Source organism: Doryrhamphus excisus, chromosome 4, assembly GCF_030265055.1.
Source record: "Doryrhamphus excisus isolate RoL2022-K1 chromosome 4, RoL_Dexc_1.0, whole genome shotgun sequence".
In the NCBI taxonomy this organism is placed as follows: Eukaryota; Metazoa; Chordata; class Actinopteri; order Syngnathiformes; family Syngnathidae; genus Doryrhamphus; species Doryrhamphus excisus.
In genome coordinates, this window is record NC_080469.1 from 18,648,110 (window position 1) to 18,717,610 (window position 69,501).

The following is a 69,501-nucleotide window of genomic DNA, read 5'->3' on the forward strand; positions in this document are numbered from 1 at the left end:
CGGGACAAAGCATCAGGCTTGGTGTTCTTGGAACCAGGACGGTAAGACAAGGTAAAATTGAAACGGCTAAAGAACAATGACCACCTAGCCTGTCGAGAATTTAATCTCTTAGCGGATTTGAGATACTCCAGATTCTTGTGGTCCGTCCATACCTGGAATGGCAGCGTAGACCCCTCCAGCCAGTGTCTCCATTCTTCGAGAGCCGTCTTGACTGCCAATAATTCACGATCCCCAATGTCGTAATTGCACTCTGCTGAAGACAATTTTTTTGACAGAAAGGCACATGGATGCAGTTTACCGTCCTTAGCACCGATCTGGGACAGGACGGCTCCGACTCCAATATCTGATGCATCCACTTCGACCACGAACTGCAGATGGGGATCAGGGATGGCAAGCACCGGGGCTGTGGTGAACCTATCCTTAAGCTTCACAAAAGCTTCCTCACACTCAGAAGTCCAGTGGAATGGTTTGTAAGGAGACGTGAGAGCATGGAGAGGAGAGGCTACCGAGCTAAAGTTTCTGATATATTTACGATAAAAATTTGCAAATCCCAGAAATCTTTGAACATCCTTACGAGACGAAGGAGTGGGCCACTCTGCAACAGCAGAGACTTTTCCTGGATCCATCCTCACCTTCCCCTCGGACAGAATAAACCCTAAAAATGATACGGAAGACTGGTGAAAGTCACATTTTTCAGCCTTAACAAATAGGTGGTTGTCCAGGAGTCTTTGCAGCACCTTCCTGACATGCTGCACATGAGTAGATTCATCGCGAGAAAAAATCAGAATGTCATCGAGATAAACAAACACAAAAATATTTAACATGTCCCTCAAAACGTCGTTGACAAGGCCCTGAAACACTGCTGGGGCATTGGTCAGTCCAAAGGGCATCACCAAGTACTCATAATGTCCGGTTGGGGTGTTGAAGGCCGTTTTCCACTCGTCACCCTCTCGTATCCTGACAAGATGATAAGCATTACGCAAATCCAGCTTGGTAAAAATCTTAGCTCCTTCCAGGAGCTCAGTGGCGGTGGCAATGAGGGGCAGGGGATACCGGTTCTTGATGGAGATGTCGTTAAGTCCTCTGTAGTCTATGCATGGCCGAAGGGTTTTGTCTTTTTTCTCTACGAAGAAGAAACCAGCCCCCGCAGGAGATGAGGAAGGCCTGATAATCCCTGCTGCAAGTGACTCCTGAATGTATTCCTCCATAGCATGACGTTCAGGAGGGGACAAGGAAAAGAGTCTTCCCCGTGGGGGTGTGGTTCCTGGTAACAGGTCAATAGCACAGTCGTGGACCCGGTGGGGGGGCAGTGACTTGGCCTTGACTTTACTGAAGACAGCTGCTAAATCATGGTAACACTCTGGAACAGTGGCTAGATTGACCTCCCCTTGTTGTTCCATCACTGTTTTGGCACTCACCAAACAGTTGTCCTGACAGCCAGACCCCCAAGAGACGATCTGGCCAGAAGCCCAATCGAAGTGGGGGTTATGCTGCTTTAACCAAGGATGCCCTAAGATAACTTCATGATCAGAGCTAGAGAATACATGGAGACTTAGTTTTTCTGTATGACTGTCTGGAAATGAAATCTTGACCGGATGAGTTCTGTGACTAATTTTGCCCAGAGAACTTCCGTCCACCGCCTTCACCGTTAGGGGGTGTCGTAGAGGGCACAGGCGAAGCTTTAGTTTCCTGGCGAGAGAAGTACTAATGAGATTGGCATCTGACCCAGAGTCTACAAATACTGGCACCATGATGGATGTATGCTGAGAGCAAAATTGTACCAAAGGTTTGTAGGGAGCAGGATTGCTGATAATGACATTAAGACTCACCGAGCCGTGTCCCAGGTTGCTTGTTTTGCCCATTTTGACCCCACAATTAGCCACTAGATGTCCCCCTTGACCACAATAAAAGCACCTGCCCTCACTTCGGCGGCGGGTCCTTTCTTCAGGAGACAGGCGGGTTAGTCCCAGTTGCATGGGTTCGTCAGCAGAGGGCGCAGCAAGTGGCACGGCGACAGGGGTGGGCCGGACGTTGTTGACGTGCCCTAGGTTGCCACCCCAGTGTGTGGTGGAATCTCGCCCGCGCGACCTGCTCTCCTCCTCATGATCATGAAGGCGCTTCTCAATCATGACAGCCAAGGCGATGAGTTCATCTATCGTTCCTGGCAGTTTCAAAGGGATCATTTGTCTACGGATGTGGGGGGACAGTCCAAGAAAAAATGCGTCTAACAACGCGGGGGCGTTCCAGTCGCTGTTTGCCGCGAGAGCGTGAAATCCGACAGCGTAATCGGTGACACGCTGACGCCCCTGACGTAGCTGGAGCAGGGAGCGAGCTGCTTCTCTGCCGGACGGCTGGCGTTGGAACACTTGCTCCAGTGCCTTGGAGAATGCTGCGTAGGACTCGCACACCGCGGACCGACGGCTCCATTCCGTGGTGGCCCACGCTCCTGCCCTGCCCGTGAGGTGGGAGATCACAAAAGCCACCCGGGCACGTTCCGACGTGAATGCGGGGGCTTGAAGTTCGAAATGGAGTTCACACTTGGTCAAAAAGGGGCGTACGTCGCCCGACTCGCCAGAGAACCACTCCGGCCGTGACAACTGTGGACACGTGGCGGCCGGCAAGGCGGAAGTCAGGACCGGTGGAGGGAGCGAAGCCGCTGCTGGATCCACTGGAGCCGCGGGTTGAGCAGCAGGCTGAAGAGCCAATAGCAGGGAGTTAAGCTGGGAGCCTAGATTCCCAGCCATGGCGTCCTGTCGCTCCGACAGAGATTGCAACGCCGTGCCTAGAGCGGCAAGCTGTTCCTCTTGCTGGCTCTGGCGCTGTCCTTGCGTCCGGAGTGCCTGTCGAACAGACTCCAACTCCGCTGGGTCCATGATGGCAAGTTCGTTCCGTCAAGGCAGGACGTGGGAAGGAGGACCCAAAGGCAGAATTGGCAGGCACGACACGAGGTAAGGTTCTACACGAGGGTGAGGGTCGGTACACAGGAAGTCAGTCCAATAAGGCAAAGGTATCCGAGAGCGGCAGGCAGAAGGAGAGGTCGAAAGGCAGGCAGGGGTCGAAAACCAGGCGAGGAGATCACAAGGAATGCTAGGACGAGACATGAGAGTACAACGAACTTGCACCAGACAGGAGGCATCAGAGGCAATATATAGCCAGCAGGAAATTAGGTGATGAGTGACACCTGAGCCCAATCAGGCAAGAGGCGGGGTCTCCAAGGAGAAGGCGGGGTAGGCGGTGGCAGGCATGACACAAAGTTCGAGTGAGCGCTTTTTTAAACAGATATAACTCAAAGTTTACAAAAGGGGGTGAGAATACGATGAAATATTGGTTAAATTATGGGTGAATAAAGGTTATCGAAACACAAAATTACCTGAAGACTTCTGTTGCACCATGATGAATTAAATAGAGGTCAGAAAGAAGAGTCCCCTCCTCTCGGTGAAGTTCCTGAAGACGATAGTAGACGATGTAGCGAGTACAGCCGAGGTGGTTTCGAGTATTGGCGAAAGATGGTGGGGGCTTCAACAGGCGTAGGGTGCAGACAAGTCAGGACATGTTTTTTTTTTTTTAGCAAAATGGTCTCCTTTTCCTTTGCCTCCGCCGCAAACCTCAATCCGGACTGTCTCTTTCAAGAGGGGTCCAAAAATGGGTTAAGTGAGTGAATCAGTGCACTGTTTTTTGTTTTTTTTTTCACGTGTAAGGGTAACAAAAAAATGAACAAAAATGGCAATCAATGCTGTAAACTCTGTTGATCAGATCACTCCTTTGTCTAAGGACTTGAACAAAGTGAAGAATGATGGAAAGAAAACATTTTTCTATTCATGCTGATGGCACTTTTTTCGGATGAGATAATTGAAGAATTTGTCTTTTGAATGAAAAAGAAGCATTTTGAAGTCGCGGACTATGTTGAATGACTGCTTCGGGCCCAACTGGTCATCGGACCCCAGGGATGTTCATCTAAGTTTGTCTCAAAAGTCATATATGCTGATAACAGTTTGACCTTGGAACTGATTATTCATGTATAATCGGTCAAAAATACATGTTTTTTATGGGTCCCATTTTTTACTGAAATTCCTGTAAGTGATGCCGCACACTACGGTAAGTGCACCGTAGTACACCGTAGGAATGACACCAGTAACAATGTACAAGGATGAGGGAATTCAAGAAACAATACAAGCAGTTGCGAAATACAAGGATGAAGATTCTTGAACCAGTCATGTTATGTGCATTTGTTATTAAATATCACTAGTTGGTTATTATGGTTACCATTATGTCATTATACGGTTACATCAACTTATACTTCTGTATGTGTAAAAAAAAATTATACCAAGAAGGCATGAAGTGACCAAAAGTAACAGTTACGAACTGTAAAAGTAGTAGAGCTTTGCTTTTTCCAACTGCTTTTGGACGTGTGGAACTGTGAACTGATTATGTGATGTATTCCATTGTATGTTAAACGCATGTTGAAATAAAAATAACCATTACCATTACATCGGGCCAGTCTCTCCAGATAACACATGATGGTAACGGGACTACTGAGAAAAAATAACATTCAGACATTAAACCTTTTCCACCAACTGCCTGTCATCAGTGTAACCCAACAGCCGAAGAAACAGTTGACCAATGTTAAAATGATGCTGGGTCATTCGTGGGAAGCAAATAGTGTTCACACCTGAGGAAACAGTTGACCATCGTTAAAATGTTGTCGGTCGTTCATAGGAAACAAATAGTGTTCATGCCTGAAGAAACAGTTGACCATTGTTAAAATGCTGTGACTAGGGGATGTGTGATGACAAGTGGGGGGCGTGGATCTGAGGTTAGACTCTAAGGATTTCCAAAAGCTATTCTATCAGAGTTTATACCCACACGCTGGATGGAAAGACGGAGAGGCCAGATCTACAAGGTAAGGCGCAAATTATTGAATTCATTAATGTGTTTTTTTTTTATTTTAAATTGATTCGTTTAATTTAAACACATAGAGAAAACCGACCTGATGGGTCGACAAAGAAGGGTGGGTGAGGGCAGAGGGGAGGCGCTAGGGCGGACGAGGAGCCTCATATTATTTAATGTGTGTGCGCATTGGTTATGTTGTCATATCCGGCGCATGTTGATGTCGTCATATCCGGCGCATGATGGTGACATCACGCCAGTGACAAGTGGGGGGGTCATCATGTCACGTGGAGGTCATAAATCATGTCACGTGAGGGTCATAAACCACTTTTTGACTAGAAGGTAATCATTATCTCTCTCACATCCACATTGGCTGCATGTGTGGACAACCCCCCCCCACCATAGATGCAACACCTGCACCATACAAAACCTGTACATATCATCATATTTCTACATAAACTATAACAGTAGTGATTTGGTGAAATGAGCAGTATTTTTAAACTTGTTACATAGCAGACATAAATGTTACTTGTGAGTACTCAGCCCTTTCATTTTCTTATGTATTACAGTGTTTGCTGTCTTATACTATAGTATTAGTTAGGTCCTTTATATTACAATATTTGCTGGGGGAATAAACTCTTTGAGGCATCAATCAACTACATTCATCTAGTGGTCACAACAAGATAGTGTATTTTTTAATTTTTCATAAAAATATAATATGAAAAAAGAAAGTTGTTGTTGGATAAATATGGTGGCAGCACCGTGGAGGAGTGATTAGCATGTTAGCCTGGGTTCGATTGTCTGTGTGGAGTTTGCATGGTCTCCCCGTGCACTCTGCTTCCCCCCCATTGCAAAAACATGTTAGCTTCAATCAAATTGTCCATAGGTATGAATGTGGGTGGGAATGGGTGTTTGTTTATATGTGCCCTGTGATTGGCTGGCCACCAGTCCAGGGTGGACCCCACCTCTCGCCCAAGACAGCTGGGATAGGCTCCAGCATGCACCCAGCCACGTGACGTGGCACTGCTGCCATTTGGCAGCGATATTTACGGTAAGGTGAATCCGATGAGAGCCGAGAAGGAGAAGAAAGAAGAACATCAAAGAGGTCACAATAGAAGCGGTCTTTATAACAAAGGCTGGCGGCACATGTGGAATTGTCTCCATGATCTGTTGTTAGCTTGCCCTGTCTGCATGAACCACAGGGACATGTTGATGAAGCTGGAAATTACAGTCTGAGCACGTGTATGTGTAGTCCAACACAAGGGAGGTGAGGAACAGTCCACAATCCATGTTGCTTAATGGCGCAGCAAGTGAATCATCACTTTCTCCATAACATCACACTTCAGCATTGAACAGAAATACTTTATTGCCCTTGGTGTGTCTGCATGTGTGCTGTCAAAGTGGTCTTACAAGAATAACTTTGACTGCAGACTGAGCATCTAAAAGGTTTTTCTCCTGTGTGTGTTCTCATGTGTGACAGCATGTGAGACTTTTCAGAGAATCTTTTACTACAAACCGAGCAACTAAAAGGTTTTTCTCCCGTGTGTGTCCTGGTGTGTCGAATCAAATCACTCTTCTGTGAAAACATTTTACCACACACTGAGCATCTAAAAGGTTTTTCTCCTGTGTGTCTTCTTACGTGACGAATCAAATCACTCTTATGCGAAAACCTTTTAGAACAAAGTGAGCACTCAAAGGCTTTCTCTCCCGTATGTGTTGTCATGTGTGATACCATAGTTGACTTATGAGAGAATCTTCTACCACAAACTGGACAACTGAAAGGTTTTTCTCCTGTGTGTGTTTTCATGTGTGATAGTCTGTGTGACTTTTCAGAGAAGCATTTACCACAAGCTGAACAACTAAACGGTTTCTCTCCTGTGTGTGTTCTTGTGTGTCTTGTCAACGTGTACTTCTGAGCAAACTTATCACCACAAACTAAACAACTGTAAGGTTTCTCTCCTGTGTGTGTTCGCATGTGTTGAGTCAGCTCACTCTTATAAGAACAGCTTACATCACAAACCGAGCATCGAAAGGGTTTTTCTCCTGTGTGCGCCCACATGTGTCGAGTCAAGTCACTCTTAAAATGAAAGCCTTTGGCACAAAACAAGCAAGTAAAACGCTTTTCACCCGTCTTCTTTTTTGAGTGTTTGTCGTCAGTGGCAGTCCTCAAATCACCTTCACAGTCCGCATCGCTGCTCAGAGCTTCTTGGGTGTCCCTGTTGGTGTACTCGCTATCTGATAGCGGAGCTAAGAGCTTGTCTGCTGGGGATCCTCCACAGTGGTCTCCATCAGCTTCTGTGATCATGTACTGTGGTGAGCCGCTGCTGCTTGGAGGCTCCACCCCTCCGTTCTCCTCACTCGGACTGTGATGAAGCTGTGAGGACTCAGGTGGTTTGTCTTCATGGGATTCGGTCTTCACAGAGACACCGGTCAGTGGTACCCTGGTGAGATCAGCTTCCTGCTGCCCTGGAAGACGCTCTCCCTCCTGAACGCTCCAGTGTTCGTTTTCTTCCTCTTTAACGTGGGGGGGGCGGGAATCCTCGTGCTTCCAAGCGGAGCTCCCCCCCTGCGGCTGAGGGGCAGGCTCCTCTTGACCACCACTCAACTGCTGGAAGTCTGCAGGACACAAAGACACCTTAGCGTTTTCTTCTTTTCAGTGATCAAACGTTGTTCTTATGTTGAAGAAAACAAGGGTTGGGTGATATTTGTGATAAAGGTACAGCGCTATAGATTCTTCCAATGAAAGAAAAAGACGTATACTGTTATAAACGATAACGGGAACAAGCTGACTTGGTGACTGTGAATGATATACAAGATGAATGAAATGCTGTCATGGTGACGAGAAGGAACGTTGGTGTGGGGAAGTATTTACTCGGCGGACCGCTCAATCATTCTAAACACCGAACAACCCCCGCCCTCTCCAAACGGTGAAATGCTGATAAACGCCGGCGAAATTGGCTGAATCTCCTCTTCCAGAGCGTGAATGGAAGCTAGCAGGGTTAGCTGGTGTGGTTGTGTGTGTGACTCGGGCTGGATGAGTATATTTCCACAGTGGCCATCCTTCACAATTCGTTTGTCTGTGTCAAGAAAACAAGAGTGTGATAACAATATCTTCCATATGCAGGTGGAATGGCGTGGGTGACTATATCTTCCTTCATGACAAGCACGGGCATTACAGGTACATGTAGTAGCAATGTGTGCAATGACATCCATTAGTTAGCCAGATTGTTACCAATAAATACATGTGTTTTATTTGACACAAGTCTATTTCATCATATGGCTTAACCTACCTCTTGTGTTAGCTTTCTAGTATCATCTCTTATGTTAACGGGTCGGTTTTGACCCGGGCATTAAATCAGCTATAAAATACACTAAAAACAATAAGTTACCATCAAATTTGCCTCTCATGTCTTGGTTACCTTCTGAGGCTCCTCATCCATGAAAATGTTGGTTTTAATACTTTTGTTGTGGGCATGTAGGCCTTTTTTGTCACTATACCCCTCGATTTCAATTTCCAAAAATTGTAAAATGAAACTCAAAAGAATCATATTAATAAATTGAAGGCTCTTTTGTTACCTGGCTATTACTGAGGGCTATAGAAAATATCTCTTAAATCATTCATTTTAGTGTTAATCACTAAAGAAACATCTATGGTGTTCGGGTCAATTTTGACCTATATATATTTATGTCAAGAAAAGGTAGAAAAAGTTATTGTTTTCAGCAACAGAACTTTAGTATAAACTGAAATCAAAAAGCAGAACAGGTCCAGATCTTGGTTCACTGTACTTCTTGCCATTCTTTCCATGATCCAAATTGTCAATGTCAAATCAGCCAGTCAAATGAGTGAATTCACCTCACATGTCTGGACCTTGTTTTTCTGCTGGTATACTGGAAAACCGGTCAAAATGAGAATCCCCTGAAGCTTACATGATGAGAAGAGGAGCCGGTTGTCATTGTGTTGGCTAATTGTACACTTATGATTTCAGTTGTGGCTCAAAATATTGCTTTATAGTCATATTATTATAACCGGGTCAAAACCAACCCTAACAATACAATGGTCATAATTTCAACCAGACCATTTTAAAATGTAGTAAAAATATTTTTTGTTTTTATTTTGTTGAAATAGAGTTTCCTGACAAAGTCAAAAAGCCTTGATGCAATAAACAAATGTTATGTGATTCTTTTTATGCATTAAAATGTAAAACGGGTCAGTGCCGACCCTAACACAAGAGGAGGGTTAAGCTTTGTAGCTTTTTATACAAGACTCTGCTGAATTGACATTTGATATCCTTTGATATCAGCATATCCTGGCACTTCCCATAAGTATCCTGATATATGCTAAGGTCCCTGAACCCTAATGAAAAAGCCTCTTCTGTCAGTCGACCATCATGACAACACGGCCGACCGCTCACCCTGGAGGTGAAGATGGCAGAGTGGGACTTTCAGATGGAAACAGTCAGCGAAACAATGAGCCAAAGGTGGCGTCCATGGAAAGCAACCTGGTGGCGGTGGGAACAAAGAAAGCAGCACCATGTTGTGGTTGAACCATACATGAGTCACACAACCACAGGCTTTCCCTGGAGTTCTTCAGCTGTGGTGGTGGGCTGCGTGGGGGGCATATTTATTATTTTATTATATTATGACTTATTTACTCATTTGACTTCTTCCAACAAGCAGCAGAACAGAGGGCAGGAGGGAATTATTCCTCATTCTGCTTGGCTGCTGGAACCTGATGGACCAGCTGGACTACATCCAGGACTGGATATGCCCCATCCTTGTAAAGCTGCCGGAGGACCAGGACCAGAGCCCCGCAGGGGTCGGGTCTATGACTACAGAGAGGCACAGGACCAGACTCAGGACCATGCTAGCATTCACTGAGTCATGCCAAGGTGGTATTGGACCCACTCTGATGTGGCTTAGAGTATTACTGTCGACCCTAAATTTGCATGATGGCCATGATGGGGCCGCCAAGGATGGAGGCATCAGAGCAACAGAGTAGACTACACATCAGTCGTGTTCTTTGGCCGCCATCTTGGATCGTCCTGTCGGAATTCCAACACTTAATGCTCCGTATATTAGCCACATAAAGTGAATGATGAAGTAGAAGGTAGTAAACACGCAAACATACCTTCGACGTGGTGCATAATGCAAGTCTTGCTAACAGCTTCCAGACGTTGTCGATGTTGCTCGTTCTCCTCTCTTAATCGAGAAAGTTCCTCCTCGTACGTCGCCATTGTTCTTTCAAACAGCGCCAATATTTCATCAGCCGCCGCCATTAGTCGCTCCTTCGCCAACTCTTTTACCATTTTGCTGTTTTCTTGTAGCGAGTAAACTACTTGGACGTCACGCATTTTGTCTCTTGTCCTCTTCAAGTATTGCTGCTAATTTACGCCTTTTTCTTCTTCGATTGAGGTTTTACGGCAGCCGAGCCGCTTCTGCCATCTTGCGTCGGTCTCGGCGTTATTAGGCGTCTGATTTTAATTTGGAACAATCCCAAGATTATGCATGATTTCACCCCTTTAAACAAACGCAAACAGGATAAATCGCGAACTGGCCCGAAATGTTGTACACTGGCTCACGTGCCTCTAACAGCCAGGTGGGGGCGTTGTTCTGCTTGGGATGAGTTCCGGTGCCCTCTGCCGGTCTCCAAAACTCCTGGAGACCGTGAATGAACGTTTTTGGACAGCTATTTAAAGATGATTTAATGTAAAACTGCAATAACAAATTAATAACAACTGCTTTACTCGTGTAAAGCAAGGTCATTCTAATCTCACCAAGTCTGATTACGAAACAAGTCTGTGAATCCTTCCGTATGATTGGATTGCATTGTTTAAGTTGTCGCACACACATTCTTTGACAAGAAAGACCATTTTATTGTGACCTTGCAGCTCCTTTTCTTCAGCTTGCATGTTGAACAGCCTTCAATACTAAATACCGTCGCAAGATGACGACCGGGTGACGTCACAATGCTCCGGCGCTCTATAACTGGAATCGAAGAAGAAAAAGGCGGAAGTTAGCAACTTTTCAAGGTAGACGCCATTCGCAGGCATCACGAAGTGCGATCGAATACAAACATAAAACATGTTGAAAGAATTGGTGAAAGAGCGACTAATGGCGGCGGCAGATGAAATATTGGCGCTGTTTGAAAGAAAAATTGCGTCCTACGAAGAAGAACTTTCTCGATTAAGAGAGGAGAACGAGCAACATCGACAACGACTGGAAGCTGTTAGCAAGACCGGAGTTTTGTTTCATCGTAAAGGTATTTATGCTGTCCATCTCCCTTTAGCAACTCTCAAATCAAATTTGATACTCGAGTCACTTGAAGGAATGTTTGTTGAAATGACGACCGATTTATTTTAATGGTTTTATTTAACTTTTTAAAAATGATTAAAACACAATCTTCACATATTTGACGTGATTTGGACATTTGTCTTTGCCTATATTGGAAATCTACCCGCTACCTCAATATACTGCAGGGTTTAAAGGGGACCTATGATGCTTTTTTCACTTTTCTGACCTATTATTGTATTCTGGTGTTAAACCATGCCAAAGTTTCAGATAATGACGTTTGTGCATTGGGAAGTGAGCCTTGAAAGAAGTTTGGGATGGCTCAAAACGCACGCTTTCAAAAGGCAAGGCAAAACTGTTCCTTTGTGACGTCACATGGGGCGGACTTACTTATATATAAACTCTCCGCTCTCCCCCAAGCTCTGCTCTGCCGTTTACTTGCCAGCAAAGCCACATTTGTTTCCAATTCCTAAAGACGCCCCTTATCAGCCACAAGTGGTTGGAGTTCCTGATTCCCTACCAGCTAAAGAAATGCATTTTCATCTGTCAACGGCATTTCCCACTAGACTGTTTAGTGAACATGGGCCACTATGCAGCTGGACTAGCCCCCAAACTTGCTGAAGCCCTGCGCCTTTCCAACGTTACTTGGTGGTGTGGAAGAGTCAGAAGAGCCTGCAGTAAGTACCAGTTTATCAGTGTCCTAACTGTCTTTGTTTATTGGAAGTCATGGAGCAAAAGCGCTTGTGTGTGTAGCATTATAGCATAGAGCAAGCGGGGTTACAATGGCCTTTTCCCACCACAATTAGTGGCTCTGCCTGGGTTTTTAACACACTGGTAGTCCCGCAAAAGACATTGCATGTTACCCATGCTGTAGACAAGCTAATGATTAAAAAAAAAAAACTAACCTAACGATTGGGGATCACACACATGGCTATATGTTAAAAGCCCACATTTCAGCAAGATACATCACCCTTTATTATCAACTCTTATACAGTTAGTGAGACAAACCAGAGCTCTTTCTATGCACTTGACAATGTAGAATAAATTAAAACAGACAGTTTTTGCGGGAACCACGAAATCCAAAGAAATACAGCTGAATAGGTGCAGATTGTGGAAGATCTAGAAACCTTTGTGTGCTGGTTATGGTGTGTAGCTGCTCTATAGGAGTCCACTACTCAATACAAAGGGCCCAACATGAGCATCATAGGTCCCCTTTAATTGATTTGTGTAACAGTAAAAACCTGCTTTTGTTTGAGTCGGACCATCTAGAAGCCATTAATGACACTAACCAAGGCACCACTGTAGTTTTTTCCGCCATCATCAGAGAAGTGGAATGTGATATTTGACATGTCTGAGTGAGGACACATATAAGATCAAGAGAAACATCTCAAGCTAAAGTGTGTTTGTGTTTGTGTCCTACAGACGCCCAACAGATTGGTGGTCGAGAAGAACCTCGCTTCACTTTGAAGCAGGAGGATGCCCAGCACCCCCACATTAAAGAGGAAGAGGAGGAAGTGTGGATCACTCAGGAGGGGGACAAGGCTGATCTTATCAAGGTGCCACTGACCAGTGTCTCTGTGAAGACTGAAGACCATGAAGACAAACCACCCGAGTCCTCACAGCTTCATCACAGTCTGAATGAGGAGAACGGAGAGGCGGAGCCTCCAAGCAGCAGCGACTCAGCACAGCACATGACCACAGAAGCTGGTGGAGACCGCCGTGGAGGATCCCCAGCAGACAATCTCTGGGCGCCACTATCAGATAGCGAGCACACAACATCCTGTCCTGCGGATGAAGAAGCTTTGGACAGGGATCCAGACTCTGAAGGAGATATGAGGACTGCCGCTGACGACAAACTCTGTAAAAAGAAGGCGGGAAAAAAACAGGTCACCTGTTCAATTTGTGCTAAAAGCTTTTTTGATACGAGAGATTTTGCTCGACACATGAGATCACACACTGGGGAAACACCATTTACCTGCTCAGTTTGTGATAAAAGTTTTACTCTAAAGTGCAATTTGACTCGACACTTGCGGGAACATGCAGGAGAAAAATCTTTTAGTTGCTCAGTTTGTGGCGATAAATTTGCTCAGAGGTCAACGTTGGTGCGACACATGACGACACACACCAGAGAGAAACCTTTTAGTTGTTCAGTTTGTGACGAACGATTCTCCCGTAAGTCATACCTTGTGTCACACATGACAACACACACTGGAGAAAAACCTTTCAGTTGCTCAGTTTGTGGTAGACAATTCTCCCAAAGCTCAACTATGGTATCACACATGAGGACACACACTGGAGAAAAACCTTTCAGTTGCTCAGTTTGTAGTAAACGATTCTCCCAAAGCTCAACTATGGCATCACATATGAGGACACACAGTGGAGAAAAACCATTTAGTTGCTCTGTTTGTGATAAAAAATTCTCTCGAAATGCTCACATGGTGTACCACATGAGAACACACAGAGGAGAAGGAGGGGGGCCGGGGTCAGCCTCAGATCAGAATGAGTTAGAAGATCATCGGCCAATCAGCCCAAACCTCCAGTGGACTTTCTGACATTCATCCACAGCATAGACAGCTCATGTGATGAATGTTGTATCCTACAGCAGTGTTTTTCAACCTTTTTTGAACCACGGCACATTTTTTACATTGGAAAAATTTTGTGGCACACCACTAACCAAAAATATTACAAAATGACACTGCACAGTATATTTAATTACAATATAATTTCGTAATTTATTTGTACTCAGTCAGTGTGAAACCTGGGCCTGTTTAGATGAACACAAAGCCGATATCCGAGCAGGAATGGGAGAAAGACACACACACGAAGCTCTTCTTCAACAGCTCTCAGTCTCTCTCTGTTTTTAGTTTTTATACTAGCAGTTAGGCTTGAAAAGCTCAGCTCACACAGATATGTTGTGGAAAATGGGAGCAATGTCAGAACAGCTTTGTTGGCCAGAATGGGGAACTCCTTTGCAGCAGTCAACCAAAAACTGTCCAAAGGAAGATCAGAAAATCTTAGTTTTACAGGCAGGTAGTATTAATGTCTCTGCCACAGTGTGCGACTTTTTGGATTTAGCAACGAGTTCGGCAACTAGGTAACTAGCTTTGAGCGCTTTCTCATTTACCTTTTGTGGTTCTTCTCATAAACGTTGCCTGTTTCGCTGTGTTAACACGCTGGCGAACAAAATAGTCCATTGGCTTGTTTTGAAGCGACGGGTGTCTTCGTTTGGAGATGGCGTTTAAGCTTGCTTGGCACCATGGCGCTGTTGGATAGCTTCTCGCCACATACCAGGCACAATGGAATAGGTGTTGTCTCATCCCCGGTGACGGTAAATCCAAACGAAAGATAGCTTTCACTATATTGCCTTGAGCTCACCGTCTTTGCTTTCTTTTTCCCACCACTCATACTAGGACCTTCCTCCGGGTCAGAATCTTGTCCAGGGCCCAGTTCGGAGTTTGCAGTTGTCCTTTTTAAAAACTTCTCCATGACTCACCACGACTTCTCAAGTGCATCACTAATTCTGTTGGAGGAACGAGCCAATCAGCTCCGTGTTGCCACACGGACGAATATTACATTACTCTGCCAGTCTTTACAGCACGGACACTCGACAATGACATACTATTTGTAGAAAATGATTAATAAATATTATTCATTCATTCATTCATTTTCTACCGCTTTATAAAAAAAAAAGTGATACTGGATAATTTCTCACGGCACACCTGACGATCTCTCACGGCACACTAGTGTGCCGCGGCACAGTGGTTGAAAATCACTGTCCTACAGTATTGCTAGCAGAGAATATGAGTTGTAAGTAGAAGTGTGGGGTGAAAGTAACATTGGCCTGGGTTATGTGTACAGTGTGTTTCTTTGACCGGTTCTTATTCTATCATATTGTTTTTATTCCATTGATATTATTATTATTCCTATTTATACAGGACATTCAGAAAGTATTCACAGCACTGTGTTTTTTCCCACATTTGTTTGTGTCACAGCCTTATTCCAAAATGGATTAAATTCATATTTTTCTTGGTCATTGGAAGTGCTTCCATATTACAGAGTTACTGCTTATTCCTTGCCGACTTCTTCCACCGCAGACGTGCTAGCCTGTTAGCTTCTGCTGCGCTTCCTCCATCCTTTTTGCAGACATGTCCTCTTGCTCTGCATGTTGTAAGTTCTGCTGTGATGGAGTCTGCCTGAACTTGAGAAGATCAACTCAACTCCACTAATTTTCAGCCACTAGTGGCTGGCATCGTCCAGAACGACCAGCGTTTTGTTCAGGGTCCTCCTCTCTGCCACTGTTTCCAGAGGTTCCAGCTTCATCCCGACCACTGAGCTGGCTCGCTTGATCAGCTTCTCCAGCCAAGAGAGGTCTGCCCCTCATTGTGCTCCTTCCCCAGCATGCCACAGGAAAGGAGCGCTGGCGACCACAGACTGGTAGAACATCCACTGGAACTTCCTGCAGATGTTGAAAGCAGCAGAACTGGTCTTGGACTGGGTCTTTTCTCCCAAGGTCGATGACCAGCTCCTTAGTAATGGAGGTGTTCAGCTGCAGGTTGTTATCGTGGCACCAGACAACAAAGTCCCTCACCAGGCTCCGGTACTCCTCCTCCTCGTCATCTCGAATAAATCCCATAATGGCTGTGTCGTCTGCAAACTTCTGGATATGACACAAGTTGGAGTTGTAACGGAAGTCCGCGGTGTAGAGAGTGAAGAGGATGGGGGGCAGTCCAGGGCCCTGTGGATCACTGATGCTGCTGACCACAGTATCAGACGTGGTGTCCTTCAGTCTGACGTGCTGTGGTCTATCGTGAGGTAGCTGGAGATCCACGCAACCAGGCAGGGTTCCACTCGCATTCTGATACTGCTGCTTCCCTTGACCAGATATTAGTGGGCTTAAATGTATTTATTAACACACTTCTCATCTGTTGGTACAGTCTGCAGTCTATGAAGACATGAATGATACTTTCTGATACATGGCCTATTGCGTTGTCCTTGATGCAGACCCATAAACCGTGCATCCGTCATCTATTATAAGCAACATGTAGCATTTAGTCAGTCTTTCTCTACTTGCTCCCCCTTCCCTGCCTCCAAGGCATCCCATGATCCTGCATCTATCAACAACTACTATCAACACATTTACGTCTTGTAAATGTGAGATTCCCAAATATTTAAATGACTGGACCACCTCCAACTACTCAAAGTTTTGTGTTAATCCAACATTGTTTCATCTTTTTGGTGAACACTACTACTTTTGTCTCTCCCACTGAAAACCTAAATCCCTACTCACCCCCCCCCCCCATTGCAATAATTGCCTCCTGTATCTTTCCTGCCAATAACTCAACATTTCTCCCCCTCTTCCAAATCGCTCCATCATCTGCAAACAAGGAGACCCCAAATGAGCCATCACCCGACTAAATTGATCATTGATCAGAACTGAAAACAGACTAGGGTGACTATACTGCCTTGAGGTGTACAATTTTCCACCACGAACCAAGAACTATGTTCCCCCCAACTTTCACGGAGTTCTTCCTCTCTGTTAGGAAGTTCCTGAAGCACTGACCCATCCTTCCTCTTATCCCCAGCCTCCAAAGTTTGATCACCCACCCCTCCTTCCACATCATATCCATCATCATATCTCTACATCCAAAAATACAGCTAGAAGACTTTCCCGGTTAACTTGTGCTTCCCTTATCCCATCCTCTAAATATAATGCTGGCTCTATGGTACCTCATTAATCATGTTCTCCATTGTTTTGCCCACATGGGATGTTGCTGCGATAGGTTTGTAGATACCAGTATCACTCAGGTCCTTCCCAGGTTTACAAATGGGCAACATTCCTCCTTCCCATATATGATTGAACTATCTCAGCATTACTTTTCCTTTAGTACTCAAGTTATTTAATACTGGAGAGCCAACCACTGTTTTTCCATGTTTATCAGATGCATAGGTGCATTTGGTCAGTTGACTGTGTGGGTCTTTTTTGTTGTGGAGCTTTGGGCTGTGTTGGAGGAGGGGGGCTCGAGTAGTGGGTTATCCAATTCACACGTGTTTTGTGGTTTGATTTGTTGTGAATATGCAGATTTGGGTGCCATAAACCAAGTTTATTGCTGTTTATTGTTTTGCATGCAGTAGTTGTGTGTTTACCCAGGTTGTGCCAATTCCAGTGTGTTTGGCCTACACCAAACACACATAGACTACACCAGGGGTTCCAAAACTTTACCAACTCGGGGCCCTCTTGAAAATCTAAAAAAAATGTCCTATAAACAGTACATAGACAAAATGCTGCATTCTCAGGACACTTAATAATAATAATAATGATGATAATATTTTTTATATATTTTAATAAATTATAATGATAATTAATATTATTATTAAGATTCAGGCTTACATTAAAGCAGGGGGGATAAAGGGAGCTCAAACTTTTAATCTGTGGTGTACACACAAGACAGAATTAATTCTCATTCTAGACTGGCATGATGACCAGAGAGCTATGTTCCAATCATAAACTGTATAAGGTTCCTGAAATATTGTGACAGGTCAATAACACTCAATAGGTTATTATTTATAGCAAAAATTAATCATATTTTTAATGACCTCTCATGGCCCACCTGCAGTACCACCACGGCCCACACTTTGGGAATCACTGGCCTACACCATGAACCCCCCCCCCCGCCGGTGCAGCCCTGCTGTTCGTGTGATGATGCCTTCAAACGCACCGGTAACGTTACAGTACGCCTGCTAGCTGGCTCTGTGTGGTGAGTCTGTAGAGCTGGTCCATTGCACCTCCTGTCGGCCAGGTTGGACCAAGGCTGTACCCTTCTCTCCAGCACCCTGGAACAGACTTTTCCACGGAAGGTGGCTGAGGAGTGTGACCCCCCTGTAGTCGGAAAACACTCTCCGCTCACCACCAGCCCAGTCTGCCAATCCAGAGGTACTGCTCCGGACTTCCATGCAATGTTGATGAGGGTCCCACACGCCATACATGCTCCATAGGACTCCTTCTTCAGCCTGATGGCAGCCCAACCTCTGGTGTCCACCATCGGGTGGGGCCCTGCCGCCACCGCCACCCTTTCCAAGACGAACCAACAGAAATAACAACTTTCCACAAGTCGGCTCGCGTAGAACATGATCAACAGCTTTTACTTCCAGACAGAAACACATTCTGGCCATTCAAATACATCATTTCTGTTGTAACACTATCCATACACAATATACTCATGCATTACATGTACATTACTGTACTACAAAGCCCTCTGCTCTTGGGACTGACCCAGTCATTACAGTAAGTGTACTATTGAGTAGTTACTGGGGAACTAATGAACAGTTTCTGAGAAACTAATGAGTAGCTACTGATGCTAGGGAACTAATGAATAGTTATTGGGAACTACTGAATAGTTACTGAGGAACTAATGAGTAGTTACTGGGGAACTAATGAGTAGTTATTGGGGAACTACTGAATAGTTACTGGGGAACTAATGAGTAGTTACTGGTGAACTAATGAGTGCTTACTGTGGAACTAATGAGTAGTGACTGGGAACTAATGAGTAGTTATTGGGGAACTACTGAATAGTTACTGAGGAACTAATGAGTAGTTACTGGGGAACTAATGAATACGACGATGATGGGTAACTCCACCTCCCTGTTTGACGCCTCACTGCCGGATGCCTTTTAACGTCACGGCCAGGTCAACAAGACGGTAGATGTCGAAGTATCGAATGCATGAGGACATGAGCGCTATCGGCGGCATGAAGGGTATATTGAGTGCAGCATCGACGGTGGCTGCAGGTTGGCGATGAGCAACAAACTCTCTCTCCATCCAACCTTTCATACGGCAGAGCAAAGGAGGAACCAACACACTGCGTGTCGCTTACAATACCCGTGCCATCTACGCACATTTCATGCCAACGTTCTGGTGTCATGCTGGAGGTTCACGCATCATCAGGGAGATGATCGTCCTTGTCTGAGGCCGATCCCCCTGCGTGCGACCTCATGTGATACACCATGCCTGACCTGTGAGAGAATCTTTTGCTACACTTGGAGCAATAAAAGGGTTTTTCTCCTGTGTGCGTTGTCATGTGTGATGCCATGGTGGACCTCTGAGAAAATCTCTTACCACAAACTGAGCAGCTGAAGGGTTTTTCCCCAGTGTGGGTCCTCATGTGTGACGCCATGTTTGACCGTTCCGAGAACACTTTATCACAAACTGAACAATGAAAGGGTTTTTCTCCCGTATGAGTCCTCATGTGTGATGCTATGTTTGACCTTTCAGAGAATCCTTTCCCACAAATGGAACAACTAAAAGGTTTTTCTCCAGTGTGTTTAGTCATGTGTGATACCAAGCACGACTTTCGAGTGAATCGGTCCTCACAAACTGAGCAACTAAAAGGTTTCTCTCCGGTGTGGGTCCTCATGTGTGACGCCATATTTGACCTATGAGAGAATCCTTTACCACAAACTGAACAACTGAAAGGTTTTTCTCCTGTGTGCATTCTCACATGTGAGTCCAGAAGTGACTTTCGAGCGAAGCCTTTGCCGCAAACGGAGCAACTAAAGGCTTTTTCTCCAGTGTGTGTTTGCATGTGTGTCGTCAGTGTGAACCTGTGAGCAAATTTACTGTCACAAACGGAGGAACTGAAAGGTTTTTCTCCAGTGTGTGTTCTCATGTGTCGCATCAAAGTGGACCTCATGGCAAATTTTGAGCCACAAAAGGAGCAGCTAAAGGGTTTTTCCCCGGTGTGTTTTCGCATGTGCCGGGTCAGTTTGCTCGGGTGAAAAAAGTTGTTAGCACAAACCGAGCAGGTCAAACACGTTTTACCCATCTTCTTTTTCGAGTGTTTGTTGTCAGCGTGAGTCCTCGTTTCTCCTTCAGAGTCTGGATCGCCGCTCGGAGCTTCCTCATCCTCAGGAGAGTGTGATGTGTGTTCGCTATCTGACAGCGAAGCTGAGAGCTTGACTGAGAGTGGTTCTTCTCCATCATCTTCTATCTTCACAGGGACGTGGGGAGGCTGGACATCTTCCTGCTTCAAGGCGGAGCACCCACACTGCGGCTGAGGTAGACGTTCTTCTCGATGACCAATTAGCCGGTGCACATCTGAAGCACACGACCGACGTGAGGACTCGGGTGGCTCTTCAGTCTTCACGAGGATGACGGTCAGAGGCAACCTGGTGAGATCGGCCTCCTCCTCCTGCTGAGTGACCCACAGATCCTCCTGTTCCTCTTTAATCAAGGTGCAGCACCCCACCCGTTCTTCTTGACAGCCAACCAGCTGCTGGACGTCTGCAGAACACAAAGACACTTTAATCAGAGGTTAGGGTGCAGGAATGTGTCAGGTCAGGTAGGGGCTCAGGCAGAACACAAGAAAGACCCAGGTCATTGTGGTGCATGAGAACAGCAGCAAACATGTTAACAATAAACATGGAAATCATTTTACAACAATAAAGGGAAAAAAGTCAGACTGCAATGAAAAGCAGTCCCAATTTTTCCAGAATAAACTCACTCATTTTAGTGGCAGAGGTGAAATAGGGGGAATGAATTAGGGGAATGAAGTCACATAAAAAATATGTATGGATGTGATATCACCAATATCGTCCAGAACGCACACATCCGGAGGGTGGCGTTATTGCATCCACCGTTAAAACAGCAAGAGAAAGAAGAAGAAGAAGACCACCCACTCATATTCCCATTGGCTGTTGAGGTGAAATCAACATGGCGGCCGTCCGTCTGCGTCTCCGGAACCATAAGTGACATTTTAGATTCTTCCGTGCAGCTACGGGATCTTCCCGACAGGAAGAAAATACCTTCAAGTCGTGGCACACTTCCATCCTTGCTAACAGCTTCCAGTTGTTGTCGAAGTCGCTCCTTCTCGTCTCTGGTTCCAGAAAGTTCCCCCTCGTAGGACGCTACGGTTCTTTCAAACAGCGCCAATATCTCCTCGGCCGCCGCCATTAGTCGCTCCTTCACCAACTCTTTCACTCTCGTTCGAGAAGGTTCCCCTTCGTACGAGGCCGTCGTTCTCTGGAACCTTGCAAACACTTCATCAGCCGCCGCCATTAGTCGTTCCTTCACCAACTCCTTCCACATTTCCGAGGTTTTGGAGCTCGTCGCCTTCCCCCTTTGTCTCGCGTCTGGTGCTTCTCTTCGTCTTTGATGGGGGTTTTAGGCTCATCCGTGACGTCACACTACTGCTATCTTGCGGTGGTATGGAAAACTGCCCAAATTGGAAAGAAGGGAACCCCGGCAGGTTCTGGATAGCCCGACGCTATGTTAATATTATGGGATGCATTACGGTCCATGCTCAGTTTCTGACTCATCCTTACCACGTTTATCTCTTAATTATGTCTTTCTTATCGTAATTCTAACCTTTAATCTCATAATTAGGGGCGGCACGGTGGTCTAGGGGTTAGCGCGCAGACCTCACAGCTAGGAGACCAGGGTTCAATCCCACCCTCGGGCATCTCTGTGTGGAGTTTGCATGTTCTCCCCGTGCATGCGTGGGTTTTCTCCGGGTACTCCGGTTTCCTCCCACATTCCAAAAACATGCTAGGTTAATTGGCGACTCCAAATTGTCCATGGGTATGAATGTGAGTGTGAATGGTTGTTTGTCTATATGTACCCTGTGATTGGCTGGCCACCAGTCCAGGGTAGACCCCGCCTTTTCGCCCGAGGACCGATGGGATAGGCTCCAGCACCCCCTTCGTGAGGATAAGCGGTAGAAAATTAATGAATGAAAGTAATTATCTCATAATTACTTTTAATGTCAGAATTATGCCTTTGTCTCCTAATTATTGATTTAAATGGCGTAATTATGACTTTTATCGGCTAATTATTGATTTAAATGTCGTAATTATGCCGTTTATCTCCTAATTATTGATTTAAATGTCGTGATTATGCCATTTATCTCCTAATTATTGTTTTAAATGTCGTAATTGTGACTTTTATCTGCTAATTATTGATTTAAATGTCATAATTATGCCGTTTATCTCCCAATTATTGATTTAAATGTCGTAATTATGACTTATCTGCTAATTATTGATTTAAATGTCGTAATTATGATTTTTATCTGTAATTATTGATTTAAATGTCGTAATTATGCCGTTTATCTCCTAATTATTGATTTAAATATCGTAATTATGTCTTTCATCTCTTAATTATGCCTTTCCTACCGCACAATGAAGACTTTTGATTACATAATTTTTTTTATCTCATCATATTGATTTTTTTTAAAAAGTAGAACAGAACACATACAATGAACATACAAAGACTATGGACACACAACATTGGCAAGAACTTCAACTTAATTCCAGAATCAAAAAAGAAAAGGATAAAGTAAAGCAAAGTAGTAAAACACAGCTAAGTAAGCAAAACACACATATTAAAGAAAAGAAAACAAATAAAGAAATAAAAGTAACTAACTGGGGGTTCCCATTAGATTCAACACAGTAATGGTGTTTGATAGTTCCACATCTTGTCATAATATTAATTTACGGAATAACGGATTAGGTCAAACCGGATGAGCAACAATCTGCCATTTTGTTACGGTACGTCGGATCTTTAATTTGAGCTGTTGTCGCCACCGCCGCAATAAGGCGGCCACATAACGTCAAGGAGGCTTGGCCGAAACCCCCGGGGAGGAAAGAAAATGGCGGACGACTAACACCGTTTTGGGGCAGACGCGAGAGAAAGGACGAGGGCTGCTGATTATAATCGAGGATAAAACATGTTGATGTTGAAAGAGTTGGTGAAGACGCGAATAATGGCGGCAGCCGATGAAATATTGGCGCTGTTTGAAAAAACCGTAGCGTCCGACGAGGAGGAACTTTCTCGAACGAGAGAGGAGAAGGAGCGACTTCGACAACAACTGGAAGCTGTTAGCAAGACTGGAGTTTTGCTACAACTTGAAGGTATTTTCGTGCTCTTTATCCTTTTGGCACACTCTAGCTTGCAAGGAAGGCTCTATGTGGCCGAAAATGTCCACAAATTGCCTTTTTATTCACTGAGCTGAGCTGGGCGACCGCCATGTTGATTTAACTACCAACCAATGGGAAAACGACACCGAGGTCATGTGACGGGACTTTGTTTCTCCTTTGTCAACTCTTGTACCTGTCCACATTTACACGTGAAAATAAGGGAATTCTCAGCTAATAAGACCGACCTCCAACCTTCCTGTTCTGTCCAAGATTGGAGAGATTCTGCACGTGAATCACTTCACGTCCTCAAGACTCCTACACTCCTTTCACTGCTGGCAGAATTGAAAAAGCCCTTAAAAGGGATGCTCCAAACAGGGGCAGGGACATCAAAATAAAACCACTATATGAAATGTATAAACACACCAACCTCCACATCACGTAGACCAGGTCTACAGTCTTCCCTCCTTCATGGCGCTCCACCACGACGACTCCATTTCCACCCAGTAGGATGCAATGTTTTCATAGGTAACCATCTTCTAAATACACTCTGGCATCATGAGAGCCCTCTAGATATGATATAACACCCCTATAGTCAACTTTACACTCCTATTACCCAAGATAGTAGACATATAGAAAGCCTGTTTACCACCTTCTAAATAGGCATTTGAATATGATTAGAGCCTTCTAGACATGAAATAACGCCCCTCACCTTTACACTTCTATTACCCAATATAGTAGACATAAGAGTGTGCTAAGTATCATAAGAAGCAATAACAATGTTCCTTTGTCAAACAAGAAGGGAGTTGAACTTGTTCTTCTAACATTCTCATGTGACAGCTGGAAAATAGTTTTTCTTTGATTTAATCTTATTACGTCTTTTAGAAATCTAATGTGTGTTTTTGGTTGGCCTGTCAGGAATAAACCATGAAAATGTGTTCCGCCACCACAACTCTTTTTCCTCACCAAGCTAGCGTGTTAATGGTGCATTTCAAAGGAAATTCAGGTATGAAATTGTGTGTGATAAAGGAAACCAAGTCGTTTTTCAAATTGCTGAAGCACTAACAATGGCGTATTTTCTGTGCCTGTGAGGAGCACCACAACCACCAGAAACAAAAGCAGATACCATCGTTTGGAGCCATGTTTGTGTTAGCTAGTGCTTGGAATATAGCATCCTTTAGCTGAAGGCACTAACGTGAGGTCCGCGGTGGCGTTACGTGGCGTGCGTGTAAACCGGGGCTTCCGGACTTTGTGCCATTTGTGTGCTGCAGACATCCAGAAGAACGTCCCCCTCAGCCGCAGGGGGGGGGGCTCCTCTTTGAGGCAGGAGGATCCCCAGCCCCCCCGCCTTAAAAAGGAAGAGGAGGAGCTGTGGGTCACTCAGGAGGGGGAGGGGGCCGATCTTGCCACGCCGCCCCTGACTGTGGTCTCTGTGAAGACTGAAGACCACAAAGACCTTCCTCGGCTGTCAGATAGCGAGCGCACAGCGTCTCACTCTCCTGGGGATGGAGAAGCCTTGAGCAGCGATGCCGACTGTGAAGGTGACACCAGTCGTCACGCTGACGGAAAACACTCTGAAAAGAAGACGGGTAAAAAAGGTTTGACCTGCTCGGTTTGTGTGAAAAGCTTTTCTTTCCCGAGCCTTCTCACTGAACACATGAGAACACACACGGGAGAGAAACCCTTTAGTTGCTCAGTTTGTGGCAAGAAATTTGCTAAGCGGTCGACTTTGGTGCGACACATGAGAACGCACACTGGGGAAAAACCTTTCTTTTGCTCTGTTTGTGAGAATAAATTTGCTTTGAGGTCGACTTTGGTGCAACACATGACAACACACACCGGGGAAAAACCTTTTAGTTGTACGGTTTGTAATGAACGATTCTCTCTAAAGTCCAAAATTGCATCACACATGATGACACACACAGGGGAAAAACCCTTTGGTTGTTCGGTTTGCTTTGAACGATTCTCTCGCAAGTCTCATATGGTATCACACATGAGAATCCACACTGGAGAAAAACCTTTCATTTGTTCAGTTTGTGGGAAAGGATTCGCTCAAGGGTCAAGTATGGCATCGCACATGAAAACACACACTGGAGAGAAACCTTTCAGATGCTCGGTTTGCACTAAAAGCTTTTCTCATAAGCACAATTTCACTCAACACATGAAAACGCACACCGGAGAAAAACCTTTTACTTGCTCAGCGTGCGATACAACATTTTCCCTTAAGACAACAATGCTGGCACACATACGGACGCACACCGGGGAAAAACCTTTCCCATGCTCCATCTGCGGTAAAGGCTTTCCCCGTAAGCATCATTTCACTCAACACATGAGAACACACATGGGTGAAAAACCATATTCCTGCTCACTCTGTTGTAAAACATTCACACGGCAGGACAATTTGACTGCACACTTGCGCACGCATGACAGACAGTAGTCCTGCTCACTTTGTGCTCAACTATTAGTAGGTGTGCTTGTAGTAATACTACAGGTCATACTGTGAGTATATCAGTGATAGTGAAAGTGTGTTTGTGTTTTATTGTATTGTAATAAGACAGGAAGGATTCTAGTTTATTCCTTCATTCCATGTTAGCCACGTGCTTTGCAATAAAGACCATCTTCATGCTCACCAGGAACCTTCTTGGTTTCATGACCAGGCAGAGGATTCTCAACTTGCAGCTCTTCTTTCTCCCTCAGTTCTCATCTTGAGTGTTCTTCAACACCGCCACAAGATGGCGGCGGAGTGACGTCATGCATGCTTGATGTCACATATAGGAAACAATAAAAGGAAATACCACATAATAAAGGATCAAAAAGATCTGCTGTGGCGACTCCGTAATCAGGAAAAAGCCAAAAGAAACAAACAAAACCCGTTAACCAGCTTCTAAATACAATTTTAACATTATTAGAGCTCTGTGACCATGGAATAACTCCCCTATAGTCACCCTTACACTCTTAGTGCCCGATATAGCCAACATAATAAAAGAAAATAACACATAATAAACTTGTTAAGCAGCGTTTTAATTAAATTACACCCCTAATTAAAGAACACCCCTATAGTCACCCTGATACCCTTACTACCTGATTTAGTCAAAATAATAAAAGGAAATAACACACAATAAACCAGTTCAGCAGCTTCTAACTACACCTTTAACATGATTAGAGCTCTGTGACCATGGAATAACACCCCTATAGTCACCCTTACACGCTTTGTACTCGATATAGTCAACATATTAAAAGGAAATAACACATACTAAACCCGATAAGCAGCTTCTAAATACACTTTTAACATGATAAGAGCTCTATGACCAAGAAATAACACCCCTATAGTCACCCTTACACCCTTACTACCTGATTTAGTCAACATAAAAGGAAATAACACATAATAAACCAGTTAAGCAGCTTCTAAATACGCTTTTAACATGATTAGAGCTCTGTACAGATGAAACAACACCCACCAGTCACTTTTACTTTCCTATTACGGTAGACAGGACAGAGAAGAAATGTTATCCTTCTACAGCTGTATCTCCACGTCACAGCTAAACCTGATAGCTTTTTTTATTTAGTGGTTACTTTTTGGCTCCTTCCTTCATTTCTACAACACTGATCAGCAGCAACACAAGTTTTAAGTTTTCCATTCATAAAAGATAAGACACAGAATTTTGCCAATAAAACATGTACGTGATGTACACAATGACAATCTAGTTCCATTTATGTTCATAATATGAAGTGTTATGTATTTACATAATGTCAAATCTCTCTTTGAAGAACGACTTTATGTTCAAACGCTGCTTACATCAAACTCTACTCACCCAATTCTTCATCATTCATTCACGAGGGTCGCAGGGTGCTGGAGCCTATCCCAGCTGTCTTGGGGCAAGAGGCACCCTGGACTGGTGGCCAGCCAATCACAGGGCAGATATGGACAAACAACCAGTCCCATTCAATCCTATGGAGTCGTCAATTAGCCCAGTGTGGGAGGAAACTGGAGTACCTGGAGAAAACCCACGCACGGGGAGAACATGCAAGTTCCACACAAAGATGACCGAGGGTGGAATCAAAATCTGATCTCCTAGCTGTGAGGCCTGCGTGCTAATCACTTGCGCACCCTGCAGCACCAAATAAATCAATACTTACATTTACGAACAAACGAATACATATTCATTCATCAATACTCATGCTCAATTCTGTGACTTTTGCACCGTAATGTTGACTTTTTGAAGGGCAAGATGGAAGCGTGCAAAGGATGCTGGGATATGATGGGCCAGAAGGGTTGGTGGCAATGCAGACAGGAGGACACATTTGGTAGGTACATAGCTACATGAGTAGTGTCCCCCTTTTAACAATGTACAGGCACCCAGCACAGCCTTAGTTCTATTTTTAACATTCTCCATTGAAATGTATTCCCAATAGTTTCCCATAAAGCTTGCCATCATTTCTGCACTCCCAGCAGTACCAAATCCCATGGCTACATCCTTCCGTCTACTCCAGTATGCTAGCAAGTCGGTGCCTTCTCAGGTGGTATGGTACTTTCCCTACCTCGATCTGCACTGCTTCCATCAGCATTGGTCCAATTGCCCATCCTGAATGCGTTGTGTATATTTCTTCCTATTTTCAATAAATGTCTTTTAGCTGCAGCGCCATACGCAGAACTTCCATAATCTATGGTTGCTCTTCTCCAAGCCTCCAAGCTCTCCATACTGTATGTATGCACATCAATGATTGAAGATGATCTGCTCCGCATTCTTTACCAGTAACAGCTTTTTACGTTCATCTACTACCTACAGACTGTCTACAGACTTTACCTTGTGCCTTTCTGATCCAGGCATATTCCAATGTATTTAATACGTCCACTTTAACCGTGTTTTCTTTGTTATGCCTTTTTCTTGTTAAAGGCCACATGGCATGATTAGTCTTCCTCTCCGATGCAGCCGCAAGGTGGCAGCAGCGTGATGTCACCCTGGCGGCTTTGCGACTTTTCTGCCGTAAAACGGCTTCTCTGCCGTAAAACCGCTTTGGAAGTCGAAAAAGGCGGAAGTTAGCGTCTCGAGAGGCGATACCGCCACAAAATGTTGATAAGGGAGCGACCGATGGCGGCAGTTGATGACATATTGGCGCTGTTTGAAAGAACCATATCGTCCTACGAGGAGGAACTTTCTCGAACGAGAGAGGAGAAGGAGCGACTTCGACAGCAACTGGAAGCTGTTTGCCAGACTGGGATGATGCTACACCTCGATGGTATGTTTACATGTGCACTGACCTTCTACTTCATCTTTTAAAATACTTTCTGTCACCAGTATGAGACGCGGGTGAGAAACTTAGTTGTTATGTCAATCACCGTCTCCCTACCAGAAGGACATCGTCCAGATGGCGGCCTATGAGCTTGTACTACGTTATTTAGCGATGTTCCAAAAGTCATATTTTAGCCATGATGTGCGGACGAATTTAAAAATGTCATGTGTTCATATGATACGGGGTGTATTTGTTACACATCATGTCAACTTGAAGCCTTATGTGATGGAAAATGTATATTTTACAGGTATAACATAGGTAACACATTATCTTTTTATGTGAATGACTTTATAGCCTTTTGTAGAGCTTCACCTTTTGTATCCTAGCACATCCCGGTGTCCCTCCAAGGGTAGTGGGCCCAGCAGGAGGCTATCTTGGGGTGACGAATAAAGCTCCCCTTCCAGGACAAGGGGGCATCAGGAAGTCCCGACAAACCATGCCAGAAGAATGGGTGCAGGCTAACCCCATACATGAGGGCGGCATCGGGGGGAGTGACAAGAATGTCTCCCTTTCTATTGTAACGTCATTCATTTGCATGCTATGGAGGATAAGACTTCTCGCCAAGAGGCCGCTCTTGGCCAGACACCTACAGACCGCCATGAATACCGAATAAAGGTGTTGTCTGACCCCTTTGTTTTTCAAAGGTAATAAAAACCGCCAACGTTCTCTATTTCAGACATTCTCTTTCCTGGTTAGGGTTAGTATGATACTTGCAACGCCTCAAAAGTCATGGACCAGAGGTACAGGACAAGATCATTTACTGTCATGTCTATCCGCAGACGTCAAGCCACAGCCCCCCCCCCCCCTCCCCACCTTAAAGAGGAGGCGGATGTCACCACGTTGCCACTAACTGTCGTGTCCGTGAAGACGGAAGAGCATGGAGAGGAACCCCGAGCAGGCGAGCACGCCACGTCACGCTCTCCTGAGGATGAAGAAGCTCTGAGCAGCGACCGTGAAGGCGACACAGGGACTCACGGTGACAACAAACATTGTAGAAAGAAGGCAGCTGTAAAATGTTGGCCCTGTTCCATCTGTGCTGAAAGCTTTTCTTTCAAGTGCCATTTGACGCAACATATGCTGACGCACGCAGGAGTATGCTCAGAGGCCCACTTCGACGAGACACACAGGACCCACACAGGAGAGAAAGGTTGTACGTTCTCCGTGTGCGGGAAAATATTTAGCCAAAAGCGTTATTTGACGGTGCACATGCGGACACACACGGAAGAAAAACCCGTTAGCTGCTCAGTGTGCGCTAAAAGCTATTCTTATAAGCGTTTGCTGAGTCAACACATGCGAAGGCACACGGGGGAAAAACCTTACAGTTTAGATCAGGGGTCGGGAACCTTTTTGGCTACGAGAGCCATGAAGGCCAGATATTTTAAAATGTGTATCTGTGAGAGCCATATACATTTTTTAAACATTGAATGCAATGTGCATTTTTATGTAAGACCAACAGTTTTAGATATAATGGGCTCTAATTACGTAGACCAGGCACACTACCCCACACCAATGGGGTGTGGCCAGCACACTTTCGTGAGCAGCGCAGTGTATAATAATAAATCAAATACTTGTTGCCATTAATACAACTTCTGCTGCTGCATGGTTTTGCACCGTACTCTGTACATGTATTTCATTCTTTTGGCCATCTTCGTTAGAAGGCTTAGTTCTGCAGCTTTAGCTAGGTGACTATTTGACTAAAGGAGGAAAGTTTATATTTACATGTTGACATCTCAATGACCGAGGTAGACTACCGCATTACCCAGTAATAATCGAGTTTTGGTGTTTGACCTGGAAAATATCATCAGGAAAGATAGATATGGTTGGTCGTATTGCAGTAGAAAATAAATGGACGGATTAAAATGCATAAGAAAGTTGTTGATTTTGAATATTATTTATATCATTTCAGTGATGTTTACTTTAAAATGTTAGCAAAAATACATTTTTATTGTGGTAAGAAACGCTTGAGAGCCAGATACAGTCATCGAAAGAGCCCTACCTGGCTCCCGAGCCATATGTTCCCTACCTCTGGTTTAGATTGTGGTGAAAAATTTGTTCAGCGGCACACTTTGACAAGACACATGAAAACGCACACAGGAGAAAAACCTTTTAGTTGCTCTGTATGTGGGAAAAGATTCGCGCATAAGTCCACCATGTTATATCACATGGCGACACACACGGGAGAAAAAGCCTGCGAGTGCTCCGTTTGTGTCAAAAAGTTCTCTCTGAAGAGCGGTTTGGTTCGACACTCGAGATCGTACACGGGAGAAAAAAACCCTTTAGTTGCTCGGTTTGTGGTAAAAGCTATTCCAAGAGAACTCTGACGTCACACATGCAGACGCACGACGCAGAATAAGCCTTTTCCTGCCCGCTTGGCATCCCAGGGTCATCAAATCATGCATGTCGCGTCATGATGTCTACCCTCCCTGTGATAGTTACACGGTGTCTCTGAACGCAACCCTCCATGGCTTCTAACAAAAGTTACACGGTGTCTTTGAACGCAACCCTCCATTGCTCAAGAAGTTCCATGGTGTCTTCGAACACTCCATGGCTCCTATAATAAGTTCCACTGTGTCTTTGAACGCTCCATGGCTCCTAATAAGAGGTTAGGAGGAAGTATTCTTCTTGTACTTTGTATATTTGCCTTGCCAACGTTCTGTGCAAATAAAGACGAGTTGGATTGTCAACATCTTTGCAGCCCCGCTGTCTCATCTTTCCTCGGCCCTCGCCTTCAGCACTTCCTCCACAGCGCCGCAAGATGGCGACAGTGGGACGCACACAGCAGCTGGAGCCGCCGGGAAACTCCCGTGGAAGACGGATAAGGCGGAAGTTCGCAACGCTTGTAGACAAAAGGGAGGACGAGGTTAGGTGGAATCGAGTGAAAAAGACTGAAAATGCTGGAAGAGTTGGTGAAGGAGCGACTGGTGGCGGTGGCCGATGAAATATTGGCGCTGTTGGAAAGAACCATGCCGTCCTACGAGGAGGAACTTCCTCCAACGAGAGAGGAGAAGGGGCGACACGGACGACAACAGGAAGCTGTTGGCAAGACTCACGTTGTGTTCCACGGCGAAGGTATGTTTACATGTTCATCATTAAACACCCCTTCAACGTTCAGGTGACAACGAAAAGCAGTTTTACTTATGAAATCACAATGCCGTACATACTATTCAAGATGGCGGCCCAAGTACACGGTAGTACTATGTGTTAGAGGTTACTGTGTAATAAGTGAATGTTGGTTCACTTACAGTGCATCCGGAAAGTATTCACAGCGCTTCACTTTTTCTACATTTTGTCATGTTACAGCCTCATCCCAAATGTATTAAATTAATCTCTTACCTCAAAATTCTACACAAAATAATGACAATGTGAAAAAAAGTTTTTTTGACATGTTTTGAATTTATTAAAAATAGAAAACAAAAAAATCACATTTACATAAGTATTCACAGCCTTTGCTTAATACTTTGTTGATCCACCTTTGGCAGCAATTACAGCCTCAAGTCTTTTTGAATATGATCCCACAAGTTTAGCACACCTATCTTTAGGCAGTTTTGCCCATTCTTCTTTGCAATAAGTCTCAAGCTCCATCAGGTTGGATGGGAGACGTCTGTGCGCAGCCATCTTCAGATCTCTCCAGAGATGTTCGATCGGATTCAAGTCTGGACTCTGGCTGGGCCACTCCAGGACATTCACGGAGTGGTTCTGAAGCCAATCTTTTGAGATCTTGGCTGTGTGCTTCAGGTCGTTGTCCTGCTGAAAAATGAACCTTCGCCCCAGCCTGAGGTCAAGAGCGCTCTGGAGCAGGTTTTCATCCAGGATATCTCTATATATTGCTGCATTCATTTTTCCTTCTATCCTGACTAGTCTGCCAGTTCCTGCTGCTGAAAAACATCCCCACAGCATGATGCTGCCACCACCATGCTTCACTGTAGGGATGGTATTGGCCTGGTGATGAACAGTGCCTGGTTTCCTCCAAACATGGCGCCTGGCATTCACACCAAAGAGTTCAATCGATGTCTCATCAGACCAGAGAATTTTGTTTCTCATGGTCTGAGAGTCATTCAGGTGCTTTTTGGCAAATTCCAGACGGGCTGACATGTTCCTTTTACTAAGGAGTGGCTTTCGTCTGGCCACTCTACCATACAGGCCTGATTGGTGGATTGCTGCAGAGATGGTTGTCCTTCTGGAAGGCTCTCCTCTCCACAGAGGAACGCTGGAGCGCTGACAGAGTGACCATCGGGGCCTTGGTCACCTCCCTGACTAAGGCCCTTCTTCCCCGATTGCTCAGTTTAGAAGGCCGGCCAGCTCTAGGAAGAGTCCTGGTGGTTCCAAACGTCTTCCATTTACGAATAATGGAGGCCACTGTGCTCATTGGGACCTTCAAAGCAGCAGACATTTTTCTGTATCCTTCCCCAGATTTGTGCCTCAAGACTCGCAGGTCTACAGACAGTTCTTTTGACTTCATGCTTGGTGTTTGTGCTCTGACATGCACAGTCAACTGTGGGACCTTATATAGACAGGTGTGTGCCTTTCCAAATCATGTCCAATCAACTGAATTTACTGTAGGTGGACTCCAATTAAGCTGTAGAAAGATCTCAAGGATGATCAGTGGAAAAAAGATGCACCTGATCTCAAGGATGATCAGTGGAAAAAAGATGCACCTGAGCTCAATTTTGAGCTTCATGGCAAAGGCTGTGAATACTTATGTAAATGTGATTTCTTAGTTTTCTATTTTTAATAAATTCAAAAAAAGTCAAAAAAAAACTTTTTCACATTGTCATAATGGAGTATTTTGTGTAGAATTTTGAGGTAAGAGATTAAATTAATACAATTTGGAATGAGGCTGTAACATGACAAAATGTGGAAAAAGTGAAGCGCTGTGAATACTTTCCGGATGCACTGTATACACTCATGCATGCATACACACTGTTCATGGTGAAATGAAGCTTCATGTCAGACATTAACTCATTCCAGGGCTCGACAATAACGATGTACCGATGGCCCGGGGCAAGTTAAAACAAAATTCGGATAAGTAAATCCAATCATTAATATTCCCGTCGGGCAAGTGCGCTTTAGCATGCCATACTGCCAAGAGTTTTTTTTAAAGCGGTTCTTGTTGGGTGTTGGTAAAACACGGACTGCGTAATTCCGATGGTAATTTGCAAACCAATCCTTGCAAATCTTGAAATGGACCAATCAGAATCGTTTATGTAGACCGCGGTCCGTACTCCACAATCCACGCGGATTGTGATTTACCCACACCCGTTCTTGTTCGCGATCAACCAATCAGCGATCGTTTTACTAGGAAAACATCTATCATGGCATCCCTGCCAACATCGTCTAATTCTTCAACAACTTCTGAAGGAAAACACCAAATGTGATGAACCAGTGCCTCCTAAACAAGTATTTTATTAGCGGCAGCAAATCAAATGATGGCACAGGTGAGTGAATCACATTGCTGTGACAATTGAAGTGGTCACAATGAAACACCACCCATTAGATCCAATACCAAGTGCTGATTTTGCACAAGCTGCAAAATCTATCGGTTCAATTTCTCTGTGTATTTTTCTCACCTTTGCTTCACAAATTATTGTTTGACCATTGAACATTTTTTTGATCATTGAACATGGCACTTTTCATTTTACATGGGGCAAGTTCGGGCAAGTAGTTCTCACCTTAAGGATTCCCTATGGGCAAGTCATTTTTGTTTTTAACGTAGAGCCCTGCATTCATTCATTTTCTACCGCTTATCCTCACGAGAGTCGCGGGGGTGCTGGAGCTGTCTTGGTAGAGAGGCGGTTTACACACTGGACTGGTGGCCAGCCAATCACAGGGCACATATAGACAAACAACCATTCACACTCATTCATACCTATGGACAATTTGGAGTGGCCAATGAACATGTTTTTGCACTGGGGGAAGCCACGCATGCAGGGGGGAGAACATGCAAACTCCACACAGAGATTGTTGTGAATTCCCTGCTGTGAGGAGCCTACGTCACAGCAAGCTGCCCCATACAGACATTATAGACTGTTCTGCACATGCGCAATATATGTTCAGTAACTTTCGGTGTTTAGTCAGTTGAGTAGCACCTCGCCGATAGACAACGCTCTCCTTCATCCCTTTGTACAGTACGACAGTGTGCGTCGGTGATGATGTAAGTTTATGACAAGCAGATGCTTGTACTTTGTACATAATGAGAGTTGTTATTACCAGGTTAATAAGCTCAAGGTGTAGCTTACCATGTAGCACGTTTACAGAACCTTGTGGAACGTGAACGGCCGTGCGTTTGTTTATTTCCGTCGTTGTTTATTGGCCGCGTAACAGTTGCTCTTTGGGGCTGCTATTGTACTGTATGCTAGCGTGACAGACTGACCGGATCGGTAACTACCGGGGATGTTTCAGTTTGGTTTGGTCGCGTAACCTACCGGCCGTTTGTGTTATTCATGACCCTACACTGACACTTACTGGTGATTTTCAGTATGACACGTTGTATATGTCAATTGTAATTCAGGTTATTCTAACACTACTGTCACTGTAGGTTAACCATCATTAATACTGTTATTATTGTTGTCTTTGCAGACATCACACACACACACACACACCCACGATCTACAAAGGAGACAGTGTCCTGTTATTTGGAAACAAGTCAATAAAGCCATCAAAGGGAGAGAAGTTGCTGCGTCTTCTTTGACCGGAGGATTAGGCCATCTTATACACAGCCAGCGTATCATCACCGAAGCTGTTCCCTTACAGAGATGGTTGAACTCGGGTGAGGCCTGCGTGCTAACCACTTGCCCCTGTGCAGCCCGTGTCAGACATAATAATGCTAACCCTAATTAGCTAGAATAGAGTTGGGCGACCATGAGAAAGAGCGGTATCGAACATGAATGAATGAAAGGGTTGGGTGATATGGACCATAGCATATATCAGGATACTTATGGGAAGTATCAGGATATGATGATATCAAAGGATATCAAATGTCAATTCAGCAGAAAGCTACAAAGCTTAAGCCATATGATGAAATAGACTTGTGTCAAATGGTAAAGCACATGTATTTATTGGTAACAATCTGGCTAACTGTTCTAATGGATGTCAGCCTAGCTCTGCACACATTGCTACTACATCTTCACCCAACTGTAATGCCTGTAATGGGGGGGGGGGGGGGGGGTTGTTCGGTCTATAGAATGATTGAGCGGTCCGCAGAGTAAATACTTCCCCACACCAACGTTCCTTCTCGTCACCATGACAGCATTTCATTCATCTTATGTATCCTCCATCAGCTCTTGTTTCTGTGATGATTTCTACCAGCAGAAGCCATTTTGTTATTTTGGGGAGACTCTATGGAGCTCTACCAAGTATAAAGCCCAACCCGAGGGTGGAATACTATGGACTCAAGCAAAAGTAGAAATAACTTCTACTTCTCCCGCAGACTTCCAGCAGCTGATTGGTCATCAAGAAGAACCCCCCATTGAGCGGCATGGAGGGAGGTCCACGTTGAAGCAGGAGGACCACCAGCCCCCCCATGTGAAAGAGGAAGAGGAGGAGCTCTGGGTCACTCAGGAGGAGAGGGGGGCTGGCATCCCTGACAGCATTGAAGACCATGAAGACGAGCCACCCGAGTTCTCACAGCTTCATCACAGTCCAGGTGAGGAGAAAGGAGAGGCGGAGCTTCCAGGCAGAAACCACGGTGGAGGATCAGCGCTAAAAACACTGAAAGAGTTGGTGAAGGAGCGATTGATGGTGGCGGCCAATGAAATATTGGCGCTGTTGGAAAGAACCATTGCCTCCTACGAGAATGAACTTCCTCCAACTCCAGAGGAGAAGGAGCGACATGGGCGACAACAGGAAGCCGCTAGCAAGACTCTCGTTGTGTTCCGTGGTGAAGGTATGTTTTCTCACCGACCTCTTCGTCATTGAACACCCTTCCTGTGTCTCATTCCAAACAAGAAGCCTACATGACAGCGAATCAAGTTCCCTTTGTTTCCTGCAGACGTCCAGCAGATCATTGGTTGTCAAGAAGACTCTCCCCTTCCAAAGCACGAGGAGCCCCAGCCCCCCCATTTGAAAGACGAAGAGGAGGAGCAGTGGGTCACTCAGGAGGGGGAGGAGGCTGATCTTGCCACGTTGCCACTGACCGTCATCTCTGTGAAGACCGAAGAGCATGAAGACAAACCACCTCGGTCTTCACACCCTCATGGAGACCACTGTGGAGGATCCCCAGCAGACAAGCGCTTAGCTCCGCTATCAGATAGCGATGGAGACCACCGTGGAGGATCCCCAGCAGACAAGCGCTTAGCTCCGCTATCAGATAGCGAGCACACCATGTCACGCGTGCCAACGCGCACAGGAGAAAAGCCTTTTAGTTGCTCCGTTTGCGATAAAAGATTCTCAGTCAAAAGAAACATGCTCTCGCACACGAGAAGGCATACTAATGAAAAACTCTTCAGTTGCTCAGACTGTGGTAAGAAGTTCTTCCAGAAGGTCCACATGCTATTACACATGAGAACGCACACAGGAGAAAAACCTTTCAGTTGCTCAGACTGTGGTAAAAGCTTCACTCAAAAGGTGAACATGCTGGCGCACATGAGAACGCACACTGAGGAGAAACTCTTCAGTTGTTCGGACTGCGGTAAGAAGTTCTTCCAGAAGGTTCACATGCTGTCGCACATGAGAACGCACACGGGGGAAAAGCCATTCAGCTGCTCGGACTGCGGAAAGAGCTTCACCCAGAAGGTCAACATGCTCTCACACATGAGAACACACACGGGAGAAAAACCTTTCAGTTGCTCAGACTGTGGGAAAGCTTTCTCTCATCAGGCCCACATGAGAACGCACATGAGAACGCACACAGGAGAAAAACCTTTCAGATGCTCTGCATGCGGTGATGAATTTTCTCGGAAGTCGTCTTTGAACAGACACATGCAGAGCCACTGATGGCTGGCGTCTTGGTGATGCCCGGTTTGACTGCCGACATTGAATGCAACACCTGATGTGTCCTTGCAATTATTGTCGTGCGGCATGTCCGTCCATCTGGATGGCAACTTCTTCATGTACTTTGTTAGCTTCGGTTGCTGTGGTTTATCTTGCCAGCTAATAAAGACTTCAGGAAATACTCGGGGATAGAAAGAGTACGTGAAGGTACCTTGAGGGCGCTCTGCTGGGAACCTTCTCAAAGCCACGAGCGGATAGCGCTCACGCACACGCCAGATAGCACTCTTCCACCTACATGGCGCTGAGAGCGCTTTGGCACTGTTTAGCGACGGATGACGCAGGAGCACCTGGGCTTCACTGGATACTGCCACATCATCACAGAGGATGGATCTCTACCACTGGGCCGTGCCGCACTTGATTGGCATGAGCTCGAGCCAGTTCGATCCACAGAGGGCAAGGGTACCGCCCCTGCGTGGGTGGGACCTCCCAGTCTGAGGCTTTAAACCCTCATTCCCTAGGGGGTGCGAGACCTTCCTCCCTCGTGGATGAAGCAGGGAGAGGAAGATGAAGATATCAATCAATTAAACTTCTCCAGGCTCAATTCAAAGAATTGAATTCACGTCGCCATCCCCACTTGACTTCAAGGTGGTGCTAATGCACACCAAAAGTGGCCGACCGTTTAAAGACCACCGAAGAAGAAGAGAAGCGGGAGGAGGGGTCAGGCTCCATCGCTTGTGCTTTCCGTAGCGCACCCCCCCACCCCCAAAGTTTGCCCTTTATGAGGAAAGAGCGGCATACATTCTCAGCAAACCCTGCGAACGTGAAAGACTGCTCCTTCCAACGCCCACCGGATGGAATGAAGATAGAACACAGAATGTGGAGCGATGCTAACTGCTATGCTAACATGGCGACATCCAGTCAAAGACGACCACAGTCACCGACTCCCAGCAAACCATCAACGGAGAAAAAGCCCCAAAAGCCACATGACAGTGAGCGACTTGAACTTTCCAACAAGCTCTTATTGGATGCTTCATCTTAAAGGCCACAGGAAAATCATGAGAAGTTAGCCGACCTTGTTGACAAAAGCGAAGAGCCGCCATGATGGTTAGCTTGACGGAGGCAGCAGAGTTCCATGTGAAAGACAAATGAAGAAATTATTTGATTGCTATTTTGCGTCCAAGGATCACCTCTCCTATGCTCCAGGAAAGTCAGCGAGGCTATTGCCTCAGTTTACTATCAAAAGAAGAGATGGCGCACTACATAAAAAACAGCGTATAAACTTAAACTGAAGAGGTGCAAATAATATTTTGGGAGTAAATCATTCTTGTGGATGCATGAGAAAAGTCAGAAGGCGCACACAATTAAAATGTTTGCTTGCTTTTGCAGTATCACCTCTCACTTTCTGTTTTCTACGCTCTCGATCTATTGACTTTATTCTTGGAACTTATTGACTTTATTCCTGGAATATATTGACTTTATCCCTGGAACTTACTGACTTTATTCTTGGAACTTATTGACTTTGTTACTGGAACCTATTGACTTTATTCCTGGAATTTATTGACTTTATTCCTGTGACCATTTTGACTTTTTCCCTGGAACATATTGACTTTATTCCTGGAGCGTGTTGACTTTAATCCTGTGACCATTTTGACTTTATTCCTGTGACCATTTTGACTTTATTCCTGGAACATGTTGACTTTATTCCTGGAGCATTTTGATAGTTTTACTATGAAAAGTAGCAATTTTCTCTATGGTTGTAATAATTTTTTAATCTTGCCCATAGGACTCTATTTTTTTCCCCAAGCCTGGATAAATACAGAGGTTGTGTCCGGAAGAGCATCCCATGTAAACATTTTGTCAAACCAAATATGCAAATCACAACACGACTTCCACGACTTTACCGGATTGGTCAAGGCCTGGGTTAACAACGACTGCCATCTATGCTGTTCATCTACAGGGTGCCGGTGGAAATTGGGTTACTGTCGGTCAAAGAAGGCGAGGAGGAAGATGTGTCCGTAAGAAGAGAGAGAAGAGGAGCGCCAAGCGCCTAGAACAGAGTATGGACCTTGAATGTTAGAACTATGACAGGAAAAGGTAGAGTTGGTTGGCATGATGCAGAGGAGGAAGGTAGACATACTGTGTGTACAGGAGACCAGGTGGAAAGGTAGCAAGGCTAGAGGTTTAGGATAGTAGAAGTTTTGGGTTCAACTTGTAAGAGAAATGGAGGAGAGGAGTTGGTTAAGAAGGTCCTGGAGGTAAAAAGAGTGTCAGATAGGGTGACGAGTCTGAAGATAGAAATAGAAGGTGTGATGTTCAATGTTGTTAGTGGGTATGCCCCACAAGTAGGATGGGAGTTGGAGGAAAAAGGACCTTGATGAAGTGATGCAGAGCATCCCTGGAAGGGAAAGAGTTGTCATTGAGGCTGACTTGAATGGGCATGTTGGTGCAGGAAATAGAGATGATGAAGAGGTGATTGACAAGCTTGGTATTCAGGAGAGGAACACAGAAGGACAGATGGTGGTTGACTTTGCCAAAAGGATGGAAATGGCTGTAGTGAATACGTTCTTCCAGGTAGACTACATCTTGTGTAGACGCTGTCATCTGAAGGAGATCAGGGACTGCAAAGTAGTGGTAGGTGAAAGTGTAGCCAAACAGCATAAGATGGGGGGTGTAGAAAGACCCTCATGGTGAGGAAGATGAAGAGGACCAAATGGTGGAAGCTGAAAGAAGAGTGTTGTAAGATTTTTAGGCAGGAAGTGAGACAGGCTCTGGATGGTCAGGAAGTGCTTCCAGATGACTAGACAACTACAGCAAATGTGATCAGGGAGACGGGTAGGAGAGCACTTGGGGTGTCATCTGGAAAGAAAGCAGACAAAGAGGCTTTGTGGTGGAATGAGGAGGTGCAGGAGTGTATACAGCCAAAAAGGTTACCTAAGATGAAGTGGGACATGGAGAGGACTGAAGAGAGTAGACAGGAGTACAGAGAGATGAATGGTAAGGTAGAGGTAGCAGTAGAGTCCCTGACCGGAACAATAGGATCTTAGGTGGTGAGAAGATGCCCCAGGAATGGAGGAGAAGTGTGTTGGTGGCCATTTTGAAGAACAAGGGTGATGTGCAGAGCTGTGGCAACTCCAGAGGTATAAAGCTAATGAACTATACCATGAAGTTATGGAAAGAGTAGTTGAAGCTAGCAGTAGTAGAGCAGCAGTATGGTTTCATGCCAACAAAGAGTACTCCAGATGCAGTATTTGCTTTAAGAATGTTCATAGAGAAGTACAGAGAAGGTATTTGTAGATGTGGAGAAAGCCTAGGACAGGGTGCCTAGAGAGGAACTGTGGTATTGTATGAGGAAGTCTGGAGTGACAGAGAAGTATGTTCAAGTGGTGCAGGACATGTATGAGGACTGGAAGAGGGGTAAGATGTGCTGAAGGTGGGACTGCATCAGGGATCAGCTCTGAGACCCTTCTTGTTTGCTATGGTGATGGACAGGCTGACAGATGAGCTGAGACAAGAATCCCCATGGACTATGATGTTTGCAGATGACATTGGCGTTTGTAGTAAGAGTAGGGAACAGGTGGAGAAGATGCTACAAGAGTGGAGGTTTGCCCTGGAAAGGAGATGAAGGAAGATTAGCCGCAGTAAGACGTATATGTGTGGGAACAGGGACAACAGAGGGACATTCCATGTTAGAGGCCTTGGAGATAAAGAGCCTTTTATAGGCCAGACTGAGATGGTTGGGACATGTGCAAAGGAGAGATAGTCAATATATTGGTAGAAGGATGCTGCCAGGTAGGAGACGCAGAGGAAGACTAAAGAGGAGGTTTATGGATGTAGTGAAGGAGGACATGAAGGAAGTTGGTGTGGAAGACAGGTTTGGATGGAGGAGATTGGGTTGCTGTGGCGACCCCTGGAGGGAAAAGCCCAAAGAGAAAGAAGATTATTATTCTTATTAATTTGTACTTTTTGAAAAATTATAAAAATGAAAGTGTAATGTATTCTCAGCTTGTTTTCATAACTAGGACTGTTATTGTGATAGGCTGTTAGTCGCTTTTTCCGCTTCTTTCTTCCCCGCCATTCATGTTGAGCAGTCTGCAATGTCGCCGCGAGATGGCAGTGTCACGTCATACATGCTTCTGCTGCCGTAAAGAAGAAGAAAGGGCGTAAGTTAGCGAGACGAGTCGAGACAAAAGCGCCGTCTTGAAGGAGTGGAATCGACTTCAAAATCATCAAAATGTTGAAAGAGTTGGTGAAGGAGCGACTGATGGCGGCGGCCGATGAAATATTGGCGCTGTTTGAAAGAACTATAGCGTCATACGAGGAGGAACTTTCTCGGACGAGAGAGGAGAAGGAGCGACATCGACGACAACTGGAAGCTGTTAGCAAGACGAGGGTCGCGTTCCACGTTGATGGTATGCTTACATGGTTACTACTTCAATGTTCAAACATTTTCTTTAGCTGACCGAACGTCACAACCTTTATTCAAATCATTTCAATGTTTATCAGGGGCAACATCAGAGTGAACTCACGGCATTTTTATTGTCTTTTAGCTTGATTGTTTTGTCCCGTAGAGCTTTCGTGTTATGTGTAATGAGTTATGTTAGCTTATGTTACGGCGATGTTTGGTCATGGTTAGGTTATGTTAGCTTATGTTATAGCTATGTTAGGTTATGGCTAGGTTGGGTTATGTTATGGTTATGTTAGGCTATGTTAGGTTGCTTACAAAAGCAGTATAGCGGAGTATGAGCTCTTTGGGGTCACCAACCTTTTGGAGAACTTTTATTTTGTTCCTGCAGTGAAGCAAGGACAAATGAGTCCCCGAGCCGTGCTTGGGAACTCCTGCTTTTGTGGCTCTTGGTCGGGGTGGGATCGTTGGGGTCATCTATGGAGTTCCATCTTACATGTCAAACCCATGCCCATATTGAGCAATGTACATTTTGATGCCAATATTGGGGCGAACCTTTTCTGATTCTGATTCTGATGATATGGGTAGGCCAGTATTATTGGACATCACCCATGACCTCCACGCTGAAAGCATCTCCCTGCTCCTGGACGGCTTAGCCAAAGTGTGTATGTGTCCTGCAGACGTCCAGGGGAGCTCTGCCTTGAAGCAAGAGGACCCCTGGCCCCCCCGCGTCAAAGAGGAAGAGGAGGAACTGTGGAGTGATCAGGAAGGAGAGGCAGAGGGTCTCGTCGGATCGGAGGAGGCAGATCTCACCAAGGTTCCCATCTCTGTGGTCTCTCTGAAGACCGAAGGTGAAGAAGAAGCAGATAAGCTGTTGGCGCCGCTGTCAGACAGCGAGCACGATGAAGGTCTCAGCAGCGATTCAGGCGATGAAGGTGACAGGAGGACTCCCGCTGACCACAAAGAGCGCCAAAAGAAGGCGGGTAAACGACGTGTGACCTGCTCCGTTTGTGATAAAAGCTTCTCTAATTCGGGTCATCTGACTCGACACATGCTGACACACACCGGAGAAAAACCATTCAGCTGTTCCGTTTGCGGAAAAAGATTCACTCAAAAGGTAAACATGGCGTCACACATGAGAACGCACACTGGAGAAAAACCTTTTAGATGCTCACTTTGTGGCAAAATTTATTCATATAAGCAAACCTTGGCTGTACACATGCGCATACACAACACACAATAACTACACACTCTTCCTCTTCTTCATTGGCTGCTCAAACTCTCACTCACCCAATATCACACAATATCACCTCTGTATCACACGGCATCATATACAATGGCAGCCGTCACGTATCACCCGGCATCATTTACGATAGCCGTCATCGTATCACCCAGCATCTTCTACGATAGCCGTCATCGTATCACCCAGCATCTTCTACGATAGCCGTCACTGTATCACTCATCATATACGATAGCAGCCGTCACCGTATCACCCGGCATCATATACGATAGCAGTCACCGTAATACCCGGCATCATATACGATAGCAGTCACCGTATCACCCGGTATCATACATGATAGCAGCCGTCACCGTATCACCCGGTATCATATACGATAGCAGCCGTCACCGTATCACCCGGCATCATATATGATAGCCGTCACCATATCACCCAGCATCATATATGATAGCAATATATGATAGCAGCCGTCACCGTATCACCCAGCATCATTTACAATAGCAGCCATCATCGTATCGGTAGGCATCATATACGATAGCAGTCACCACCGTATTACCAGCTGTCATAGATGATATCAAGCATCACCGTACTATACCAGCACCGTATCATCACTCTATGATACCAGTGAGGATATAATGGGTGTGCGATACCACATTGCAGACGTTATCCAGAGAGTGTGGAGTTGTCCTATGGTTAGTGATGTGTGCTGATATCAGCATGTGAAAGTATACTGTACATGTGGTCATGGACTGGATGGAACCTTCAGGAAGACCTTGATGAGGTGCCGCCGTTACGCTGGTCCTCCTATCCTCATCTGTCGTCCTCTCCACATCAACACCTGATCCACCTTCTATCCTGTCTTCCAATTAACATGATGGAAAAAGACGCTTTTGTTGACTACTTGATGTCTCCCCTCCACGGCTGCCAATGCACATAAAACACAAGCTTGGCAGGGCTACAGATGGTTGCCTTGCTGCTCCTTGTTAGCGAACAAGCTAACCTTGTCTACCCCATTTCTTCTCCAATTTACTCCTTACTCCTGACTTTACCACTTACATGCTAACACAAAGTCACATGCTAACAAAATGTAACATGCTAAGACAAATGTCCTTTAACATGACATGCTAACAGAACACAACATGCTAAAACATGACATGCTAACAGTTCATAACATGCTAAAAGAAATGTTCCTTAACATGACATGCTAACAAAACATAATATGGTAATACAAATGTTCCTTAACATGGCATGCTAACAGAACATAACATGCTGAGACAAATATCCTTTAACATGACATGCTAACAGAACATAACATGCTAAAACAAATGTCCTTTAACATGACATGCTAACAGAACATAACATGCTAAAACAAATGTCCTTTAACATGACATGCTAACAGAACATAACAGGCTAAGACAAATGTTGTGATATGAAGGGATACGGACATTGATCATTTTAAGATGAGCTACAGTATCTCCTGTGGTGGAACGTCCTTTTCTATGTGTCGTGAAGCTAATGGATTTAGCATCAGCAATTAGCTTGTTAACATTGTAGAAAATGGAAAACATGGGCGACTGGCTCCAGGAACTCCATGAGACTGGTGACTCTTCCGGGATACAAAGGGTTGGATACGCTCCATTGATGGCCCCATTGATGGCTGGGAACTGGACGTATTGGAGGAAGCATCTCGGTTATGCCTCATGTAACCATACGCTTGGCAGTCATTGCAAACGACGAGTTCAGTATCCCCACCACAGACATAACCTCAGCCAGCTAGCTTGGCTAGCTTAGCTAGCTTGTTACTGAAGCCACCAAGGCTTATTTACACGCCCCGCATTACGGGAGCACATAGATCAGGGGTGCTCACACTTTTTCAGCATGCAAGCTATTTTTAAAATGACCGAGTCAAAATGATCTACCCACTACAAAAATGCAAAACATCTATTTATTTTCAAATGTATTGAGGATTATTTGTACGTACAATGTATGTTGATGTACCTTACATAACCAAATGAGCCAATATTGCAAAACACACATAATTAACTATTAATTTTTTTTGTAATTACCTGAGTTTACTTTGATGACTTGCACTGAATTGAACCAGCCAGGGATGCATAGTCCGGACAGTAGCTGCTGATAGCCAGCCTCAAGCACACTTCCAAATGTTTGAGTCATGGATAATATCCGTATCATAAAATCCGTATAATATTCCATATCCGAATGGAAGTGATATGTTTTTTGCCTTTTTACTTGGTCCAGCTCCTTCACTCATTTTAGTGACCATAAACTTTAGCGAGGGCTTAAAATCTCGCAATTCGCCGACTAGCTTAGCACTTTGCATCGTTGTTTACGCATGAGCGGTGACCTAAAGGTCAAAATTCAGTTGTCATCTGACTAGTTGTCCTGTATGTCAATCAAGTAACGGGGATGGATGATAGGCTGACATCGTAAGTTCTGCTGCACTTAGAGACGTTGTTTGATTTGATTGGTCGCCCGAAGGGCAACATTCAGTTGTCCTCTGAATGGCTGCCCTGTATATCAATCAAGTGACGGCATTGATGCTGGGATGATATTTTTTTAATGTCACGCCGCGATCGACCGGTAGATTGCGATCGACTTAATGAGCACCCCTGACATAGATACAACACTTTTTACAGCGCTTTGGGTCTCACTTTGCAATGTCATACATGAACATACATTGAGTAGTACTAAACATACAGTACATAGAGTAATTACTGAGGAACTATGGATGAAGTAATGAGTAGTTACTGAGGACTAAGGATGAAGTATTGAGTAGTTACTACTGGGGAACTAATGATTAAGTAATGAGTAGTTACTGAGGACTAATGATTAAGTATTGAGTAGTGACTGAGGAACTAAGGATGAAGTGATGAGTAGAGTAGTTACTGAGGACTAAGGATGAAGTATTGAGTAGTTACTACTGAGGAACTATTGATGAACTGCTGATTCAGTATTGAGGAATTAAGAATGAAGTGATGAGTAGAGTAGTTACTGAGGAAGCAAGGTCATACATTTAGAGTGGTTGATTTAGAACGATAGCATCTGAAACAGGGTGGCACGGTGGACCAGTGGTTAGCGTGTTGGCCACACAGTCTTTTAATGTGCCAACCACACCGTAACCCTTGGCAACCACATCTTCACCGCGCCGTGCTTTATTTCCGAGTACCCATGAATGACCTCTGAAACCATGTCATCCATGTATCGCATCTTAGTTTATATGCAGTACTACCAGGAGTAGTACTTTGTCCTACTCCCTCCAGTGTATCATCAACAAGGCAGCAGACTGCGAGCTGTTCAGGCATCAGTGAGGTTGAAGCAAGATGGTCCCATCATCCTGTCACGTTCACGCTGCATGTGGGGGGAGGGCGGCAGATGGCTCTTCTGATCGTCTGGGATCCACTCCAGTAGAAGGCAGCTCTACAGCTCATCAAAGTCATCACTCCAGGACAGCGTGTCTTCCATGTGGATCAACCAAGGTAGGAGACCTGATGAAGGAAGGCTGACTCTCACCCATTTACACAAAAGCCGCCTTTCGGCCCACCTCAGGATGTTGCCGTAGTCGGGAAGTAGCTAGCTGTGTTCTGGCTCTTGCTAAGATGTGGATTATGCATGTTTTCAAGTGGAACGCACATTTCAATGTGGAATTAGTTGCCATATTTGGAGGTGTTTGCCATGTAAAACGCCAATGCTAATTGCTAATGCGATATTAGCGTCTCAGGCACTGTAGTCATTGACAGTACTGCGTTGATAAAGTTGTCCTTTAGCACTTCTTAAATGAAGAATCCTGTTGATGTTGGGAAAACCGAAAGAACTTATTTGCTCCATCTGAAAATTTCTAAAGTAAACGAGACAAAAAGTAATCCCTCATTCTAAAAAGAAGGTTATACAGCAGAGGTAGGGAACCTATGGCTCGGAGCCAGGTAGGGCTCTTTTGATGACTGTATCTGGCTCTCAAGCAATTACCACAATAAAAATGTATGTTTGCTAACATTTTAAAGTAAACATCACAGAAATCACTGTTAAAAATATAAAAAATCAACAACTTTCTTATGCATTTTAATCCGTCCATCTATTTTCTACTGCAATACGGCCGACCATATCTATCTTTCCTGATGATATTTTCCAGGTCAAACACCAAAACTCGATTATTACTGGGTAATGCGGTAGTGTACCTCGGTCATTAAGATGTAAATGTAAACTTTCCTCCTTTAGTCAAATAGTCACCTAGCTAAAGCTGCAGAACCAAGCCTTCTGGCAAAGATGGCCAAAAGAATGAAATATACTGAGTACGGTGCAAAACCATGCAGCAGCAGAAGTTGCATTAATGGCAGCAAGTATTTGATTTATTATTGGACACTGCGCTGCTCACAAAAGTGTGCTGGCCACACCCCCTTGGCGTGGGGTAGTGTGCCTGGTCTACGTAATTAGAGCCCATTATATCTAAAACTGTTGGTCTTACATAAAAATGCACACATTTTATTGCATTCAATGTTTAAAAAAATGTATATGGCTCTCACAGATACACATTTTAAAATATCTGGCCTTCATGGCTCTCTTAGCCAAAAAGGTTCCCGACCCCTGTTATACAGTGAGGTCAATAAGTCAAAAGGACCTAAAAGCAGGTAAACTGTCAAACACATCTAGAATGTAAAATGTGATTGAGTGTAATTGATAATGTTAAGCTCCGGGCATTGCCTTGTCCCATTGTGTTCAGCGGTCAGTAAATGCACCGCAGTGGCATGTGTCTGATGGTTGAGGTGTACTGTTCACGGCTTCTCTGAGCGGTGTGAGCTGTTTCTGCTCCTTTTACTCTTTTGTTCATTGGTGCTGACACCAACATTCAACATTCACTGACTCATTAGCTTCTTACTTATTTCCTTTCCTTGTCGATGTCTGTACTGGTTGATCAATATGCTTGTGTCAGGTTCAAACTCCTGTGACACTTGTAAAAACACTTAATTACAGAAGAGACAGACAACAAAATTCAAAGTTTCTCGCAGCGAGGAGAGTGAAACAACATACCCAGTGACATGCCACTCCACTCTGAGTATGCCATTCATGCTCCTCTCTTTTTATTTCTTTAGGAGGTCCCTAATACATGGTTGTGCAACTCTAAGGGGAGGGGGACGCAAGCAGTTGCACAAGCTGTACTTGTTGTCTATGTGTGTGTGTGTGTGTATGTGAGAATAATTACTTTTTGTGCATGTGTTCTTATCTTGGCACGTTTTGCATGATGAAACTTCTTCAAGGTTGCTGCTGGCATTCCCAGGCACCTGCAAGATTAGTGGTGTTGGGAGTTGCTGGTCAGGGTCACAGAATGTTCCTGCCTTTGACACTCAAGACTATTGTCTATTGTCTAAGCAAACGGATATAAGGGTGATAACTTAACACTATAATAATTGAATTTACATTTTATTCTAACAGGTTGTGGAATGACTGTACTGATCTTGTATTGTGTGTACTTTGTATTCTATGTACTGTGCGCTGTTGGAGGAGCACAGCATAAAGTTGAGCAGCTCTGACTGAAATAGATCCACCAAACAGGACAACCTGCCGTCTTTGATGCTCCGACGGGGCATCCTTGGAGACGACGATGTGCCCTGTATTCTGCTGACCTTCGGCTGAGTGTGCATGTGGAATAAAAGACTTCAAGACACTCAAGATTGTGAAGAGGAAACAGAAAACATCTGACCACAGAGGCACGACAAAGTCCACCAATTGTTTTCTTACCATATATTACCTTACCTTACCTTACTTTACCTTATCATACATCTAAATGCAATGAACTGTTTTGCTTGTGTAAGCTTGATCACATCACATTGCAACAGCCACTTCCCTGTCCTTTAGGGCTGCATTGTGAACTTTGTAACTTAGGGAACACCCCACGAAAATAAAAAGGGAGGCAACGGAGAGTGTACTCAGAGCAGTTGGAGATTGTATGCCGAGTACATCTCTTCCGTTGATTAGACGGTGACATATTTGTCACAATGCAGCAGGACGATGGCCATAAAACATTGCCAATTCAGTGTCATTTTGTTTCTCTTTGAAGAGCATCCCAGGTTTTTGTGGCTGAATAATGTTTGTCTCGACCGTTGCTTGAATTTCACACGTCATAGCTGATCTTCTTCTGAGCTGAGGCCGAGCCCGAGCCGTCCTCTCTGTCTCTGTGTCTTCTTAAATCATCTAGCTTGGTCGCACACTGAGCAACTAAAACGTTTTTCTCCTGTGTGCGTTCTCATGTAATACCAAGTATGACCTTCGAAAGAAATGTTTATCACAAACAGAGCAACTAAAAGGTTTCTCTCCGTGGGTCGTCATGTACCTTGTCAAATAGGACCTTACAGAAAACTTATCGCCACATACTGAACAACTGTAAGGTTTCTCTCCAGTGTGCGTTGTTGTGTGTCAGTCTATGAATTTTGGGAGAATCTTTTCACACAAACTGAACAATTAAAAGGTTTTTCTCCCGTGTGAGTTGCCATGTGTCGCATCATGGAGTAAATGTATTGTCACACACTGAGCAACTAAAAGGTTTTTCTCCCGTGTGTGTTCTCATGTGTTGCATTATAAGGCTCTGATAAGAAAAGCTTTTAGTACAAACCGAGCAGGTCAGACCTTTTTTTACCCGCCTTCCTATTATTAGTGGTTGTTGCCAGCCTCGAGTCCTCGTATCTCCTTCACAGTCTGGATGGCTGCTCAGAGCTCCTTCATCCCCAGGAGAGTGGGACGTTACGTTGTGACTATCAGATAGCGGAGCTAAGAGCTAGTTTGCTTGGGATCCTCCATGGTGGTCTCCACCAGCTTCTGTGGTCATGTGCTATGGTGAGTCGCTGCTGCTTGGAGGCTCCGCCCCGCCGTTTTCCTCACTCTGACTGTGATGAAGATGAAGCTGTGAGGACTTGCGTGGTTTGTCTTTGTGGTCTTCAGTCTTCACAGAGACACCAGTCAGTGGCACCTTGGCAATATCAGCCACCTCCGACCTGAGAAGACACTCTCCCCCGAGTGGTCCAAAGTTCCTCCTCTTCCTCTTTAATGTGGGGCGGCTGGAGGTCCTCGCACTTCAAAGTGGAGCTCCTCACCGGTGGCTGAGGGCGGTTTTGTTCTTGATGACCCATCAGCTGCTGGACGTCTGCAGGAAGAACACGAACATCCTTGAGATGTTCTCCTGGAGCTCTCTGCACATGTTCATGTGTACTCAGACACGGCGGTTGAGTGGTTAGCAGGCAGGCCTCACAGCTAGGACACCCGGGTTCAATTCCACCCTCATCCATCTCTGTGTGGAGTTTGCATGTTCTCCCCGTGCATGCATGGGTTTTTCCTCCCCCATCCCAAAAACATGCTAGCTTCATTGGCCACTCTAAATTGTCCATAGGTATGAATGTGAGTGTGAATGGTTGTTTGTCTATATGTGCCCTGTGATTGGCTGGCCACCAGTCCAGGGTGGACCCCGCCTCTCGCCCCAAGACAGCTGGGATAGGCTCCAGCACGCCTCCAGACCCTCGTCAGGGTAAGCGGTAGAAAATGAATGAATGAATGAATGCTGTATTTGTACTTGGTTTGTTTATTCAGCCATCTTGGTGTTGGAATTTGACCTCCTGTTCTTTAGGTCAGTGATTCCTGTGGGTGTCGTGTTGGAGGGAAGAGATGACAACGAACTCAGTTATATGGTTTACTCTCAGACCAGTCAGATTACATGGAGCTCCGGGCTCATAAGTCTTTCCACTAACACCGAATCATTTGTTCACTAACAGAACAAATGAGTGCAGCTAACTGTCCCTGCCTGGCTTTTATTATGCTAAGAAATGTCGGTAGATCTCTGGCGCATCACAGGTGGCCCCCCTCCTCTCCTCAGCAGACGTCCTCTCTCCAACGCAGGGCGGGCTGGGTGGAGCCAGCCGTTATCGACAGGCCGCGGCTGCATATGTCATGTACTCCCGTTATCTGTAGTTAGTCAAAATTGTGGATGTGTGGTGAAGGATTGTCTGTGTGTTTGTCTTCTATTTTTTGTGTCTCATGTGTGTTTGTCTCCTATTTTTGTGTCTCACTCATATAACTATGCACTACATTTAATCAAGTAGAACCAAGCAGCCTTGGGCAAATCACAGGACACATAATCGCTTTCAGGCACATACAGTTCCGGAGCTCTCCTACACATCCACAATTTAGACTAACTACAGATAACGGGAGAACATGACGTCGGCAGTCGCGGCCTGTCGATAACGGCTGGCTCCACCCCACCCGCCCTGCGTTGGTGAGAAGATGTTGGCCGAGGACAGGAGGGGGGCCACCTGTGATGCGCCACAGATCTACCGACATTTCTTAGCATAATAAAAGCCGGGCAGGGACAGTTAGCTGTACTCATTTGTTCTGACATGTAAAGTAAAGCCTACGTCTCTGCAGGTGCTAGGGGAAGACTTATGAGCCCGGAGCGCCGTGTAATCTGACTGGTCTGAGAGTAAACCATATAACTGACGAGTTTGTTGTCATCTCTTGCCTCCAACACGACACCCACGGGGATCACTGACCTAAAGAACAGGAGGTCAAATTCCAACAGTGGTAGAGTTCCAGAACTGTATGTACCTGAAAGCGATTGTGTGTCCGGTGATTTGGCCGAGGCTGCTTGGTTCTACTTGATTAAATGTAGTGCATAGTTATATGAGTGAGACAAACACACAGACAATCCTTCAATGGGCAAGACTCAATCTCGCGATGCTTAGTCACTTACGAGTGAGACAGCTAAATAAGCCACAACAGATCAGAGATTTTGAATAACAGCAACGTAACAAAGAGGGCGAAGACAGCTGTTGAAGTCGAGAAAAACGCTATCAAAGCAGCAAGATGGCGTCCATAAACGGAAACCACGTCGTCACATGACCTGCTAGTCGTTTTCCTATTGGTAGGTTGTATAAGCAACATGGCGCCCACCCGTCTCACTAAAAGCAAATTTTCTATCAAACTGAACATTTGATATCAAACTTAGTATACAGTGTGCTATAAAGGACAGGGAGAGTGAAAATACATTCAATGTGTAACACAATAGCAGTCTTGCTAACTGCTTCCTGTTGTCGATGTCGCTCCTTCTCTCTCGGCCGAGAAAGTTCCTCCTCGTAAGCCGCTATGGTTCTTTCCAACAGCGCCAATATTTCATCGGCGGCCGCCATCAGTCGCTCCTTCACCAACTCTTTCAGCATTTTGATGTTTGTTTATTCGGTGAAACTGGGTCGCCTTAGCCCTTTGTCTCGCGTCTGTGTTGCGAACTTCAATCTTTTTCTTCGTCGACGGAGGTTGTAAGAGCATCCAAGGATCCGTAGCGTCACACTGGTGCCACCTTGCAGCCGTGTGACATCAAGACCGCGGAGCGGCGGTGAAAACCTCAATCGAAGAAGAAAAAGGCGGAAGTTAGCAACGACGCGAGACAAAGGGCGAAGGCTACGACGTGCAAGCGACTCCAGGACATCGAAAATGCTGAAAGAGTTGGTGAAGGAGCGACTGATGGCGGCGGCCGATGAAATATTGGCGCTGTTTGAAAGAACCATAGCGTCCTACGAGGAGAAACTTTCTCGAACGAGAGGAGAAGGAGCGACATCGTCAACAACTGGAAGCTGTTAGCAAGACTGGGATTATGCTACACGTTGATGGTATGTTTACTTTACTCGGCCAACATTCTACGTTAAACATACTTTTAATGTTTTATTTGCACAGCCCGGAGATGTCCTTGTTAAATCACAGTACAGTTACTATCAAATCCAAGATGGCGGCCCATGCAAGTTTAAGCCGGACACATCATCATTTGTAGCTTACTTATGGTCATATGAATGATAATAAGGGTCACGTAAATAAAAGTAATGCGTCAACAATTCAGTTCGTGTCCTGCAGGCGTCCAGCAGGTGAGGGAGGGGGGGAGCTCCGCTTTGAGGCAGGAGGATCCCCAGCCCCCCCACGTTAAAGAGGAAGAAGAGGAGCTGTGGATCACTCAGGAGGCAGAGGAGGCTGATCTCGCCACGTTGCCACTGAACGTTATCTCTGTGAAGACTGAAGAGCATGAAGACAAACCACCCGAGTCCTTGTGTTGTCATCACAGTCCAGGTGAGGAGAAGGGAGGGGCGGAGCCTCCAGGCAGCAGCGGAGGATCCCAAGCAGAGAAGCTCTGAGCTCCGCCGTCAGATGGCGAGCACACCACAGATGGAGAAGCTCTGAGCAGCGATCCGGACTGTGAAGGAGGTACGAGGACTCCCGCTGGCAATGAAGACTGTAAAAAGAAGGCGGGTAAAAACCAGGTGACCTGCTCTGTTTGTGCTAAAAGCTTTTCTAAAAAGGCCAATTTGACTCGACACACCTACAGACGCACACAGGAGAAAAACCCTTCATGTGCTCCATTTGTAGTCAAAGATTTTTCCTCAATGCAACGTTGGTGTCGCACAAGAGGACACACACTGGGGAGAAACCTTTCACTTGTTCTGTTTGTGGGAAATGTTTTTCTCATAAGCGCTATTTGACTCAACACATTCGGACACACACGGGAGAAAAACCCTTTAGCTGCTCGGTTTGTAGAAAAAGATTCCCTCTGGGTGCAACTATGCTACTGCACATGCGAACACACACGGGAGAAAAACCATTTAGCTGCTCGGTTTGTGCCAAAAGATTCACTCAAAAGCATGGTAGCACACATGAGAAAACACACCGGCGAAAAACCCTTTCATTGCTCCCTTTGTGGGAAAAGGTATTCTTAAAAGAAAAGTTTGACAGCACACATGTTGGTACACAACATAGAATAAACATCATAGAAGTGTAAGGGCATAGAATAAAGCTGTTCCACTTAGCACATCATAGAAGTGTAAGGATGTAGAATAAAGCTGGATGGATGAAGTCATCTAAAGAATTTCATAATCTTCTTGGAACAACATGGTGGATGTTCTCCATGTGCCCCCACAGCCACTTTACTCTGAACATCAAAGATCCAGGGGCCTCATTTAGAAAACTTGCTTACATACAAAACGGGGCTTGAAAGTTGCGTACACAACTTCCTACGCCAAGGTTGTAAAGTTAGCGTGAGGATGTGCGCACCGGTACAGTTGGCGTCGGCAGCTTTTGGAGACGTGGCAACGGGGACGCACATTAGACGCGGTGGAGTGAAACCATATGGTAGAAATAAAGGTGCAATGGAAGCCAATAGAGATGGATCCATCATGCATGAAAACATCACGCCGTTATTGACGAGTAACATTTGTGGAAAGTCCTGTTATTTATTTGACACTGAGCATTTCGCACCATGACGCATATCCTGACTAAAATAAAGATAGATGAAAAAGACAAAGCTGATAATGATAATATGATGTGTTGGATGACAAACGTGAAAATGTAAACAAACATCAGGCTAGCTCGTCAATCATCACATGGATTAAGTTTACGAGGCACAGCTAATCTCCTTCCTGCTCCCTTTATCAGTTTTCTTTGGTTTGTAAGAAAATAATTGTATTGTATTTATTTCTTTATCAACATTTCGATCTTCGTGTGTACAGCGTCAGGCCTACGCATTCCAAAATCCCAACATGTTTTTGGAATGGAGGAGGAAGCCGGAGTACTCGGAGAACTGGAATCGAACTCGGGTGTCCTATAGCTGTGTGGCCTGCGTGCTAACCACATGACCGCCGTGCAGCCCCAAGACAGCAGTACATCTTCAACATAACTACGTCATCCTCCTATGGAGTCACTGCTTCCATCTTTAAAGGAAACTGATTTTGCTGATCTTATTTGATCTAAAAGTGCTATCAGTTGGTGAAAATGTACAAACATGCTGACAAATAATGGAAATGTGTGCCATGACACCCAGCCACTTATGCCACGGTGCGCCTGTCCCGTTCCCATCTTCCTCTTGTTATGCCACTGCTCTGTCCTCCAAATGTGTTGTAAAGTAAAAGTAATGTTGTTTTTATGGCCTCCAGCTCTCCAAGTATGGCGTCCACCTCAGTTTAAGCGAAGTTCCGCTTCTTTGTCTTGGGCTTCTCAGCAGCCATAATTCAGAAAAAGCCAGCAAAATGCAACCAAGGCTGATTAAACATGGCCACAGCAGTCATGGGGTCTTTGCATTGCCCCCTCATAGTAAAATGGAGGTATGTGGGGGCGGGATGAGAAGTTAATCGAACTAGCAAACGTGTACGTAGTGGGATTTATTTTGCCGTCCGCAATTTTCAGCTTTTGGCCGTATGCGCACCTTTACTACGATGGAGGCCCCTGGATCGGGACCTTGTTGCAGCTCGGGTCCTCTTGAGCAGTCTTCAATACCGCCGCAAGATAGCAGTCTGCCTAGCATTGAGGATGCCATGAAACCATCGAAGAAGGAGGCGAACGTCCAGGAGGACGAGAGACAAAGCGCAACGTTTACTCGATAAAACATAACCATGTTAAAAGGGTTGGTGAAGGAGCGACTCATGACGGCAGCTGAAGAGATTCTGGCGCTGTTTGAAAGAACCATAGCATCCTACGAGGAGGAACCTTCTCGAACAAGAGAGGAGCAGGAGCGACAACAACTGGAAGCCAACTGGAAAACCCCAGATGTGCTCCACGTCGAAGGTATGTTGCACGTCGGTCTTACGATCAAACATCTATGCCGTCGGAAGGCTTGGCGTTTCACAAAGGGAAAATCAGATTTAAAAAAAATGACTTTACCCTTGCGACATGCCAAAAAAACGGATGTCATCCATATGAGGTTTTCTTCAAACACCCAATAGAAAAACCAAATGGGGTCACGTGACTACATCGTTTTTGCGCTGCAGTCACAACTTTCTGAACTGTATCACTTAACCTCATTTATTATCGCCACTTTAACAATTGCATGTTGTATTTGATATATTTTCGCAATTTGACCAGTGACTTTTTTATTTAAAGAGAGGACCGCGTAAAGAGCTGCCATTGTTGTTCTACCGGCGACTGTGACTGAGTTAAACGTTAACGCATTAAAACAGTTGCCCGAGCGCCATGCAAATGTCCTGGCTAGCTAGATGCTGTTGGGATTTGACCTCCTGTTCTTTAGGTCAGTGATTCCCGTAGGTGTCGTGTTGGAGGCAAGAGATGACAACAAACTTGTCAGTTATATGGTTTACTCTCAGACCAGTCAGTTACACGGAGCTCCGGACTCATAAGTCTTTCCCTGAACACCCCAGTTACGTAGGTTTTACTTACAGGTCAGAAAAAAGAGCGCAGCTAACTGTCCCTGCCGGGCTTTTATAATGCTAAGAAATGTCGGTAGATCTCTGGCGAATCACAGGTGGCCCCCCTCCTCTCCTTGGCAGACGTCTTCTCATCAACGCAGGGCGGCGGGGTGGAGCGGTGGAGCCGGCCGGTATCAACAGGCCGCAGCTGCAGACATCATGTCCTCCCGTTATCTGTAGTTAGTCAAAATCGTGTCTGTCTGGATGTGTGGGAGAGTTCCGGAACTGTATGTACCTGAAAGCGATTATGTGTCCTGTGATTTGCCCAAGGCTGCTTGGTTCTACTTGATTAAATGTAGTGCATAGTTATATGGTGAGATACAAAAAATAGGAGACAAACACACAGACAATCCTTCAATGCTAATACTCGGGCTAGCTCTATGCCAAAGTCCTGGCTAGCTAGATACTAATACTCGGGCTAGCTCCATGCTAACATCCGCAGTAGATTAATAATAAGGTCCATGCTAGCTCTATGCTAAAGTCCTGGATAGCTAGATGCTAATACTCGGGCTAGCTCCATGCTAACGTTCCTAAACACTATATATATATATATATATATATATATATAATCAGAGGTCTTGGAATATTTCCAAATGCATTCAAGAGTGACATTGTTTTTTTTACCTTTCATTGACTTGTAGGCAGTTAGATAGTTCTCTAAAACAATAGGAAAACCATAGGTCATGTGACGACTTCGCTGCAGTCAACTTTCTGGACTGTATCCGTAATTATTTCTACTTTTACAGTTGCATTTTCTATTTGATATACTTCTTTCAACTTTGGACTTACAGGGAATGTTAGATATTGGGTCCTCCATCAGAGAATTGTTTGTTTACTTGTGTATAATGGAGTTTGTTTTTTTTAACGTATTGGATATCGAGTGTTACTCAAAGGATGGAGTAGAATTGCTTTATCTGGATTTCTCTCACCATACATCTACTAGGTTTGACAAATCCCAGTAATGGACGAACATTCATCTCAATCATATTCCAGTCCCATATGACCATATTTTCCCTGCTGACTTATTGAGTAGATTTGCAACACCTGCTGAGCTTGATGGGCCGTGTGGAAAATAGTTTAGTCCCCTAAAACGTTCCATCAGATTCATTGGAATGGGTTTCCTGAAGTAGCATACATTGAGAACTTCTGGCTTTCTCCTGCTATTATCTCTTAGACCTGTAGTGGTAACTGTCAACAACTTTGGATTCAACGGAAAGACATTCACTCTAAACAAGTTTGGGCAGGTCCCTAGGAACGGTGGAGATGATGCCCTCTGTTCTGTATTCAGAAAGGTTGCTATCTCAATTCATAACTTCACTCTCCATGATGAAAAGACATTCCTCAAGATGAAACTGGGACTGTATGGCAATCTTGGTTCAACTTCAGATGATTGAATCAAGATGAAAATGATCGATAGATGATAATGTCCGCACTAGCAATTAGCATTAGTGTTTTACATGGTGACTGGGCGAACACCTCCAAATTCTTCTTCTTCTTTCTCTTTGGGCTTTTCCCTCCAGGGGTCTCACAGCAAACCAATCACCTCCATCTAAGCCTTCTACACCAACTACCCTCATGTCCTCCTCCTCCTCCTTCTTCTTCTTAATTTATTTCAGACATGCATACTATGTTACATTAATGTATCTCACATACGTATACACTTATCCATTATCTATATATATACTTACATATCTATACACACATATATATGCAGCATACATACACATATATATACACATACGTACATACATATACATACATATATATATATATATATGTATATATATATATATACACATACATATATACATACATACACAACACCTCATTACTACACATGTCTGAAAAGGAGCAGGAAGAAGCAAAGCTTATTAAATCCTACCCCTTCTCCACGCCAGAGCAGTTACCAATTCAATAAGTGATTTTTTCCCACACATATAATGTGTGGGAAACATCTTTGGCCTTCCTCTACGCCTCCTACCTGGCAGCATCCTTCTACCAATATATTGACTATCTCTCCTCTGGACATGTCCCAACCATCTCAGTCTGGCCTAAAGGACTTTATTTCCAAGGCCAACATTTAATGTTCCTCTGATGTACTCTTCCTGATCCTATCCATCCTGGTCACTCCCAATGAGAACCTCAGCATCGTCATCTCTGCTACCTCCAGTTCTGCTTCCTGTCTCTAGACCAAACAACATGGCTGGTCTCACCACACTTTTGTATACCTTTCCTTTCCTTTAGCTGAAACTCTTCTATTACATCACGCCTGACACTTTTCTCCACCCGTTCCATCCTGCCTGCACACGCTTCTTCACCTCATTTTCACAATCTCTGTTGGTCTGGACTGTTGACCTCAAGTACTTCAAGTACACATTGAAATGTGCGTTCCACTTGAAAACATGCATAACATCCTTTCAGGCAAACAGTTTCCATTCTTAGTGAGAGCCAGGACACATCTAGCTACTTCCTGACTACGGCAACACCCCGAGGACAAACCGCACACACTGTTGCCAACTTTTCAGTGAGAAAAGTAGCTATTGGCTGTCCAAGAAGTCGCTAGATGACGCCATGGTCTAATTTACTAAACACTTGCATATGATGACTCCATGGGAGACAAAAAAAATGAGTCTAAACACATTAGCTTTAGGGTTATTGATTACTGGTTTGTTGATTTAAAATTAGCCAATTTGCATTTCCTGTAAATGAAATGATTCATACTTTATCTGGGCCAGCACCTGTCAAAGTTCTGCCATCACACGTTGGCAGTTGAGAACTAAAATGAGCAGAAGTGAAGAGTGAATAACCGGATGCTGTATTTACTTTGTTAACATGAGTCGGTGTGGTTGGTGAGTAGCATCCTCCTCTGGTGAAAGTGTGTAATAGCAATACAGGAGGCTTATCGATGACTTGCATTCATCCCAAGACTTGTAAGCTCATCCCCTTTCCTTTACTAGTAAAGAGTAGCAATAGACTAACAATAGAATTTAAACAAAGATCCTCTTTTATCCAACAGAAGATGGAGATCAATTTGCGTTTTAGAGCTCGACACTGCGGCATCGCTGCTCGGAAGCTGATTGGTTCCTGCCGGCCCGTGGCTTTGTCTTTGAGCCCAGATAAAGGGTCTGGATTTGTCACTTTTGATCTAACAAATCGCCGGGGGGTTGGGATGTCGCCAAGTTGTCCGCACACAAACAGGGTGAGTATTTCATGTTGTGTAGTTTTGTATAGGTGGTCAAAAGCCCCGTACCAGATTGAAGCTGGAACGTGCATTTGCTGCATTTCCCAGAAAATCCAACCCCAAACATGCGAAATTAACTGAAATGACATGGTGTCTTTGAACGCAACTCTCGATTGTCCATGTCCACTTTTTCCATGGTTTGGCTGGTCCTGCCACTCTACTCCAGAGCCACACTGACAGCCACAAGAGGGCACTCTAGACTTGTGATGGATCCCCAGCCCCCCAATCGTAAAGAGGATCTCTGGACCATGCAGGAGGGAGAGTGTCTTCCAGGGTCGGAGGTCGGAGGAGGCCGATCCCACCAAGTTGCCACTGACGGTCGTGTCTGTGGAGATAGACGACGGTGAAGAGGAACCACAAGCACGCAAGCTCTTAGCTTAGCCATCAGGTAGCCACGACGCGACGTCACCCACGAGTGACGAAAGTCTGAGTGGCCATACGGGCTGTGAAGGCGATATGAGGATTCTTTGACCTGCTCAGTTTGTTCGAAAACGTTTACTAAAAAGGGCCATCTGACCCAATACATGAGAACACACATAAGAGAAAAACCATTCAGTTGCTCAGTTTGTGCTAAACGATTCTGTCAGAAGGGAACAATGGCGGTACACATGAGAACGCACACAAGAGAAACACCTTTGAGTTGCTCTGTATGTATGCGCTAAAAGCTTTGCTCACGGTACCGCAGTTTGACTCGACACATGTCTAAACATACTGGAGAAAAACCTTTTTAGTTGCTCCGTTTGCCCTAAAAGCTTCTCTCATAAGGTAGGAATGGAATTACACATGAGAGCGCACACAAGAGAGAAACACTTTTGTTGCTCCGTTTGTGGAAAGACTTTCTCCCTGAAAGGAAACGTGGCAATACACGTGAGAACGCACACAGGAGAAAAACCCTTTCGCTGTTCAGTGTGTGATCGAAGATTCTCTCACGATGCAACATTGCGGTCACAGATCACACACAGGAGAAAAACCCTTTAGTTGTTTAGTTTGCCATAAAAGATTCTCTCGAAAGCTAACAATGGCGACGCATGACGACGCACACGGGAGAAAAACCCTTTTGTTGTTTACTTTGTGGTAAAGGTTTCTCTCAAAAGTCAAATCTAGCATCACACGTGATGACGCACACGGGAGAAAAACCCTTCAGTTGTTTTGTTTGCGGTCAAAGATTCTCTCAGAAGTCCAACATGGTGTCACACAGGAGGAAACACGCTGTAGAACGAGAAGGGTTGGAGTCGGCCTCCAATAAGAACGACGAGAGATGATCATGTTTGCATTCCCTGCAGTCGGCTGAGACAATCTCCAAGCCACCCAATCATAGGCTTTATGAGCCGTGGCAGGGTAAAGGGGACTATAGGGACTATAGGTATTTGATGTGTAGGGGGCTTTAATCATGTTAAAAAAATTATTTAGAAGGTGGTAAACAGGTTTTCATTTTCTTATTTTCTCTAAGTATGTCTACTACTATATTAGTAACAAGAGTGTAAAGATGACTATAAAGGTGTTACTTCATGTCTAGAGGGCTCTAATGATATGTAGAAGGTGAGAGGTAGGTTTTGTATGAAGATGGAAGGCAGAAAGCTCTTGTAAGAAGCTACCGGAAGATAACATGATATTCTACGTGTAGCGTGCAAAGTCACTGATGTCGACATTCTCTTCTTCTACATGCTGAGGACTCCGCCACCCTCTGACCTGCTACACCGAGCCCACTGGTATCTGGTCAAGGGAAGCGGCAGTGTCAGAATCCTACGCCTGCTCCTTGCACTACAAGAAAACCTCCTCAGAATGCGAGTGGACCCCTGCCTCGTGGCTTGGATCTCCAGCTACCTCACTATAGACCACAGTACGTATATAGACCACAGCAGCATCGGTGCTCCACAAGGCCCTGGACTGTTCCCCATCCTCTTCACTCTCTACACTGCGGACTTCCGTTACAACTCCAACTTGTGTCATTTCCAGAAGTTTCAACATCTGCAGGAAGCTCCTGTGGATGTTCTACCAGTCTGTGGTCACCAGCGCTCTTTCCTATGCTGTGGCGTGACCTTTCCTGGTATTATAGTATGTATGGCGTCTATGATGTCTATCTTTTTCAGGTTTTATATTTGAACTTATATTCTTTGACACTTTATTCTATTGATTTATTAAGCTACTTTTATTAGAATTGTTGTTATTTCTTTTCTTTAAACAGTGCTACACATTCCCTGGAGGGAATCCCAAAAGGATTTATCCAGTATTCTGATCAAATTCCATCTTGCAAAAATTTTACAATTCAACATGTTTTAAACAGATATAGATTTTCCTTTTCCTCTTTTATCTTCTCCTTAAGAAAAACTGGATTTATAAATAGTGAATAATAATAATAATTATAAATAATAGACTTATAAATACAACTAAATAGATTACAGAAGGGTTTCGATTCTGTTCTACACTCCTGTTCACAAGATGGCGGTAATGCACACCGAAAGCTGCTTGCAATGGCCAACGGCCAATAAACAACAGAAGAAGAAGAAGATTTTGATTTTTACAAATACAATTTATTTACAATTAGTAAATTAATCTTTTACAAGATCAGAAAAATGTAAAGTGTTATCAGCTACGGTGCACAAAGCGTCATTAAAACACCATGTGTCGATGGCAGGTCTTTTGACAATTTGTAAAAACCAAACTCGAGCCTCAGTCTACATCGGACGCTGCAGCGCCAGACTGAGGCTGCATCCAGATCTGCACGCTCTTCAACCTTGTTCCTTCGCGACACATAAGTAGCCAGTTTTGCTGTGCCCGAAACAAAGTTGAGCAGCTGCCATTTTTTCTGGGCTTTCTTTTGGTACCCTGCACCATAAATGAACACCTTATCGGAAAAAGTGACATTAAATAGATTAAAGACCTGCGATAAAAGCGTGTGGGAACCCGTGAGTCTCTCGCACTCGCTAAAAAAATGGAAAACCGTCTCAGGGTGGCTGCAGAATGGGCAGGTGTTTGACACAGCGGGGCTAAAAGTGCACACTACAGCGTTGCAGGCAATGGCACCGTGCAAAATCCTCCATTGGAGATCAGTAGTTCGTTTGGGGATCGGGGGTTTGTACAGGACTCTCCAGCACGGGGCCGCTCCGTCTCCACCCAGCCTGCTGCTCCACACAGTTATGGTATAGGGTTTTTTTGGCGCCTGTACAGAGGTCTAGTTCCTGGGCCTTCTCTAGCAGCGGGCCGGAAGCGTTGCCGAGCTGAGGAATTAACTGCAAATCCGGAAAAGGGTCCTCTGGGTTGGGTTCGGTCCCTGTTTGGTATCTGGCCAGGAGAAGCTTCTCCAGAGCTCTCTGAACTGCCCTGGTGGACCGGATCCCCAGCAACGACCCCAGCGCCCCGGCGTCTGTCAGCGTCGGCCCGGCTGCGTCGATCACCTGCTTCAGCAGGAGAGTCCTGGAGCGAAGCAGCGCTGCTTCCATGCCCGGCATGGCCTCGGGGGAGATGTCCAGTCTGGCACCGTAAAAAAACGGCTCGTTTAAAAGCCAAAACAGAGAGGAAGAGCTTTTGCCTGACTTTTTCTTAAAGAAGACCCATGACTTGAAAACACTCTGATAAAAGGAAGGTAGACAATTAAATTTACATTTTTGGAATAGAGTAGAAACAGAGCAGCATCCAGTCCCAGGTTACTCACACGCCTGAACATGCAGCTAGCCACTTCTACACACTAGATCCGCCGGGCCTGTTAAAAACCTTTGGATGAACTGTAATCTGAAGGTTGCGATTCTGCTGACCAAGTGGATGAGGCCCTGCCCCCCCCCTCCTCTTTCAGCAGTGATAGGACCCCCTGCGGGACCCAGTGTTTTTTGTCCCAGAAAAACTCCACCAGCTTTGCTTGGAGCTGGTTTAGCAGTCCTGTTGGCGGCTCCAGGCATGTCAACCTGTGCCATAGTAGCGAGGCCACGAGATTGGCCGTGGGACGCGACCTCTGTAGGACATCTGGGGGAGCAACCATCTCCATTTCTTTAGTTTTCCCTCTACTTTTGCTGGAATGTCCTCCCAATTTCTGTTCTCAACGCCTTCATTGCCTAAATAGACCCCTAAATATTTAAAGCCATCTATCTTCCAGCAGAGATTCTGAGGAAGGAGCGTGAGACCGTCGGCCCACGGACCGATGGCGAGGGCCTCGCTTTTCCTCCAGTTTACCCTCGCCGCAGACAGGGCGTAAAAGGAGTCTGTCAGGTTTGACAAGACATCTATGTCTTCCTGGGTCTGTGTCATAACGACAACATCGTCGGCATAGGCCGATAAAGTAACACTCTTGTTAAAACCGGGTAGAGCCAGACCAGCGATGCTCAAGCGTATCTTACAGAGGAGGGGTTCGAGGGAGAGCGCATAGAGCATCCCGGACAGAGCGCAGCCCTGCCGTACGCCTCTACGCACCCTGAAAGGAGCACACAGACTGCCGTTGAACTTAAGTATGCTCTCAATGCCTTCGTACAACACCTGGATCTTGGCAATGAAACTCGTGCGGAATCCAAACCTCTCCATGGATTTCCACAGGAAGCAGTGCTCAACACGGTCAAATGTCTTTTCTTGGTCCAGTGAAATCAAACCGGTGTTCAGTCCCAAAAGGCTGGAGGTTTTCAAGATGTCCCGAATTAGATGGACGTTGTCCACCATGGACCTACCGGGCACGCAGTAAGTTTGGTCGCGGTGGATGACCTCCTCCATTACCTCCCTCAGCCTGGAAGCTAGCACCTTGGACAAGATCTTGTAGTCGGTGCAGAGGAGGGATACGGGGCGCCAGTTCTTAATGTCTTGCAGGTTGCCCTTCTTTGGCAACAGGGCTATGACGGCCCTGCGGCAGGACACTGGCAGGGAGCCTGAAGCCAGGCTTTCATTGAAGACAGCTAGAAGGTCAGGTGCTAAAATGTCCCAGAAAGCCTTGTAAAACTCAACCGTAAGGCCGTCGATGCCGGGAGCCCGCCGTCCCTGCATTTTCTGCAGGGCGGCGTTCAGCTCCGACTCTCGAAGTGGCCTGTCCAGCTGGTCACATGTGGCACCTGAGACCTGGGGCAGCTCTCCGCAGAACTCCTCAAACAGCTCTTCCCTTTCCTCGTACTCACTTGAGTACAGGGAAGAATAAAAACCAGTTACCCGCACTCTCAGCCGGCCAGGCTCAGTCAGTTCCTCCCCCGTGTCAGAGAGCAGGGAGTGGATCAGCCTCCTCTGACTGTGCTGCTTCTCCAGGCCGAAGAAGAAACCGGAAGGGGCATTCCATCTCCATGATGTTCTGGACCCGCGACCGGACCAGTGCGCCCTGCACCTTGGTGCCCAGCAGGTCCTTCAAGGCCATTTTTTTAGACTTGAGGATTTCAATATATGCTTGATTTTCTGTGGACGAAATCAATGTTTCCAAGTCCACAATCTCGCCTTCCAGCTCTCTGATAGATCTACAGGTGTTGCGTGTGACATTGAGCGTATACTGTTGGCACAGAAGCTTCATTTCCATTTTGCCATGATCCCACCACTGCTTAAGGCACGTAAAGTCAGTTTTCCTGTGTCTAAAACGAGTCCAAAAATAATTGAGGGACTCCCTAAAACCCTTGTCTAGGGTTAGAGCAGAGTTGAAATGCCAGTAAGCGCTCTTGGGTGACACATTCTTGATGAAGATATGACACAAAACCAAAGAATGATCGGTGGAACAGGCTGGCGTGATTTTACAGCTTTTGACAGCGTTAAGGTGTGCTTGAAAACATAGAAACAATCGAGTCTGGCTGCAGAAACCCTGTCTTCACCTAGGCGGGACCATGTGTACTGACGACAGTCTTGGTGCATCCTCCTCCACACATCCACAAGGCCGTGGGAGTGGACTAGCCGCCTCAGAGCGTGCTGGGAACCTGGATGAGGCTCTCCATGATTGCGGTCTAAAAGCTTGCTCTTGGTGCAATTAAAATCCCCACCCAAGATTACAAAATCTTCCGGGCCGCAGCAGCTCAGTTTGGTGTTGAGTTTTTCTAAGAAACTCTTCCTCTCTGTGCCGTTAATCGGTGCGTAAACATTAATGAGAACAAAGACATGCTCATCAGAGCGAGCTTTCCCCAAGAGGCATCTCCCTCTTTCTATGTGCTCTACTTCTACCGAGGTGGGAGTAAAGGTCCTGGAGAACAGGAGCCCCACACCCCCACTCGCAGTGGTTTTGTGGCTAAGAACTTTTTTGGCTTTTTGCGTTTGCTTCGCCGCTTCGCAGGAGCAGACATAGATGCACATACAGACACACTCCCAGACACACTCTCGCACATCCCGGGGTTTACCTCTGCCACCTCACCTAGCTCATCTGTCGTCTCCACCACCTCTTGTGTCTCATCCACAATCTGACCTGTCTCACTAAGCTTTCGAGCCTCATGCACCAGGCCTCCTGGCTCGCTCACCTGTCTTGCTCCCTCTACCACAATCTCCTCTACACCTCTGTCACTAGCCCCATCACCAGCCACCTCAGTTTACTCACTCTGCTCTTCCAGGCGCTCATTCGCCGCTCCCTCCCGCTGTGCAGCGACGGGCGTCCTCTGCCTGGCCGCGGGGATGGGTCCTCCAGCCTCGAGTACGCCAGCCGCGAATCCGCCGAGGCCGGCTCCGCCTCGACCGGGTTGGGGCGGTTCGGACAAGCTCTAATAATGTGCCCTTCCTCTCACAGCCAAAGCATTTCAATACGGAGGACGTGGCAAAAAGTTGACGATCAAACCCGTCCACCCGCACAATGAAACGTTCTGTTGTTAAGGATCATGAACACCTGTCTGCGGTGAGACACAACGTGCTTCAGTAATGGCGACTTACACCCAGACAAAACTTTCTTCATCGGGGAGAGCACTTTCCCGTGACGAGAGAGCTCGTTGGTTTAAAAACTCCTCGCTGATGAATGGCGGCACGTTAGACAACATGATTTTTGTTGCGGGCTGCGTGAGCGGCAGCACCGGCTCGGAACAGCCCGTCAACAGTGATCCCCGTCTCCACCAGCCTGTTCACTTGCTCTACTTTGTCCAAAAACAGCACCACCGCCTTATTCATACGGGCGGCGGATTTAATAGCCATGTGGCCAACTATCTCGCCCACGGCCAGCGCTACCTCCTCCACGCTGCATAGGGAGCCGGCGACCACCTTGACGCCGTGCCTCCGCGACAGCTTGGCGAGGGCGAGGCTGTCGGTCGCCATTACGGCTCCCGCAACAGCGCCCCAGCCGGCTACACGCCTGGCCGGCATAAACCGGGGAAAACCCCCACCAATTAAACCCAAAAACCACCAAAGCAAGCACCAACACATACAAAAGCCACCACCAAGAAAAAAAGATAAGAAAAAAGTACAGGAAAACGGAAAAGAGAAGCCAAACCTCTCGCTTTCTCTCTGCTCTTCCACTCACACTCCTCCCACACGAAGAAGAAGAAGAGGAAGAAGAAGAGGAATGCGAAGGTTAGCAACGTTGGAAGGTAAACAAAGGCCGAGGGCGAAAAGGTGTCATAGAAGGGAGAAAAAAAACATCCACATGTTGAAAGAGTTGGTGAAGGAGAGACTCATGGCGGCGGCTGATGAAATATTGGCGCTGTTTGAGAGAATTGTGACGTCATACGAGGAGGAACTTTGTCGGATAAGACAGGACAACGAGCGACTTCGACAACAACTGGAAGGAAGTTCCAGTGGCAAGACGAGAGTTTTGCTCCAACTTGGAGGTATTTTCTGTCTTTCTCCTTTATAGCACACTAGAATAGGATAGAACACGCTGTGTGGACGAAAGGGTCGTTTTTACTGACACTGGCTGCGTTCCAATAGCGGCTTCGGTCCACCTCGCACTTGCTAATATGGAACATGAAAGTATTTTGTATTTTTATTCAATCAAAGAAAACATGGATTTTGAATAAAATATTATATTTACAAACCAAATTAGTTTTACCAAAATTATGCTTTACAAATGAAAAAATGTGGAAACATATTTATATATTTATAATATATTTATACATATTTTGCTAGCCTTTCCGGAAGTTTACGACCGTGGGCGGGGCCATCCCCAAACGAGGTTAGGAGCCTTTCTATTGGTCAGTGTGCAATGCCGGCGTGGTAGCCACGCCCAGAGGACAGCTCAGGAAATAATAAACCTCATTTGTAAATCATCATGATGGACACTTAGTTTAGATAGAAGTTGCCCTCCCACGGCTCTGGTGTTTTGGAGAAACTCCTTCCCTCGCATCCCCTTTGAAAAGATATGGGATGAACACAATCAGTTTTTTATTCCAAACAAAGTGAAAGAACTTCACATTGAAACAATCCACATTTTTTACCCTTGCAACTCACATTTAGCCAAATTCATGGAGGGGGTCTCGTCACAATGCTCATTTTGCAAAATAGAAGAGGAATCAATAAGGCATTTATTCTACGAATGTCCCATTTCGCAAGCATTTTAGACCGAAGTTTCTATTTTACTTTTTATGTCTTGTTTGGTCTTGTTTCTCCAATGTAACCTTCATAAAGATTTGCAGAATGCTGTGAAATTTCTTTGTTTATTCAGAAAATCCCATATTCACAAATCCAGAGTGGTGTTATGTAAGCAAATATTCACAGGTTTTCTTCTGAACTGTAAATATTATATGAATCACTGAAGCTGATAATCAAAAACAGAAAAGCAGTGAAAACCTTTCATACATTGGAGAATGTTCTAAAAACAATTCATATGAAGAACAAGCTTAAGTGTCATGGTTTCTATTGTTTTTATTTTATTTTCTTATTTTCAAGCAATGTCCCTCGTACATTCCTTTCTTTGTGATTTACTTTTTCTTATTTATGTTGATATTGCACTTTTATGTTCCTGTAATTCTGCTTATACTGTTTTGTACAATTGAAGTTTGTAATAAAATATATATTATAAAAAAAAAATCATCATGATGGAAGGAGAGCTCGCAGACCTCACAGCTAGGAGACCCGAGTTCAATTCCACCCTCGGCCATCTCTGTGGAGTTTGCATGTTCTCCCTGTACATGCGTGGGTTTTCTCCGGGTACTCCGGTTTCCTTCCACATTCCAAAAACATGCTAGGTTAATTGGCGACTCCAAATTGTCCATAGGTATGAATATGAGTGTGAATGTTTGTTTGTCTATATGTGCCCTGTGATTGGCTGGCGACCAGTCCAGGGTGTACCCCGCCTCTCGCACAAAGACAGCTGGGATAAGCTCCAGCACCCCCCGCGACCCTAGTGAGGATAAGCGGTAGAAAATGAATGAATGAATGAATGATGGAAGGAGGTTGACAGCTTGTCAGCAGCAGAACACGCAGGGCTGTTTCTTAAAGGGCCAGCACATTCTTACATGCGCATACAGTATATCTTCATATATTTACATGTGGAGGACAGAAGCGGCCATTTTACCACATGAATGTCAAACTATTAGGACAGTCAACTCATAAGAACAATTGATAAGAATAATACGGAAAATATTTGGCTAATATTTACATTTTTGTGATGATCTGAAATCCAGAGGGCTTCTTGAAGGGCCCCCCACCTGACCCTAAAACTCCCCCCAGTGGCCCCTGTCATTTGACACCAGAGGGCGCGTACCAAGACCCAAGCAAAACATCTCCAGGATAAAACGCGTTTGTGTCCTGCAGGCGTGCAGCAGCTGATTGGTGGTCAAGAGGAACGCCCCCCTCAGACGCAGGTGGTGAGCTCCGCGTTATCGCAGGAGGACCCCCAGACCCCCCACATTAAGGTGGAAGAGGAGGAGCTCTGGATCACCCGGGAGGCTGACGTCACCACGCTGCCACTGACTGTGGTCTCCGTGAAGACCGATGAACGGGAAGAACGACCCCAAGCAGATCAGCTCTCGTCTCCCCTTTCACACGGTGAGAATGCAACGTCACACCCAGCTGAGGATGAAGACAGGGAGCGCACCCAGGAAGCCTTGAGCAGCGATACAGACAGTGGAGGCAATATGAGGCCTCCCGGCAGCTGGAGGAAGAAGGCAGGAAGGACAAGTTTCACCTGCTCCGTTTGCGCTAAAAGCTTTTCTTTTAAGAGCCTTTTGACTCAGCACATGAGAGGACACACCGGTGAAAAACCTTTTAGCTGTTCAGTATGCGATGAACAGTTCTCTCG

At 45.3% G+C, this 69,501-nt stretch overlaps 7 protein-coding genes across 10 annotated transcripts; 5 read left to right on the forward strand and 2 right to left on the reverse strand.

Moving 5' to 3' along the window:
• Positions 1–5,976: 5,976 nt before the first annotated feature.
• On the reverse strand, positions 5,977–10,495 carry LOC131127597 (gastrula zinc finger protein XlCGF57.1-like). The gene is made up of 2 exons (XM_058069652.1): positions 10,016–10,495; positions 5,977–7,503 (listed from the first exon to the last, which is right to left on the reverse strand). Exons 1-2 carry the CDS (start codon positions 10,236–10,238, stop codon positions 6,251–6,253), a joined length of 1,476 nt encoding a protein of 491 aa, XP_057925635.1. The 5' UTR covers positions 10,239–10,495; the 3' UTR covers positions 5,977–6,250.
• A 413-nt stretch (positions 10,496–10,908) lies between these two features.
• On the forward strand, positions 10,909–15,195 carry LOC131127600 (zinc finger protein 691-like). Of its 2 annotated transcripts, XM_058069656.1 has the most exons (3): positions 10,909–11,146; positions 11,742–11,852; positions 12,598–15,195. In XM_058069656.1, the coding sequence occupies exons 1-3, from the start codon at positions 10,969–10,971 to the stop codon at positions 13,725–13,727; spliced, it is 1,419 nt and encodes a 472-aa protein (XP_057925639.1). In that variant the 5' UTR covers positions 10,909–10,968; the 3' UTR covers positions 13,728–15,195. The 2 variants fall into 2 exon arrangements, with proteins under 2 accessions (XP_057925639.1, XP_057925640.1); XM_058069657.1 differs by lacking the exon at positions 11,742–11,852.
• A 3,094-nt stretch (positions 15,196–18,289) lies between these two features.
• On the reverse strand, positions 18,290–21,380 carry LOC131127585 (zinc finger protein OZF-like). Of its 2 annotated transcripts, none has more exons than XM_058069629.1 (2): positions 20,848–21,380; positions 18,290–20,452 (listed from the first exon to the last, which is right to left on the reverse strand). In XM_058069629.1, the coding sequence occupies exons 1-2, from the start codon at positions 21,254–21,256 to the stop codon at positions 19,104–19,106; spliced, it is 1,758 nt and encodes a 585-aa protein (XP_057925612.1). In that variant the 5' UTR covers positions 21,257–21,380; the 3' UTR covers positions 18,290–19,103. The 2 variants fall into 2 exon arrangements, with proteins under 2 accessions (XP_057925612.1, XP_057925613.1); XM_058069630.1 differs by having other exon boundaries at positions 20,974–21,376.
• Positions 21,381–22,564: 1,184 nt separating this feature from the next.
• Positions 22,565–25,715, forward strand: LOC131127604 (gastrula zinc finger protein XlCGF57.1-like). The gene is made up of 2 exons (XM_058069662.1): positions 22,565–23,076; positions 24,351–25,715. Exons 1-2 carry the CDS (start codon positions 22,893–22,895, stop codon positions 25,514–25,516), a joined length of 1,350 nt encoding a protein of 449 aa, XP_057925645.1. The 5' UTR covers positions 22,565–22,892; the 3' UTR covers positions 25,517–25,715.
• A 135-nt stretch (positions 25,716–25,850) lies between these two features.
• LOC131127625 (gastrula zinc finger protein XlCGF8.2DB-like) lies at positions 25,851–31,048 on the forward strand. The gene is made up of 3 exons (XM_058069692.1): positions 25,851–28,317; positions 28,698–29,015; positions 29,151–31,048. Exons 2-3 carry the CDS (start codon positions 28,912–28,914, stop codon positions 29,950–29,952), a joined length of 906 nt encoding a protein of 301 aa, XP_057925675.1. The 5' UTR covers positions 25,851–28,317; positions 28,698–28,911; the 3' UTR covers positions 29,953–31,048.
• A 91-nt stretch (positions 31,049–31,139) lies between these two features.
• Positions 31,140–38,687, forward strand: LOC131127589 (zinc finger and SCAN domain-containing protein 2-like). 2 transcript variants are annotated; one of them, XM_058069637.1, is made up of 4 exons: positions 31,162–31,440; positions 34,948–35,137; positions 35,798–36,253; positions 36,359–38,687. In XM_058069637.1, exons 1-4 carry the CDS (start codon positions 31,306–31,308, stop codon positions 37,300–37,302), a joined length of 1,725 nt encoding a protein of 574 aa, XP_057925620.1. In that variant the 5' UTR covers positions 31,162–31,305; the 3' UTR covers positions 37,303–38,687. The 2 variants fall into 2 exon arrangements, with proteins under 2 accessions (XP_057925621.1, XP_057925620.1); XM_058069638.1 differs by lacking the exon at positions 34,948–35,137 and having other exon boundaries at positions 31,140–31,440.
• Positions 38,688–38,836: 149 nt separating this feature from the next.
• Positions 38,837–50,468, forward strand: LOC131127626 (zinc finger protein 550-like). Its single transcript, XM_058069693.1, has 3 exons — positions 38,837–41,708; positions 42,382–42,818; positions 46,220–50,468. Exons 1-3 carry the CDS (start codon positions 41,531–41,533, stop codon positions 46,265–46,267), a joined length of 663 nt encoding a protein of 220 aa, XP_057925676.1. The 5' UTR covers positions 38,837–41,530; the 3' UTR covers positions 46,268–50,468.
• The last annotated feature ends 19,033 nt before the right edge of the window (positions 50,469–69,501 follow it).

Bases quoted from the DNA above. Each gene is read 5' to 3' on its own strand.
- LOC131127589 (XM_058069637.1), top strand. From the start codon at position 31,306: ATGAAATATTGGCGCTGTTGGAAAGAACCATGCCGTCCTACGAGGAGG. The intron at 35,138-35,797 runs GTGAGGCCTGCG...CTTCTCCCGCAG, and splicing joins ACAGAGATGGTTGAACTCGG to ACTTCCAGCAGCTGATTGGT. The intron at 36,254-36,358 runs GTATGTTTTCTC...TGTTTCCTGCAG, and splicing joins CGTTGTGTTCCGTGGTGAAG to ACGTCCAGCAGATCATTGGT.
- LOC131127625 (XM_058069692.1), top strand. From the start codon at position 28,912: ATGGAGGATAAGACTTCTCGCCAAGAGGCCGCTCTTGGCCAGACACCT. The intron at 29,016-29,150 runs GTAATAAAAACC...GTCTATCCGCAG, and splicing joins GACCCCTTTGTTTTTCAAAG to ACGTCAAGCCACAGCCCCCC.
- LOC131127604 (XM_058069662.1), top strand. From the start codon at position 22,893: ATGTTGATGTTGAAAGAGTTGGTGAAGACGCGAATAATGGCGGCAGCC. The intron at 23,077-24,350 runs GTATTTTCGTGC...TGTGTGCTGCAG, and splicing joins AGTTTTGCTACAACTTGAAG to ACATCCAGAAGAACGTCCCC.
- LOC131127585 (XM_058069629.1), bottom strand. From the start codon at position 21,256: ATGTGGAAGGAGTTGGTGAAGGAACGACTAATGGCGGCGGCTGATGAA. The intron at 20,453-20,847 runs GTGGGTGGTCTT...TGTGTTCTGCAG, and splicing joins AACAGCCAATGGGAATATGA to ACGTCCAGCAGCTGGTTGGC.
- LOC131127600 (XM_058069656.1), top strand. From the start codon at position 10,969: ATGTTGAAAGAATTGGTGAAAGAGCGACTAATGGCGGCGGCAGATGAA. The intron at 11,147-11,741 runs GTATTTATGCTG...ATTTCCCACTAG, and splicing joins AGTTTTGTTTCATCGTAAAG to ACTGTTTAGTGAACATGGGC. The intron at 11,853-12,597 runs GTAAGTACCAGT...TGTGTCCTACAG, and splicing joins AAGAGTCAGAAGAGCCTGCA to ACGCCCAACAGATTGGTGGT.
- LOC131127626 (XM_058069693.1), top strand. From the start codon at position 41,531: ATGTTGAAAGAGTTGGTGAAGGAGCGACTGATGGCGGCGGCCGATGAA. The intron at 41,709-42,381 runs GTATGCTTACAT...TGTGTCCTGCAG, and splicing joins GGTCGCGTTCCACGTTGATG to ACGTCCAGGGGAGCTCTGCC. The intron at 42,819-46,219 runs GTAAACATGGCG...TACTCCCTCCAG, and splicing joins GAAAAAGATTCACTCAAAAG to TGTATCATCAACAAGGCAGC.
- LOC131127597 (XM_058069652.1), bottom strand. From the start codon at position 10,238: ATGCGTGACGTCCAAGTAGTTTACTCGCTACAAGAAAACAGCAAAATG. The intron at 7,504-10,015 runs GTATGTTTGCGT...TGTGTCCTGCAG, and splicing joins CATTATGCACCACGTCGAAG to ACTTCCAGCAGTTGAGTGGT.